Raw genomic sequence first — 72089 nt, 5'->3', positions numbered from 1 at the left:
TATCTAGAAGTATGTTCAGCGACCGCTGGCATTGGTTAAAACAGCCTGATTTGTTGTCCACAAGTGAAGCAACGACTGCTACCGGCCGCCTCAAGCACTGCTCGACAAACACGGTCACACCTGCGCTTACCGTTTACTGACTTAATTACTGCTTACTTGTACCGCTCATTTCATAAGCACCCACAGCTATGCAAACCATAATTAATTTCGGATCATCGTGCCCAAAACTATATTTGATGACCACTTGCAGTGTCTAAACCTTGTTGATTTGTTCCCTGACCCACGCTGCTCTATTCCAGCCTTATAAGGTTACAGCGATCACTGAGCACAGAAAAAGCTGAAAATTAACTCGAGTTTGATAAGTGGATATATTTTGTGGTAATTTATTCCATGCGGCAACGATACTAGGAAAACACTCGAAGAAATCAAGGCGGGATATGATCTCGGGATTGTTGAACGCGTGAGCACACCTGCCTGAGAAAAATAAGATGGACAAGAAGTAAACATCGCTGCATGGGCCAATTTTGGTATGGTACATGCGATACAACCCTTTAAATTTAATGTGAAACCGCCGTGTACTTAATAAATCTGAATGTCAAAGTAGCATTAATACCTATGATCCTCTCTTTGTAGTTGTAACTAGTGCTTACAAACCGCGAGACCAAGTTCTTCGCCCGTTCCAGTTAGACAATCAAATGGGATCCAGGTTCTGCGGGCATAAACCGAAATTGGCTTTATTTTCGAGACTTCGAGCGCCTGTTTTATTTTCGGCGCAACCTTCGACAGTCTGTGGTTTAAAAAAATTTAACATGAAGTGACCCCAGCCTGCTGAATACAGAGGGTGATGACAGCGGTCAAGACTGAAGTCTTCATCGCCTTGTGATTCCTTTACGGGTGCAGATAAAGCTATTTCATCATCATGTAATAGCCTTTTATTACTAGATGTTCTGTTTACTTTAGGTATGAAGAAATATAGAAGCTTAAAAATTTTTATGTTGTTACTTCTTCAAGGAGAACTATATTTGGGTAGAATCCGGTCGCAGTCGCAAAGCTCCGGCGCGTAAGCGATAAGAGGTGGCACCTAGTGCCATTCAGACTTGTTCCATTTCATATACGAGTCGCGGAACGATTTTAATCACTCAGAATACTTGCAAGGTAAGAGGAAAAGTTTATACTTGTGCAAACAACACGTTGATCTGCGTAAAGCCTAATTATGAAAGACACATTATTGATAACGTCATTAATGTGGATCACCAACGAAAAAAGATTCTTCGCTGGTCCGGAAAGGATCTATGGGGTACACCAGAGGCCAAGGGGATACCATCAGATTGACAAAAATTATTATAAGCTTTTGTATGCGTTCTTCTATGTAATCACGAATTAATTCTATAAATAAAGTTGTTTTCGTTTACGAGTTGGCCTTTCACAGTTAGGGAACATGGACTGCTATATTCCCGCTCGCTCTCTACTCGATTTTATTTGCGCACTTATTCCCCTTGTTGTATTCATCTTGTTGTATTCCTAGAAAACAACTTATGGAGAAAAAACATGCCGAGAGCGAAATGAAGGATTTCGTAAAATTGACAAATACACAGCCGACCTCTTTCAACGGCTGTCACACATGCAGAATATGTGATGAACATATTATAAACCCTCAGAAAGCTTATGGAATTTTATCTCATAGTTTTGGCAGCCGATAACTGCCATTTGTGCAATCTTGATGACGTTATGTAAACCTCACACTGCGCTCACTGCTTATAAAGTATGCATTAATACACGTAACCATATAATATGTCACTTGAAAATAGCAGAAAATCAATAACAATTTAGAACAGACAAAAAATGAACGTAGAGCGAACCACGCATGACAGGACAAAATGAAAAACGAACTATAGGCAAGTAATCGAGCCCCCAACATCTCCTGGTGGAAGAAAAAGGCATTTTTGCATCATAATGCATTCAGAAATAGCAAACGGGTCTTTTAATCCATGATGTTTTTAATTTATTCGAAAACTTTGAAAGTATTATATCTCATTGTTCACTGTTGTATAACATTGACCGCATGCAGCAGCTAAGAGTGCTGACAGCGACTTCGAACTTCGTAGTTTAAAACAGAGGCGAGCGACAGTTTCCCAAGTTGTTTTGTCGGCGCCTACACTGAGTTGTCCGAGTGGCTTTCAAACATACGCTAGACGTACTACACAGGGGCGGTTTCGCGAAGTGTTCGCCTGGAGCCGTTTGTGGTTGTTACAAGTGTTCTTTATTCCCGCGAAGATAGTCACAGACAGAAGCGAAAAGCAACTCCCCAGTGTAAAGTTCCTGTGCATGCTGTAAGCTTCACATCACAGTGACAAGTGCGAGTGTAGTGGAAGTGATTGCGGTGGAAACAAGTGATTTTTATTCAGTCTTCGATATCACGTGCAAGTATAATTACATTTGAAAAGCTCACTGGTCACGGCTTGTTTTCCGAATTGTGAAATGAACTTTCGAGCTGCATAGCTAGTCGAACTCCTTCCTTTGGTTGTAGTGATCACGAGCGCACGACGTACCTGTGACGCTGCTACGTATCCCTCTCAGATATTGAACGGGGTTCGCGTGTGTAATCGCTTTGAGACCTGCCGTGAATGCGACGTGACCTTTTTCAGAACCTTACTTTGCGCACGCGAAACGATCTCCCCTGCACGGCCGCTTAGGTGTCTTCTCCCATGATTACAGAAGGGTCGCCACCATACTGCGGCACTGCGCTGCATAAATTGCATTTTGCGATTCTAGTCATTGTAATTTCAAGGCGCCAGCCTCCCCCCCACAGACACACACGCATGAGAAAAGAGAACGAGACTGAGCGGGAATGATCAACTACCAACTTTCCCAGAAGTTCTCTTATGCGATTATGGGTGGCCGGGTTACGATGGTGTACCAGTGGAACTGTGTAAACTCTGTGAAAACATCGGTTTGCATGGCACTTGTCACATCAGAAGCGTCTTTTTTGTATTTCCTGCCTTCTATGAGGGCCTCTAAAAGAAATGTTTGTGTGACAAATTGAATTAAATTAAATTCCCCTGCATGTGATCATGGGCTGAGCCAAAGTAATATTGTTCAGTTTGTGTTGTGGCATGTCATCACCAGATCAGGAACTGTATGTACGAAAAAAAAGTATTGCCCCAACTCATTCACGGCTGTTTCACAACGCACGAGTTTGTAATAAGTGCCGAACAGTGCATCTCTTTTCATTAGCATTTCATTGAGGCTAAGCCAAAAAAGTAGACCGCAGCACAAGCTTACGCTTCTCAAAGCAAGCAGCCCATATACAATTGTGCCATATTATAATGGACGTTTTGGGTCTGGATCAAAACTGTACATAGTCCTAGTTTTGTAATAGCACATCGTGATTAAAGGGAAAGAAAAACATTTTTAGTAAACTGGTGGGATATTCAAACATTACTTTTCCTTAGCAGCAAGCAGTAAAGTTAGAATTTAGACAAATGCTTGGCAACATCTTTGTTGCCATGGCAATCGGTAAAATGCAAGCAATACTGAAGTGCAGCAGGGGCAATGAAAATGTGCTCACTGACCTGTTCTCCTTCAGATTAGTAGCTGCAGAAACCGATGCCGTAAATGATGAGCCGCCTAGCTCCTACTTGGAACACCCTTCCGTTTCATAGCTTGCACCTGAAATATTTCATTTATGGCAATTGAGCGCAACAACTGTTAAGACAATTTGGCCTAATAAAATGTGTATTCAGCACTCACCACACCAAACGATACAATAACGTGTCCAACCATAACGTGTCCATTAAGAATTTACCTGATAATCTATTCCAAGCTCTTTAAGAGCAGATTTACACAACATTTGCGTTTTGGCTATCTTCCACATTATGCACACACAATCCATGTATGTCTAAGTTCATGCTAGACAGCCATTACGAGTTCAGAGCTCATATGGGACAGTATTTCCTTTATGCTTGTGTCCTTTCCTTTGTCAAGGTAAGCAACGCAGAGACTTCCATAATGTGATTCGATGAAAATGCTATATGTCTCTGCTTATGCGTGTGACTTTTGTGCGGATATGTGTTTCATTTTATCCTTATCCTCATCTGAAATGACCAGCAGATCTAGAATTCAAAGCTTTCTAAAGGAGTGCCTCCTTCTCCTCTGTAAGGAGACTAAATTACACATACAGTTCTGTCGTCTTGAAGGAGTCAGATTACAGCTGCAGTTATTTTCTCAAACTGACGGCAGTGGAACCTTTGGAAAAGCACAAACCTGTACTCAGTACTAATTTAATCATAGATTTGCTATTTCGCTTACATTAATAACACAAGTTATTTTCATGTAAGATCATGTATATGAATAACATTCTGTTGCATAAATAAACGAGACATTTGTCGACCTAATTACATACAACCATTCTAGCACGATTTAAATTCACAGAGACTACATATATGAAGCAGCAAAGAAGGCATAGCCTAGGCAAAGATATTTAGGAAACTTGGGTTAACGACAAAGTCATTTTTACGTAAGGTACACTTAAAGTGAACTGTAGCAGTTTGAAAACCAAACAGGCAATGAAACATGTTATTTTGCTTGTTGCTTTAGAGCAACACATAGCTCGTTCCCAAATTTTATATACAATAAGTGGTGTAAAACAACGCTCACTTTTACCTGCTGCTTTGTGAACCAGAATCCCTGCTGCAGTCACTCATTTTATTCTGGTTAGAAAAAAGTCTTAAACATCCCCGTAAAGCTATATCAGAGGACGTATGCATGTATGTCTCACACGCATTAAAATGCTTCATTTTTATTTCATTGTCTTTTGCGGCATCATAGCTTTCGTCCTGTGAATGTATTTTTAAGATCCTGTTAGAGATGGTAACTATATATGGTCAATGTACCTTACAAGGGTGGAAACTTGGGCGAGTCGGTAACGATGATCCATGGTATATGGGGAGCGCAAAAACGGCACAAGGGACAAAGAAAGACGGACAACACAGGCGCTAACTTCCGACTGAAAGAAACCTAGGCGACCAAGACGAACGTGGACCGTGAGGGGAACCAGGCGCATGCGCTCGGAGAGATAAAGAAAACCAGGTGAACGAGGAACAACGGACATGCACGACTCAGTTAATCTTTAAGAAGGCCAGCTCTCTTTTCGACAGGGAGACAGACGGCTTGCTGACACATTTGTCTTGCAGGGCAGCGATGCGAGCTGCTTATATAATCTCGCGAGTCAACTGCTCCCGGTGTCTGGCGACGATCGAGCACTTGTCCAGATATGGCACACAACCACATTCCTTGCAGTGTAAAGCCAGATTGCTGCCAGTAAGTGTTCTCAAATTATTATTGTGCTCGCGAAGTCTCTCATTTAAGCACCGACCAGACTGACCAACATACCGCTTGCCACAAGAGAGAGGGATGTCGTAAACAATGCCTTCAGTGCATTTCACGAATTTCTGTCTGTGCTTAATGATGCACTGCGTCTTTTGGGGACATTTATCGGTGGGCAAAGTTTTTTTGGATACCGCTATTAGTTTGTCAGGGGCAGAAAAAACGACACGAACATTAGCTTTTGTTCCAATTTTCTTGAGGTTATGGGACAGGCAATGGATGTAAGGAATAACAGCAATTTTTTCCTTCTTTCTGTCTGAGGACCCGGACGGTAGTAGACTTTCCTGGCGCTTCTTCTTCAGTATTCGTTCGGCGATAGAAACACAAATATCAGCTGGGTAGCCTGCTTCATGGAACCTTGCGATTTGTTCGTGAAAGCTCTCGCTTATGAGATTGGGGCATGACTTTTCCAGAGCGTTGTTCAAGCATAAATTAATAATTACTCTTTTAACAAGTTTTGAATGGGCAGCAGTGTAGGGAAGTAAAGGTTTGTTGGCTCGAGGTGAATAGCTCCAACACACGTGGTTTTCTAGGAATTTAAACCGGATATCAAGGAAGCGAATTTCGTTGTTAGTAGGCATTTCTTTAGTCAATAGCAGCGGTGAAAAACACTCTTGTACATTAGCTAAAAAACCGGATGCAACCTGCTCTAAGCGCGATGGCGTACACTCAACCAGAAATAAGAAATCGTCAACAAAACGGAAAATCCTGACTACACGAGGGCTGGCAAGCCTCTCTTGGAGACTCCTGTCAAGATGAGCCAAATACAGGTCACTAAGTACAGGGGCCAGACAAGACCCAATGCATATTCCCTGTTTTTGAATGTGAGCATCGCCTTACTAGTTAATGAAAGTGGAGCGGAGATAAAAGTTTAGCAATTCTAAAAAACCGCTGACGGACAGACCGGATTCATTCTGAAATGACACCGCGCCAAAATGATGGATGGAATCCTCAACTATTGTAAGCAGGTTGTGAAGGGGCAATGAGTAATACAAATCTTTCACGTCAATTGAGAAACCAAGGAGGCTCTTGTCAGAAAGCGATTTCACAGCACATAACACTTCGTCTGAACTACGTACTAGAAATGGGTCATTAATCGTCAACAAGTTTAGTTTTTCTTTTAGAAACACAGCGATTGACTTTTGCCAAGTGTCCTGTTCCGATATGATTACCCTTGAGGGTACGCCAGTTTTATGCGTTTTTGCGCTAAAGAACACTTCTAGGAAGAGGCGCTTACTGTATTCAATGCTACTGGCTACTATTTCGAGATTGAACTTGAGGCACAGTTTTTTGGCTTGCGCCTTAAGTTTGGGATGTGAAACATTTCTTCCACGTTTAAACACTTCTGATACGGCATGATTGGCTTTTCCGTTGAATACATCGTGGGGAAAGACTGCAAAACCGCCCTCTTTGTCAGAGGGGATGACGCAAAGAGATCGTTCAGCTAGGTAGGACACGACACGATCAACACTGACTTTTGAAGGGCGAGGCTTGCAGTACAATAGGACGTCGACGCCGTCGGAGGTACACCGGCCACAGTCCTCTTTGTCGGCTAAACGAGATACACGTCGCGCCATGGAAAGCAACTCATTTCCCGACGGTGTATTCAATGGAAAAGCCAATCATGCCGTATCAGAGGTGTTTAAACGTGGAATAAATGTTTCACTTCCCAAACTTAAGGCGCAAGCCAAAAAACTGTGCCTCAAGCTCAATCTCGAAAGAGTAGCCAATAGCATTGAAAATAGTAAGCGCCTCTTCCAAGAAGTGTTCTTTAGCGCAAAAACGCATAAAACTGGCTTACCCTTAAGGGTTATCATATCAGAACAGGACACTTTGCAAAAGTCAATCGCTGTGTTTCTAAAAGAAAAACTAAACTAACTTGTTGACGATTAATGACCCATTTCTAGTACGTAGTTCAGACGAAGTGTTATGTGCTGTGAAATCGCTTTCTGACAAGAGCCTCCTTGGTTTCTCAATTGACGTGAAAGATTTGTATTACTCATTGCCCCATCACAAGCTGCTTACAATAGTTGAGGATTCCATCCATCATTTTGGCGCGGTGTTATTTCAGAATGAATCCGGTCTGTCCGTCAGCGGTTTTTTAGAATTGCTAAACTTTTATTTCCGCTCCACTTTCATTAACTGGCAAGGCGATGCTCACATTCAAAAACAGGGAATATGCATTGGGTCTTGTCTGGCCCCTGTACTTAGTGACCTGTATTTGGCTCATCTTGACAGGAGTCCCCAAGAGAGGCTTACCAGCCCTCATGTAGTCAGGATTTTCCGTTTTGTTGACGATTTCCTTTTTCTGGTTGAGTGTACGCCATCGCGCTTAGAGCAGGTTGCATTCTGTATTTTAGCTAATGTACAAGAGTTTTTCACCGCTGCTATTGACTAACGAAATGCCTACCAACAACGAAATTCGCTTCCTTGATATCCGGTTTAAAATCTAGAAAACCACGTGTGTTGGAGCTATTCACCTCGAGCCAACAAACCTTTACTTCCCTACACTTCTGCCCATTCAAAATTTGTTAAAAGAGTAATTATTAATTTATGCTTGAACAACGCTCTGGAAAAGTCATGTCCCCACTCATAAGCGAGAGCTTTCACGAACAAATCGCAAGGTTCCATGAAACAGGCTACCCAGGTGATATTTGTGTTTCTGTCGCCGAACGAATACTGAAGAAGGAGCGCCAGGAAAGTCTACTACCGTCCGGGCCCTCAGAAAGAAGGAAGGAGAAAATTGCTGTTATTCCTTACATCCATTGCCTGTCCCATAACCTCAACAAAATTGGAACAAAAGCTTATGTTCGTGTCGTTTTTTCTGCCCCTGACAAACTAATAGCGCTATCCAAAAAACTTTGCCCGCCGATAAACGTCCCCAAAAGACGCAGTGCACCATTAAGCACAGACAGAAATTCGTGAAATGCACTGAAGGCATTGTTTACGACATCCCTCTCTCTTGTGGCAAGCGGTATGTTGGTCAGTCTTGTCGGTGCTTAAATGAGAGACTTCGCGAGCACAATAATAATTTGAGAACACTTACTGGCAGCAATCTGGCTTTACACTGCAAGGAATGTGGTTGTGTGCCATATCTGGACAAGTGCTCGATCGTCGCCAGACACCGGGAGCAGTTGACTCGCGAGATTATAGAAGCAGCTCGCATCGCTGCCCTGCAAGACAAATGTGTCAGCAAGCCGTCTATCTCCCTGTCGAAAAGAGAGCTGGCCTTCTTAAAGATTAACTGAGTCGTGCATGTCCGTTGTGCCTCGTTCACCTGGTTTTCTTTATCTCTCCGAGCGCATGCGCCTGGTTCCCCTCACGGTCCACGTTCGTCTTGGTCGCCTAGGTTTCTTTCAGTCGGAAGTTAGCGCCTGTGTTGTCCGTCTTTCTTTGTCCCTTGTGCCGTTTTTGCGCTCCCCATATACCATGGATCAATGTACCTTGTTGCCCTGAATATGCGAAGTATTATTTTCTATCCTCAACCGGTCAACACCTTGTGAACTCTCCAAACTGGTTCTGGTATTTACTGTTCCTGTAGTCCATTTTACCAAGTTCCACATCTTATACTGTTTATACTGTGGATGGAACGTATGGCATTTTACTAAATACTAAGCAACCATTGTGTTTTGCATTCACATGCGCACTTTTACAATTCTATGGAGTTGCACAGACATGCCAGCTTGTTCAGCTTGTGCTCACTGCTGTATTCCAGCTTGTGCAATGTTTCGTTGCAGTATCAGCTCAGGAATGACTGCTGAAATAAAAGTGGCCTCCCGCTGTTACTGTTCAAAAAATAAACAGAGCCATGCATTTCAGCACAGTGATGCATGGCTTGGCCCCATTAATTGTAGCCACACTGTGCTATTCCTATTTTGGCTGCTGTATTGGACCAAAAAACCTGACATAAAGAAATCATTATTGTTGCATGGTCACTCTTCTATGAAATGCAGAACTACATCAGTTGCAACTCATCTTATACTTTCCAAATTATTGGGAGCGTCCTAACTTTCTCGCGCATTTGGATTCGTACTTGACCGCAGTGTGATACAGTATGGTTCATTTTTCATGAATGAATAATGCTGGCACACTCTCTTTATATAGATTAATAGATACCTGCCTTTTGCAATAACAGCTAGGTGGGGAGACAGAAAGCAGGCGTGTTTACAATACAGTGAGAACTACTGTAATTGGATTAATGAAAATGCAGCAAAATAAAGACAATTAAATATACGTACTAAATGTGTAGTGCGTTAGAATAACTGAGTTCACGTGTACTTCATCCTAGCTGTTGAAAAATCAATGTGGATTTCTCGGTTGCAATTACAAACCCTTGAATGTGCTGCTAACCTAGTTCTAGTCCACATACTTAATACCGAGAATTTGCGACAGGAATCGCGTCGTCATTCTGAAATCGTTATCGCATGTTTCGGGATAGCGTAAATTTCAATGGCGGCATTCCTCGGATATTAGCGAACTAACATCCTTCACCGGTGTGAGAACGGTTGCACAAAGGGCACGGCCGCTCTGCAAATATGCAAGCTAATCCGTCTGTCTACTTGGTGCAGCTAATCGGCGTCCTGCTTGTGTTTCCACCACTGAGCGACTCACCTGTGACGCCAGCTACGACCGTCGACTCAAAGATATTGGGCCACCACGCATGCTACGTGCCGCCTGCAGTTTCTCATGACCAAGGAATTCAACGCGGCCTTCCTTGAACTTTTACATCGATTGCCAATGTTCATTTCAGCGACCCACTGCCGCCGCTGCGAGCTTCTGTGGTTAATATAAAGCACGGACATCGCGCCCCGTGAGCCAAAGGGAGCGGCAGCTCTGAAACTATGAGCGCTAATACGTTTGTCTACTTGGTGCAGGCAAGCAAACGTTACGGAAAATGCATACCCTTGTTTGATAGTGTTGCTGTGCCCTCGGCTTTCGTGCCCGTTGCTTTATGTATTCATCATCATCATCATCATCATCATCATCAGCCTTACTACACCCACTGCAGGGCAAAGGCCTCTCCCATGTCTCTCCAATTAATCCTGTCCTTGGCCAGCTGCATCCACCCTTTGCCTGCAAACTTCTTAATCTCATCCGCCCTCCTAACCTTCTGCCGGCCCCTGCTACGCTTACTTTCTCTTGGAATCCACTCCGTTACCCTTAAGAACCAGCGGTTATCTTGCCTTCGCATTACATGCCCTGCCCAAGCCCATTTCTTTCTCTTGATTTCGTCTAGGATGTCATTAACCCGTGTTTGTTCCCTCACCCACTCTGCCCGCTTCCGGTCTCTTAACGTTACACCTATCATTTTTCTTTCCATGGCTCTCTGCGTGGTCCTTAATTTAAGCTGAACTCTTTTCGTTAGCCTCCACGTTTCTGCCCCGTAGGTGAGTAACGGTAAGATAAAGCGGTTTTACACTTTCCTCTTGAGGGAAATTGGTAAACTGCCACTCATGATCTTCGAGAATTTGCCATATGCACTCCACCCCATTCTTATCCTTCTAGTTATCTCCCTCTCATGATCCGGATGAGCTGTCACTACCTGCCCTAAGTAGACGTATTCCGGCACAACTTCTAGGCTCTCGCTGCCAATTGTGAACTATTCTTCCCTTGCTAAGCTGTTGAACATTACCTTGGTTTTCTGCATGTTAATTTTTAGACCCATCGATCTACTCTGCCTGTCTAACTCATTGATCATGATTTGCAGTTCACCTCCTGAGCGACTCAGCAAGGTAATGTCATCAGCGAATCGCAGATTATTTAGGTATTCTCCATTTATTCTTATTCCAAACTCTTCCCAATTCAGGCCTCGGAATACCTCCTGTAAACATGTGGTGAACCGCATTGGTGAGATCGTGTCTCCTTGCCTGACGCCCTTCCTTATTGGAATTTTATTGCTGACTTTATGGAGGACTATAGTAGCTGTGCAGTTGCTATATATATCTTCCAGTATTTTGACATAAGGCTCTTCAACCCCCTGATTACGCAATGCCTGTATGACTGCTGAGGTTTCCACTGAGTCGTATGCTTTCTCGTAATCAATGAAAGCTATATATAGAGGTTGGTTATGTTCTGCGCATTTCTCTATCACCTAATTGATAGTGTGAATATGATCTATTGTGGAATATCCTTTACGAAAGCCTGCCTGATCATTTAGTTGATTAAAGCCTAACGTTGCCCTGACTCTATTAGCGATTACCTTAGTAAATAGTTTGTAGGCAACGAATAGTAAGCTGATCGGCCTGTACTTTTTAAAGTCCTTGGCGTCTCCCTTCTTATGAATTAAGATAATGTTTGCATTCTTCCGAGCTTCTGGTACAGTCGAGGTCATAAGGCATTGCGTATACAGGGTGGCTAGTTTTACTAGCACGATGTCCCCTCCATCCTTCAACAAATCTGCTGTTACCCGATCCTCCCCAGCTGCTTTTCCCCTTTTCATTGCTTCTACGGCTTTCTTTACGTCATCTTTCGTTACCGGCGGGATGACGAATTGCTGTGCACTGCTGTCTTTCTCATTAACGCTCTTATTACATTGGCTACTGTACAGGTCTGTGTAGAACTCTTCGGCTACGTTAAGTATCTTATCCATATTGCTAATGACATCACCCTGCTTGTCTCCTAATGCATACATCTGGTTTTTACCTATGCCTAGTTTCCTCTTCACTGCTTTTAGGCTACCCCCATTTTTTAGAGCATGCTCGATTCTCTCCATATTAAACTTCCTTATGTTGGCTACCTTGCGCTTATTTATTAACTTTGATAGCTCTGTTAGTTCTATAGTGTCGGTAGGGTTAGACGCCCCATGCTTTGGCGCTTCTTAATCAGATCTTTCGTCACCTGAGATAGCTTTCCGGTATCCTGTCGAACTTACCGCCGTCTTCTTCTGCGCACTTCGTAATTATTGATGTCAGATTATCGTGCACTGTATGAACATTAAGATCGTCTTCCTCAGTTAAAGCCGAATATCTGTTTTCCAGCGCTATCCTAAACTCCTGTGCTTTCCCTCTAACGGCTAACTCGTTAATGGTCTTCCTCTTCACTAGCTTATTCCGTTCCTTCAAGCCTAAGCTAGTTAGAGACCTTACCATTCTGTGGTCGCTACAACGAACCTTTCCGAGGACAGCCACATCCCTAATGATGCCAGGTTTAGCGCATAGTATGAAGTCGATTTTATTTTTACTTTCACCATTGGGGCTCTTCCAGGTCCACTTCCTGTTTTCTCGTTTGCGGAAGAAGGTATTCATGATCCGTAAATTATTTCTGTCCGCGAATTGAACTAATAACTCTTCCCTGCTATTTCTTGAGCCTATCTCATATTCACCTACTGCGCGGTCGTCAGCCTGTTTCTTGCCCACGTTCGCAGTCAAGTCGCCCATCAGTACAGTGTACTGTGATTTTCCTTTATTCATTGCCGATTCTACGTCCTCATAGAAACTTTTAACGGTCTGGTCATCATGGCTGGATGTGGGTGCGTAGGCCTGCACCACTTTCAGCTTGTACCTCCTATTCAGCCTAATTACAATAGCTGCTGCCCTCTCGTTAATACTATAGAGCTCCTCTACGTTGCCAGCTATACCCTTATTGATGAGGAATCCCACACCTAGTTTTCGTCTATCCTCTAATCCGCGATATCACAATATGTGCCCGTTCTTTAGTACTGTATACGCCTCACCTGTCCTCCTAACTTCGCTAAGCCCTATCACATCCCATTTAATTCCCGCTAGTTCCTCGAACAGCACTGCTAGGCTAGCCTCACTAGATAAAGTTCTAGCGTTAAACGTTGCCAGGTTCAGATCCCAATGGCGGCCTGTCCGGAGCCAGAGATTCTTAGCACCCTCCGCTGCGCCACAGGTCTGACCGCTGCCGTGGTCAGTTGCTCCGCAGCCGCTGGGGACTGAGGGCCGAGGGTTAATTGGTTTGATCATAGAAGGTTGTGGCCAAGTACTACACCAGGGTGGCCAAATCCTGCTCTGGTGAGAGGGTGCGTTGTCGGTTCCTGTCACCGAGATCAGGCCGCACTCCAGGCCTGGTTATGCAATTCCATCGACACGCGGATTTATTTTTTTTTTTGAAACCTGGTGGAGAATTGCGCGGCACCAGGATTTGAACCCCGATCCTCTTGCACGCGAGGCAGATGCTCTACCTCTACGCCATCGCTGCATCCGCTTTATGTATTATCGTTGTCTTTTGCACGATTGTAGTTGATTGTTGGGAACGTAGAGAATAAGCCGGGACCCGACATGTCACAGCTTTCTAAGCAGCTGGAGCAAATCTCAGATGACCTAAATATTATTCACAAGGATCGGCTGGTTTCTGTTGACGTCATACTAGAAATGCTTTCCTTTCTTCATGATAAGGTTCTCACTGGCGTGAAGCAAGGCGCAGCCGTACAGGAATCAGTAGCGTACCTTCAAAAGAAAATTGATGACATGCAGAACTCTTCGAGAAGAAATAACTCAATCGTTTATGCCGATGACCCTGAGGAAAATAACTCTCCTGAAAAATTAGTTAACGAAGAGATTTTCTGGGACACACTAAAAATTTATTGAACAGTTTGCAATAGAAAGCATACATCGTTTAGGCAAACCGGATGCTAGCAAATGCAGACCCGTAAATGAGAAGCTTCTGGATTTTTGAGACACACTTAAAATTCAAAGTATCTGTGTCAAAATATTTTTCAGCTCGAGTACGGGAACTCAGAAAGAAGATCTGGAAAGATTGTAACGAGAAAAACGATTCAGGACAAAACGTGTCCCTGATTTTTAATCAGTTACGCGTCCACAATGATCTGTACCGATGGAACCGATCATATACTCATACTTCTAACAAAAGGAATGAGGCATGCTTTGTCTCATTCGGGTACGCAGATCGGCAACGAAAAAAACCACGCAGCCGAAACACGATCGCTACGTCCTTGCACTCAAATCAGCTTCAAAATTAGCATTTGCCAACATGGGCGTTCGTAGTAAGGGAGTAATTACTCATTGGCATCCACCCAAGCGCAGCCATACGGCTACAAAGGAAAGGTATGCAGCTATCACAGAAACTTCGCAGTTAAAGAAAAATTCGTCCTGGTCCGGGGTTCGAACCCGGGACCACCGCTTCACCGGAGCAGCCGCTTGACCAACACTGATCCCACTTCGAGTTATTGATCCATTCGCCCTCGCCCTACCATACGCGTGCTGTCACGGTTAGCTCAATTGGTAGAACGACTTCCCCGGTAAAGCGGTGGTCCCGGGTTCGAAGCCCGGACCAGGACGAATTTTTCTTTAACTGCGAAGTTTGTGTGAAAGCTGTATAGCTTTCCTTTGTAGTCGTATAGCGGCGCTTGGGTGGATACCAATGAGTAATTACTCCCATATTACAAATCTACTACACATTAGGAAATTTCAATAAACATTTGATGAACGTTTGTAGCCCAGTGAACAAAACTGCGCTTGATTCACTCTTCCTCTCCGTCAGCCCTGACTTGATTGTAATCACAGAAACATGGCAATATAAAAGACTTCGACGTAACTCTCCCGAACTGTGCGATAGTACGAACAGACAGGTTAACACTTGGCGGGGGCACTGCTGTTCTGATAAAAAAGTAAGCTCCATTCGTGGTTCCTCCTGAACTAAAAAATGTTGAAGCAGTTTTTTTGTAAACTGTATTCGTGGCGACCAGTCTTTATCGCCTGCGTTTATTGCAGCTCATCTTCAAACGTCGATGTACTGCAGTCCTTACATGCCTACATGCTTAAGCACTTCTTTGGAGCCAGCTTAATATTGATGGGCGAGTTAAATCTACCTGATGTTGAGAGAGACATTAGGCAGCATCGTTCTAAATACGCGCGCGTACTATTTGATACCAGGCGAACGTTTCACCTGAGTTAAATAACAAATCAGCCAACCCTTGTACAAGGTAGCAGTTCAAACATACTTGATCTTGTTTTTCTTAGTGATCTCTTCCCTGCAGACAAAGGAAGGCTGCGGCTTCTAGATGTTATGTCAGATCACAAGACAACACTTTGAAATATACCCATTCGTGACATGCAAATGCCCTCAAGATCATTCGTAACATTTTCCAGTTTTTAGAGAGGAGAAGCCACCAGCATACTCGACCACTTATCTTATGAATTCTTTGAAAAACTTGCACTAGACAGTAGCACTGACACCAAAACTTTCTTGCGAAGATTCAAACTCAATACAGGTTTGTGCATAAATAAGTAGCAAAAAAAACTAAGAAAATTCGATTAACACAACCCGTGGATAAATCGCGACACCAATCATGACAATCGAAATGTCAAGCGGCCGAGAAAATCTGTAAAAACGAAACCCAGTAACAAAACAGTTCTGTTCTGCGAGCTGCATTAAACATAAAATCAGCAATGAAAAACGCCAAAGCGAACTTTTTTCCTGCAAACTTAGTAGCTTGCTTAAGGTTCTCGGCGGAAATTTTGGCAATAATTTAACCCTAAAGAACCAACTACGAAGGTGAAGAGTCCTGGCGAAAGCAAATCCAGAGCCAACGCGCTAGATAACTACCCTCAGTTGATCTTCACTACTGATGACAGAACCCTACACACACCTAACAGTTTCCAGCACGGGTCGCTTACAGTTGGCGAAGTTGGTGTACACAACCTTTCGCTTATTCTTATTATTATGAGGCTTTTTACACATGACCCGCATACTGTACCGTTAAATGATTTCGCCAGATGACCATGTAAAACATAACAATGCATTGCAATCCGTATCTATTTGTGTTTGTTTATAGCGGTTTAACGTTCCAAAGCAACTCAGGCTATGAGGGATGCCGCAGTGAAGAGCCGCGGAAATTTTTACCACATAGCGTCCTTTAACGTGCACAGACATCGCACAGTATTCGGGCATCTAGAATTTCGTCTCCATCGAATTTCGACAGCCGCTGCCGGGATCGAATCCACGTCTTTCGGGTCAGCAACCGAGCGCCATAACCACTCAGCCACCGCGGCGGCACAATCGGTATCTGAATAGTGCGCTAAATGGCAATTGAGTCTTAATACCAGAAAATCATCCCTCACACGAATTACCGGGAAACAATGTGTCCGTCTTTTCATACGCACTAACGAATATCCTGCGTCCCGCAGTTACACAGCATAAATACCTTGGTTTAATCTTATCATCTCATCTTAAATGGGACTTTCATGTGAATTTCATTACGTCATCAAACTAAAAGAACTTTTCTTTCTCAAGAGGTGCATCCGAGACATTAAATACTTTCGTACAATACGTTTGTCAGACACGTACGTGAATATACGAATGTAGCGTGGTTTCCATTTACCGATATACCAATAAAGAAACTAGAGGAAGTTTAAAAGAAAGCTGTAAGGTTTATCTGTAAGAAATACAGAGAGACTGACTGACCCACAAAACTGATAAACAATGCTAGAATACTCCCGTTACAAAACCGCGCCGGGCATGCAGGACAGAAACTAATTATCAACTTATGCATAAGGTGTCTGAACATGCTCGTGCAAGGTGTATTTCATAATCAGAAACAGGAATAACGAGGCATGCACACACAATCACTGGAAGAATATCGATTCAACACAGAGTGTTTTAGACATTAATTTTTTCTTCCGTTAGCCATTAAGGAATGGAATAACCTGTCATCACTGTAGTTAGCTCATCTTTAGAAACAATTTGTAGAGACGTGTAAAGCGCATACCGTAGTACCAAAATGTCCATTATAAACATCATTTTGTGTGCTCCAGTGCAGTATCCTATCTAATGAAAATTTGTGCGTTCCAGTTTATAATTTGAATTTTTTTAAAAATAGTTTTTGAAATTTTACTTGTTACTCACATGTTATTCGTCGTCGGTTATTATTATGGCTATTAACTCAAGAGCATCTGTTCACGTACTGTTCAACTGCTAAATATTGTGTAGTTTCTTTGTTGTATTCTATACTTTGCCTTTCTGTACTTGACTTCTGTACTTTGTAATTTGTTAATGCGTTCTTTTACTTCCAGAAATAGATATTGCGCAAAAATTTGTCGTTTCCCACCAGGCTGTTTCAAATATCCTGCCTGTGGTGTTGCGAAGTTTGTTTTGAATTAGTTCGCTGATGTCAGGCTCAGCCAAGCCGATACTCATGGCTATCACAGCCGATCGCGGTTTTGCCTCCGAAGAAAACTTCACAGCTAAAGATGTCTCAATATCTCGACAGCGCCACAATAATTGCGGCTATTTCTACCGCAAGATATCTACATATCTTCATCGTTTGCTCCGACACATGCCTGTGCCGCCGCACAGGCGGCACTATTGGGCGCACCAGTCCGAAGGTGGGAATCATTCGACTGCATCACAAGCAGAAAACTGATCTTACACCACCTCGTCCGCCCCGCGCGCTCCGGTTCCCGGGCATAGAGTCGCAACGAATGCGTCCGAATGCGCCGCAAAAACGATTTTACAGCACCGTTATGGACGAAAGTAAGAAGCTTATGATGAATAAGGGTCTTGTGATGTTCGACCTCTGCTTCGTTCGTCGTCGGTGTGCGCTGCGAATTGATTGCGCTACTCGTTTGTTGCCCTCCAGTGAATTTTACTCCACCCTTCAAACTTCATTTATCTCTTGAGGGGCCAACCAGAATTTACTTTTTGCGCATTCTAAGCCTTCACACTGTGGAAGCAATTTCGCGTTCATTGCTTTTATGGCTACTCTACAGTCGTAAACTTCACTGCTCAGGTATATTCGAGACTGTCCGTATACTGAGTGCTTTTTCAATAACAAGGGCGAGTGTTTGCTTTGACCCGTCATCATCCGTATAGTGCGCCCCGTTTTTACTCTATCGATGACGTTCAACTGGCTGAGCTCAGTACTTATCAGTGCTCAGTACTCTGCTGGTTTCTTATGGTGCGAATGATAAGATGATAGGCGTGGTACCTGCCGCACCTAGCGTTTGGAGGGTGGAGGAAAAGGAAATAATCGTGCATTGCTGCCTAACTCTGATCCAGCGCCTGTTAACCGGGCTGGAATTAGACTTTCTGCACAATTAACAGTCGACTGCTTTCATTGATTGCCCTAATTATACATATTAGAAATTCTTTAATCAGTACCTCTTTTTCAACTTGCCAGCCATAACAGCGGGTTCATCGAATCCACTCACGAACGTCTTGGTAAACTCCGTTCAGTTCAATGAATACTGCATTGTATACTGTAAAGAGTGGCCATATGTGAGACTACAAATATGAAACATTGCGTGGAACAGTGAATATTTGCGCTCATTTATTTAACTGCTCTTCATCGATCGCAGGATTTGTCAGCCATAGGCACCAGGTGAGTGCAAGGCCGCTATTTAGTTGCAGTCTTCGTAGATCTGGTACTTCGGCGACGTGCCGCACAGGAGGTCGTAGACGAAATGGCAGCACGCGTTCTCCTCCTGGAGCGCGTCTTCAGGCACGTAGAGCTGGCAGCCTGCTCCTGTTTTAGAATGACATAAATAAAAGCACAGTTGGAACTTTAACAGGGTGCGCATAGTAGTCCTGGGGAGGACCATGACTCAAGATTTGGTTGTTTCTTTCTAGTACTTTTGTAATGGGAATGAAGTGCGTGTTTACATCCAGTGCTTTTCCAATGAAAATGAAGTGTGCGTTTGCATTGCAATCTACGCACAGTGATGACATGTTCATTGAAACTAGGGAAACAAGCATCGACGTCACTTCAAATTCAGTATTCGGTCATTGCAGCGATGATGGCTGCTCCACGTGGCCTGTTTCTAAAGTACCGAGCTAGTGATCGCTTTGCGCGGTGGGGGCTACCGCAGTGGATTGGGGCGGGAAAATAGACGTCAAAATTAGAATACTCGTGCTATTCCATGATATGCAATATTGTGCAACTACGAAAAAAAACGAATATGTTGCTCCTGTCATGAAGACCAAAGTGCGAAAATGGTGCACAAGGTGCGGTGGACTTGTTGGAAACATGGCACGTCTGTTTCTAAGCGAAGTTTGCTGACATCACGAGCCGCGCCAGCAAAGTATTCCTGTTCAGAGTTTCGATTATTCGACCGTCGCTGAGAATCGCGGTAATGGAGGCTGAATTTTAGGCGCCCATAGCTACACGGAAGCAGTGCTTAAACAACAAGCTGATGTGGAGTATGTTGGTGACACGTTGTGGCGGACGTTTGCTGCAAATGAAGCCTGTTCCTTAATTCGCATATGCATTCACTCGCAGCTGCTCTCCGTAGCAGCAGTCATTCAGACTCGCTGATTCAGACATAGATTATACACGACGTTCTGGCCACACCATGATTTTCAAGCAGAGATACAAATGGCGCAAATTTAGGTATTTACATCTGTGTATTTACATTTCTCAGATGCCATGCGCTATGTGCCTTAACAGCCGATAACCTTTCTCGGGAATTGTCGTCTGCTCAGTCAATCGCGACGCTTTTCTTCCGGTAATAGAACACATTTCTAGCGCTCATTTCAGCCGTTCTATTAAGCTCAGACGACCCTTAGGCTATCGCTTATCACAGTACAGATTGCCTGTTCCAATGCCGTGTATGTTACCATGTGCACTGCAAAGCAGCGCACAATGCATACCCATACGTAGCCTGACAAAACGACATCAAAAAATGGCAGTATAAAAGAAGACTGCAGCTCAAAGTGTCTCTGGTACTTTACTGTGCCGATATTGATATATGTGTCGATGTCGACGTCGGAGATTTTGTGGCACTTGCGGAACTGGCGACTCCATGCTCATATTGATAATCATGTGTTTAGAAGTTATCAAGAGCCAAATTTAGCCATATATGGTCTTGAGGATATCTTAAAATGGCTTACTGCTGCTTGTTCAGAGCTATATCTCACATGAAAGATGCCACAGCGTCAAGAAGCGGTATTGTTTCTAAAGACGCATACTACGGTAGCTACGCTTGCACCGCCACGTCCGCAATGTCGTACTGCCGCCGAGCCACCTATAAGAGATGGTACGACCGAATAGGCGAATGAGCTTTGGCGGAGAATCATTTTGTCTTGTTTGAAATTTATGAATCTCTAGAAATTCCACACCTAATTTGGTGAAACAAAATTTCGATTTGTTCACTTAGCTTTCTTAAACTTCGTTTGCAATCGCGTAGGAATCAAGAATTGCTGGAAGTGTTTCTTACCCGTATGTGGCTCTGAGCAAAAAATCGAGTCACTAAAACTCGTCAACAATTAACAAGAGCCAAACACTGCAGTATCGGAATTTTCTCTTACAAAGCCTGCTTATTGCTCAGGTACAATTCACCACGCAGATTACTTGTGTTATTTTCCGCTCTTGCGTAGACCACCTTACTCTCTGATTTTAGTTGATTGCAGAGATAGTACCTTCAAGAGTAGCTCTTACTGATATGCACATGAGGAATAATACTTTGGTAACACCGTATCTCAATCTATTTATAATAACGAATTGAGTTTAACGTGTATTTCAATGAGAACTATATCTGCTCTGAATAAATCCATCGGACAATAAAATATGTAATTCCAGAAGGACTTCGTAGAAACATATTCTTAAGAGTGCAGTGCAATAGCATTGGATTCACATTTTTTTCTGCTTCAGTAGCAACTTTCCGTTGTGTTTGCGTCATTTTTCTTTGCAATTTTCGAGGTATCAGCCCCCATTTTCGGGCTGAAAGCTGGAGTAGGAGGAATCTGCTATGTTGTTACAGTGCCGACATTTGCATTTATCACATATTTCTATTTTTTTATTTCTGTTCCATATCTAGGCTGCTGTCTAGGAACTACATTGCTCACAACCCCGTGCCCAGGATTTCATTACGTCCCAATCTCACACGACCTCAGTGCACCAACCATTCATTTAAGTGAAGCCTGCCACGATGAGTGGTTGTGATGATGCAAGAATGTCGCGTCACCTGTCTCGACCAATCATGTAACTTCAATGCGGATATTAGCAAGGTTTTTTGTGAGGACAACTCTAATGATACCACAATAAAACACAGCTGCGCGAAGAATTTTCTCTTCCTAAAAAAGCCAAATTCCCGGGTTGGGCCACACACTAAAGGCGATGGAAAACTATAGCGCATTAACACAATGGTCATACGCAGAAACCTGCGGCCTCTGGTATTGTCTTGTACGCGGCAAACGAACGGAAAAATAGTTAGGAAGCAAAACAACCCCGTCTTCTCTTCATGACATGGTGCGCCATACCACCGGCTCGAAGCAATAAAGCCATTCATTTCCACGCCAGAAACTACACTTGCGCTGTGATTCTTGCACACAGTTTTCTTGCTATCATGCTTTTCAGAGGTCAAAAATGTGAGCCCATCAGCATATGCTCAGAAACTCCTCACTGTGCTCAAGAGTAAAACCATGTCCGGCTGCCGCAGGGACCCATGAAACAAGGCCGCCACAGCTAATGGGCACATTGTGCCACAGTACTGGAGTGTTGCATAACAGTAAATGTATTAGACACATGTTCTGAAAGAGCCATGGTGATCATGCTGACGAACGCATGCTGCCGCAATGTTCGATGCCTTCAGTTAATAGATACAGAACGTTCACACGCTTCAGAACTCGGATGATGAATGGCACAAATGGCGGACAAGAACAAATTCTCTCGCTAATGTGGACCGTGAGACTTTTCCACAGGTATTATCGACTGGCTGTATTTGTTTTGCTCTTTCTCATTGGGGCTTTATAAATCATCATCACCAGCCTGACTACGCCCCCTGCAGGAAAAAGGCCTCACCCATGTCTTTCGAATTAACCCTGTCCCTTGCAAGCTGCGGCCTCCGTATCCCCCAAAACTTCTTAATCTCATTCGCCCACCACACTTTCTGCCGCACCTGCTACGCATGCCTTCTCTTGGAAAGGACTCCGCTACACTTAAGGACCAGCGGTTATCTCTCCTTTTCACTGCATGTCCTGCCCATGCCCATTTCTTCCTCTTAATTTCGACTAGAATGGCATTAAGCGGCGTTTTTGCTCTCACACTCTCTGCCCACTTCCGGTTTCCTAACGTTACACCTATCATTTTTCTTTCCATAGGTCGCTGCGTTGTCCTTAACTTGAGCTGAACCCTTTTCGTTGGCCTTCATGTTTCTGCCCCGTAGGTGACTACTGGTAAAATACAGCTGTGGTACACTCTTATCTTGAGGGATACTGGTAAACTGCCATTCATGATAGGAGAAAGCCTGCCGCGTGCGCTACACCCTATTCTTATCCACCTAGTTATCTCCCTCTCATGATCCAGATAAGCGACCACTACCGGTCATAAGTAGACTTATTCCTTACCACTTCCCGCACCTCCCTTCCAATTGTGAACTGTAGTTTTTTTCGAGGCTGTTGAACACTCCTTTGGTGTTCTTCATGGTTAGTTTAAGGCCTGCTGTTCTCAGCCCGTCTGTCATTTACCATGCTTTAAAGCTCATCTCGTGAGTGATTCAGCAAGGCAATGTTATCAGCGCATGGGTAATCGCTAGGTATTCTCCATTAGCTCTTATCCCCAACTGTTCTCAATCCACGTCTCGGAACACATCCTGTAAACAGGCAGGGAATAGCATTGGCGAGCTTGTGTCTCCCTGCCTGACACCTTTACTTACTGAAATTTTCTTGCTGACATTATAGACGACTATGGTAGCTGTGCAGTTCCTATATATATATCTTCCAGCATTTTCACATAAGACTATTCTACACCCTGATTCCCCAGTGCCTCCATGTCTGCTGAGGTTTCGACTGAGTCAAATGTTTTGCAGCGTGAGCTACACTGCCCGAGGTTGAGCAGTTTCGCGTGGCTCCTAAAGAGCCATGGTGCGCATGCGCGAGCAGCAATGACCTCACACGGCGCACAGCTGGCGCCCCGTCATAGCCGCGGCAGACGCACTGGCGCCGGCACGCCAGTGCGTCTCACAGCTATCATTACTCCGTAATGATAGCTCAGATTATCGTTCACTGTTTGAATATTATAACCGTCTTCCTCAGTTAGAGCCTAATATCTGTTCTGCAGCGATATCCTGAATTCCCGTACTTTTCAAATAGCTTCTCCTGCTCCCTCTTCAAGTCTGAGCTAATTCGAGATCTCACCATTCTGTGATCGCTACAGCGCACCTTGCTGAGGACCTCCATATCCTGCACGATACCAAGGTGAGGGCATAGCATGAAGGGAGCTGCCAATTCCATTCAAAATTTCAATTTTGAGAATTCAATTTGCAAATCTCTGTCCAATTTTGTCGACTGGTATTATTTTGATAAGTATCATTTAAACGGGAGCAAAATCGGGCGCCGTGTTGCTTCGTGGCGGTATTATTGCATGCCTCATTCTCTCTGGCAGCGTATTTGCGGCGACAAGGCGAAGCTCGCGTAAAACTATTTTCTTTGTGTATCCTTAACGTCCAGCTCCTGGAGTCCCCACAAGAGCTAAGCGTTTAAATCTAACGAAGGAGAAAACGACTTAGGGACATTCCGAAGAGGTGGTCAAAAGTTTTTCCTGTTAGTGGACAATTTGACTGAACGCTAGCCCTCCTCCCTCAGCTTTGAAAAACGTTAGCCCTCCCTCAGCTGAAGTGTACATTAAAAGATTTGACAACCATCCAGTACATCGCTTGTCAAAAATGCAGCTTCAGTTGTAGTAACTGAATGGAGCGTTGGGCTGCTATTCATCTTGAGTGCTCCTGACTTTTCGCGGCCTTCCCATGCATCACAATGGCAGTGAGGCTGGTTCACGGGTGGTGGTGGTGGTAGCGCCTAAAAGTGTATGCCGGATTCGCCTTACTTAACATGTCGGCATCTGCTGCTCTGGCTTCGCGTAGTCTAAGCAAAATATAGCTCCTATATATTTTGCTTGCCCAGGGCATGCTATTACAGGCACTGGACGGTTTACGGAGTGGTGGATAAGCTTTCTGTCGGGAGGCACGTCGATTATGAGGCTAAGAAGTTCTTGTCAGATCGCTGCCTTGACGATGTCCTTCTCCAGTTCGTGTGCTGGTCACATAAGCGTTCTTTAAGATCAGCCTCATACAGCGATATCTGCAGAGCCTATGCCAAAGCTTCACCCTCAGTATGCAGGTTATCCACACTATCGCACTGGCTGTGGGAAGCATCCGGGCGAAGAGATGCCGGGATAATAAAACATAGGGCATTGTGGGGTACAAGAGGTATGAAGAACTGAGAGATATTTGGAAAAGAATAATGGTACCGGGGTTTACTTTTGGGAATGCGCTTCAGTGCTTAAGGTCAGAAGTTCAATCGAGATTCAAAGTAAATCAGGGAAATGTTGGAAGATTAGCACTAGGTGCCCACGGGAAAACCACAAACGAGGCAGTACAGGGGGATGTGGGCTGGACATCATGCGGATCACGAGAAGCTCAGAGTGAAATGCTTTACGAAGAACGCCTCTGGACATTGGACGAAAACAGGTGGGCAGCTAAGGTATTTAAATACTTATACAAAAAGAGCGTTGACTCACACTGGCGGAAATCAACAAGAAAGCTGACCAGTAAGTTTGCAGGACACGAGGAAGGAGAAAGAAAGAAAGAGCATTAAACGACAGGTTAAAAACGCGGTAGGAAAAAATTGGATAAATTCAACGCAAAAGCAGCATAGTGTAGTAACTGGAAACAGCAGATGAGGAAGGAAGCGTTTATAACTCAAGAGACAGTGCCCTGCTCTTTGAAGCTAGGTCAGGATGTCTTAGAACGCGCAGCTATAAAAAGAAATTTAACGAAGAAGATGACACATGTGCTGGGTGTGGGAAATCTGTAGAAACAATAGAACACCTCATACTGAATTGTTATGGTATCCATCCCGATGTCAATGCAGACACAGTCACTTTTCCTGAGGCCCTAGGGTTTAGAGATAACAACAGTCATGTAAATAAATTTGCGGTGGAAATTAGCAAAAAGCGACTGGAAGATTGGTGGCTCAAAAACAGAGAGGTGACATAAGGTTAAATGTGTGGGAACTCTTATTTAGAGGAAATGGCGAATTAAAAAAAAAGTTAGCACTGGTTTAGCTCGGCTATGCCAGGATATACGTAGCGTGAGCTACGCTGAGCCGCTGAGTATCTCTTGCCGCTGAGCAGCAATTTCGCTCTCCTTCTCGATGTCTATACCACACTGGCAAACGCCCCGCTATATATATACCTCCCCCCCCCCCTCGATACCTCTGCGCATGCGCACAAAATGAGAGGCGCTATCAAGAGGCTCTGGCGCAGAGTGAGACTTGGCTACACACTAAACAACTTCTCACCCTTAAGGGTGCAAATCAGCTGTCCCCAGACGGACACCCTTTTGGGTGATAAAAAGGGTGCAGAGATCAGCATCCTTCAGGAAGGGTACACAGCATGAAAGTTTAGAAGGCGCGCGTCAGTCCAAGGCTTTGCTTCATGGGTGGATCAATGTGGAGCACGCTTCAAACATGCATTCGTGAGGTGTTACGGCAAAATAATACGCTTTAATTACGGTGCAACCATTACATCCTCTAAAGTATCATAAGGGCAGCCTTCCTTAAGGGTGCTGATCCCTGCACCCTTTTTTAGCGCCGGACAATTGGAAAAGGGTGCTCGTCTGGGGACAGCTGATTTACACCCTTAAGGGTGAGAAATAGTTTAGTGTGTACTGCGCAACGCAGGCGCACAGTCGGGCACGCGCCGGCGGCAGTGCGTCTGCCGCGGCTATGACGTCACTCTGGAAGGCGCAGACCGGCGAGGCGGGCGCAGCGGCGGCGGCTCCATCGCGCCAGCTGTGCGCCGTGTGACGTCACTGCTCTTCGCGCATACGCAGCACGGCTCTCCAGAAGCCACGCGAAACTGCTCAACCTCGGCCAGTGTAGCTCACGCTACTATAAATTCCAACACAGTTAAGCAAAAATAAAGGGAAAAAAGCGTAGCATGGTGGCAGCTGCCATCACCCCGTTTTATCATGAGGAATTGCCGTCAACCGACTTCGTTGGACCGAAAATATTCGTTCAGGGCGCTTTCAGTTAGTTCACTTCTACAAATGATAGCCACGCTCCTCTTTTCAATGTAACGTCGGTAGTCCCTCAAGGCGCCGGTCTGTCACCACTACTATTCCTAATTTACATTAATGACCTACCTTGCAGTGTCAAATCGGAATTACGGCTTTTTGCCGATGATTGCGTCATATACAGAGTGATTAGGGCGTCCAACGAATCATCTTTGCTTCAGTCCGACCTTGATACACTCTCCTCTTGGTGCGATAAATCCCTCCTCTCGTAAAACATTAACGAATGCAAGTCCATGTCTTTCACAAGAAAACTCACCATGAATCAGCATCAATACAGTAATGGCTCATATTCCATTGACCCCGCATTATCCAACAGATATCCTGGCATCCATCTAACACCATCGCTATCATGGGTAACACACGTTCAAAAGATTTGCGCTGAAGCCTCTCGCACACTCGGATACCTGCGCCGTAACTTGAAGGCCGCGTCCCCTGACAAAAAAAAAAACTAGCATGTACAACATTCATTCGCCCAAAACTAGAGTATGCGTCATCCATTTGACACTCATCACAAGCATGCGTCGCCGCTGACCTTGAAGCCGTACAGAATCGCGCCATCCGATTTATAACATCTTGCTACTCAAGGAAAACCAGTATCACCGCGCTGAAACACTCCCTTGCGATTCCATCACTCGAGTAACGCCGCATTATATGTCGCATCGGCCTTCTTCATCATTTCTATTGTCACCCACGCATGAGACACGAAAAGCTACATCCCCTGCACAGGACGTCTAGCCGCCTAAGCCATGACCATAGCGTTGCACGCATCAAGTGTCGCACCTTAGCACTAAAGTCATCATTTTTTCCAGACGCGATAGCACTTTGGAATGGCCTGCCAAATACCATCGCATCATGCACTAACCGAAAATCATTCCGGGATAAACTAAAGGACCATTTTTTAGAGGGCAAAAAGTTCCTTCCAAATTCACCTCGGCGCTTTGAACAGCTGTTTTTGTTACTTTTTTCTATATGATGCCTTTTGCATTGTATTTTTTCATGTATTGATTGAGTGTTTTCCTGTTTCAATCCCGTGCATTCTACTTTGCATTGTGTACGCGTCACAAGATCATTTACCTGTTACATACTGTTTTTTTTGTTTTGTTATTGTTCTCTTTTATCAAATTGTTATTTCAATGTTTCGACCTTGATTTTGCTCCCCCCTTATGTAGTGCCTCCGGGCCTTTAAAGAAAAAAATAAATGAAATGGAATGAAATATAAAGGGGGCACTCCGTCCGTCCGTACGTCATCCATCCATCCATTCACATCCATCCATCCACATCCATCCAGGCATCCATCCATCCATGCATCCATCCATCCATGCATCCATCCATCCATGCATCCATCCATGCATCCATCCATGCATCCATCCATCCATGCATCCATCCATCCATTGGAGGCTGTTTCAGAAGGCCAAGAACCAGGTAGAGTAAAGTAGCAACCATGCTATCTTGAATAAAGCTATCTTGTGCAAAAACCTGATACAGGCTTTGTCATACAAATGTCAAACATTTCTAATGATATGTACGATACTTGTATTACGAGTGTGTGATATTATGTCATATGTATGACAAACTTGTTGAGGTTATCGCATCATCAAGATTTTTTCGTTAGGGAAAGCTAGTTTTGAAATTATTTGCCCAGACCGTTCTGCTTGGAATCAGAAACGATACTCTCATCTAAATTTTAGCTTGACTACAACTCTACCGGTCATCTGATCCGAAGGTCAGATTTTATCGCTTCTCTTAGCATGAATGTGCAGTGGAGCCGAGGCGTGTTGAACCTAGGATGTTCTGTTTAAGGCGTCATCTCTGCGCTGGATAGTGTATTAAGGAGGCAAGACAGGCGTAAAACCTGATGCTGTAAAGAGAAACGGTATGCAGTTTCCACAGCGCATCCCTTCTGCACACTTGATGGCCAAAGTGGTGCGCACGTAAGCATGTGGCGCATTTAGGACGGCTCTGCCGAGTGTTAACACCTTTCCAGTCCGTTTCCCGATGAGCTATGAAACATAAGAGTTAGGCGGCATTCACCATAGGGGGTGAAACAAGAATAAGGCATTTTTTCAGACTTAGGTGTCTATACTTTACCTCTGTCAATATAGTTACTGCGAAGCACGTGGCACTTGGGGCAGTCCACGTAAGCAACGGTTATGTTGTAGTCGTCACCAGACCCTGAAGCAATGAGAGCATCAGTGATTAGATTTTGACGAAACAGAATCCGGACTGAATGGTGGGCCTGTTGGTAATGTATGTTCAAATGGTTACTGCCAGTGAAAAAATACATAGTGGAGAGACACAAATTTGCAAATCGCCGCAATTTTTTTTCACTCACGGATATGAAATACAAATGCTGAAAAATAATCCTCCGCCTTTCTGGCCCAACGATTACTAAATATAAAAACTACATCTGAAAAAACTGTGAAATTTCATGAAGCATATAACTTAAAAATGTCGTATTTTGCCCCTCCCCATAGGACAAAGTGATACAGTGCACGCGGAAAACGAGACACCCTTTAAACACATCACTCAGCCTTGCAATGAATCCAAATGAGATTGGCTTCACGGACGCTTAGACATTTTTTGCGAGCCCATTGAAATGTCAGATTGCGTATTCACACCGAACCCGGTACTATTTTTTCCACGTCCCACTACAGTCTATGCGCTACTACCGCGGGGCTCTGAATGTAGGCTGTCTACATGATGTTTTTGAATCTCTTACATTCTTCGCAGCTTTTTTTTTTCTTTTATTGCGAAAATTGTTGCTCTTTCACTCAGCTGTGTTAAATCGACATACGATCTGCCTCACTTCGTAGCGCATGAACACGATGTGTTCAATGTGATTTGTATGGGCGAGACCGAGCAGCGCTTCCTTCAATTTGACAATGTGATCTCAAAAAACTGTTCATACCCACCGGACAGAGTGCGACGCAGAAGTTAGCAACACGTTTCATACAGGTTATTCCTTTCGTATTCTCTCATTTTACCGCGATAGCGTTAAGGGCCCCGTTCTACAGAACATCCGATGTCGGCGTTGTGAGCGAAATATCACGGGCATGGCTCTGGCAGATGGTATCCAGAGAGCAACCTGGGAAGGAATGCAAGTGGGCCGCTTATGTCACGTGACGTTGCGGCATCATCACAACCTGCCCACTGGACAGTGAACAAACAGCATACCATGACAGGTGGCAGTTAAGTTAGTGATTGGTCGCTGGGAAAGAGCAACCTTGGACGCACGAAGCCCGTCGCTGGGAGCACCTGGCATCGCAGAGAGTGGCACATCGCTTAGCCGATGCAGCACTGCGCTAGGAGAGGATTAAGGACTCCCAGGGGTGTATGATTGTTAAGTATAGGGAATGACCAATTCTGCATATATGGGAAGTAACTCAACACGTTGTTGTGTCATACCCTTAATGCGGAGCTTAAGAGTCCTGTCCAATTTTTCTTCACTGTTATGAGGTAAGCGCCTTTGGGAACAAAAAAAAGTTGATGGCAGTGCAGCGGCGATACGAAGGTCTCTCCAGGATTTTCTTCATCTTTTCTGCGCACTAGTCGGCGTTCAATTTTTTTCTTTTGTATGCTCAAACTATTCTAGAGAGCGTCAAAACTCGCGTAGAGCTTAGATCAAGAAATAAATAAAGCTATTACCTTTACATTTTTTCGTACAGAAAATTACAACACAGTGTTTGCCCCACACGTAGTGTGCTGTTAAAATAACTCTCTTCATTACCCGACGCGAGATAACTCCTAAACTTGGCATATGACAAGACCACTAGCCAATTATGTTACCTAAATACCAGCGGTAATCTAGGATGGCAAGGCTGATTGAGCTGCACAGTTGAAAATGTGGCGCGCAGAATTTCGCGCTTTGTCTACTGATTTCTCATTCACCGTGGCTCACAGCTATTGGATTTCACAGCATTTATTATCGGCTTGAGTTACAAGTGGGTTAGTTGACCTTCCTTGGTGGCTGTCAGTGGAGTCGGGCGGCGACCTCTTGGGCTCTTGTCACGGCCTGTACTCGGGTTTCAAGGTCGGAGCTGAGCAGCGAGGACCTCCACGGGCCCGACTGCGCGAGCCTCTGAAGCGATATAGGTGGGGGATCTGCCATAGAGTCCCAGAAGATGCGCTCAACGGTGGCTTTGCCACCGCATTTGCTACACTCGCTTTAAATCTTTCCGAGACACAGCGAAGTTAGTGAGAATTCTAGTTTGGAGTGGTCCCCACAATACCTCTTGTTCTTTGGTTGGGATTTTATGCGATGGTAAGAAGAATAGCCTTGCTAGTCTGTAATGCTGAGCGATCTCTCGATAGATGCAAGGGCAGCCTCTTGTTATTCTGACTTCTGAGTTAGCATCTACAACTCGGCCGATAGATCTTCTAGCTTTATCGTGGGCTGCCTCTTTCCTAGGGTTCAACGAGTAAGCCGGTACACAAGCCAATTCCGCGTCTTTTCTGTCCTCGGGTTAAATCTTTTGAATTCCCAAGGAGATGGGAGATATTATGCCATTTGTGAAATTTCCAATGGCTGCTTTTTAATCGCTGACTATCGCATCCGTTCGCGGGTTTGCCAGTGCCAAGGCGATTGCCGCTTCTTCGGATATTTCTGAAGAGTGCACGTACAGCCCCGTTTGCTACTTGTTGGCCTTGCTCGGTCACCGCGGCTCTCGCGTACGCTTTCTCGGGTGTTGGGTAAGCGGTTGCGTCTACGTAGACTACGTCCGGTGGCCCTCGAGTTTCTTGGTTAGGGCTTGCGCTTTGTCGTGTGTCTTCCTTCGTGGTGAGCGGGGTGCAGAGTTTTCAGGAGTGGTTTTACTGTGATTTCCTCTCTGGCGATAAACGGGATTTCGCGGGTGTCCGCATTTGTTTTGAGCCTTTCTAGAACCGCTCTATCCGCACTGATGCAAGAGAGACTAAGCGCTTGCATTCTCCTTTGGGTTTCAGCCATCTCGTATAGTGTGCTGTGTAGGCCGAGTTGCAGTAGCTTGTCGGTTAAAGTGTCGATGGGTAGATCTAGGGCTTCCTTCTAGGCGTGCCTCATGAGTCGTTGAATTTTGTGTTTCACGGCTTCGTGTATTCAGACATAGGGGAGGACGTAGGTGAATCTACTGGTGACAAAAGCCTGCACCAATCCGCATAGACCATACTCCTTAACGCCATTTATCCTGTTTGATATGCGTTGCATCAGTCTAATGGCCTGGCATATCAATACGTTTAGCTTTTCGATGATATCGGTGTTGTTGCCGTTCTCCTGAATGATCATTCGAAGGATCCTAATGGAATTGACTAGTGGAATGACTTTGCCTTGCGCTTGCACATTTATGTCGGAAATGTGTCTTGCAATCAGAAGCTGCGATTTGGAATGAGAACATTCTAATCCTACCGTTTTTACTCAGGCTTCTATAGTATCGACTGCCCTTTTTAGAGTCTCATCTCGCCATCATTCCCATTAGTGATCCAGAGGGTTACATCGTCGGCATAGAAAGTATATCTGAGGCTTGGGATGGCCTCGAGTTCTTTCTGAAATTCTACGAGTACCATGTTATATTGGAACAGAGAGAGTACCGAGCCTTGCGGGGTCTACCGACATCACTTCTGGGTGAAATGCCGGGCTGCCCGCCGAGCGATATTTCGGCAGTCCTCTTATCAAGAAACAATCTTGTGTAGTTGAGGTTCTGGATCCCGGATTCAGCCTCGATAGGTTGGTAAGGATGGCGTGATGTGACGTTGTCAAAGGCCTCGTTTAAGTCTAATTGGAGGATGACCCTCGGGTTCTTCCTTCTGGGAATCACTTCTTGGCTAAGCTGGAGCTTAACGTATTGCGTGGACAGGTGTGTTCTAAAGCTAAACTTGGAGGGAGGTAGGAGTTTGTTATCTTCTGCGTATCTTTGGAGCCTGTTAACAGCGTGTTCTACTAGCTTCCCTAAACAAGGTGTGAGGGAGATGGGCTTTTTGGCTTTTAGCTGCTTGCCTGGTTTAGGTATAAACATTATTCTGGCATGTTTCCATTCTTAGGGGATATTACTCTCTTACGAATGCTTAAGTCAGGGCCGTCACTGAATTAAGGTCTGGATTCCTCAGCATCTTGCTGGTGACTCCGTCGTGTCTGGCGGCTGATGTTGTTTTAAGTTGGCGCATGACCTGCCATACTTCTGCCGTGCTGAATCCCTGGTTTAATTCTGCGTTAGTCTCGCCCCTGTACATACCAGGGACGGCGGAAGTCTACCGCAGTGGCTCAGTGGTCATGGCGCTCGGCTGCTGACCCGAAAGACGCGGTTTCAAACCCGGCCGCGGCGGTAGCATTTTGATGAAGGCGTAATTCTAGAGGCCCGTGTAGTGGGGGATGCCAGTGCACATTTAACAACCCAAGGTGGTAGAACTGTTCGGAGCCCTTCACTACGGCGTCCCTCATAGCGCGTGTCGCTTGGGGCGTTAAGCCCTCATAAACGAAACGAAACGTAAATGAAACTGTACCAGGGAAGTGCGTCGGTGGATTGCGTGGTGCTCAGATATCTATCCTAGAGTACTTTTATTGGGCTATCTGTACTGCCTTCATGTTGGTGCACAATTGCGCACATAAAAGAGAAGTTGCACATACTTGAACAAGACGACCAAGAAACCAAAGAATATCTCAGACTAGTCGGATGGACCCTCCAACTAGTCTGACAATGCCTAACAGCACTAGAGCGCCTCGTGGGTGTAGAAGAGACCGTGCAAATACTCGTGCAGCAACTACCACGAAACCAGCAACAGCTCAACTTGGCCCCTCAAACAAAGCAATTTAATATCTAGCAATGAAACTGCAAGGGCTACAAAAGCAACGCGCAGCTCCATATTCAGGAACTACCCGAAAAACCAAATGGCGTAGCTCTACAAGAAGCCAGTCACCAAATTAAATTAACGCCTTACACGCCTTACATACCCCGGAACAAAGATCCGAAAAACCGGTCCTTGTCACCGCGGCTCTTGCGCAACTCAACATCGCTGCCATACAACACGAAATCGAAGACACAAAGCTCGAACACACGCTAGTGGAAATCTCTTCGCGTAAGAAAGGGTACCGAAACGTGTACATTCTTAACGCCTAATTTCATCCAAGGGGAGAAGAAAGATAATCTCAGACATTATCCGTAAGGCTGTAAAACTTGCAGAGAAATCCCAACTCATAGTAGTAGGCGATTTCAACGCGCATCACAAGGGATGGGAAACCAGACAGCACACATCAAGGGAACGGCACAGTGGCAGTTCAAGTAAGCCGGGAGTATGACAATCCGTAAAGGCGTCAAAGCGGCTACTAGTATAGGGAAGAGCACCAGCATGGACACGGCTTCCGAGCTTGCCTTAGTACCTCAGCCACATGGACAAATACGGGCGTCACGTTAGGAAGCGACCACTATATAATGGAAACGGCCCCATATAAACCTCACTTGTTAGAAGCGAGACTTACTAGTTGGAACAGTTTCCATACAATCAGGGATAAAACCGCTCCTAAAGGAACCGGCAATCTGAACGAATAGTCCCGTGCCCTGAAGGAAGACGTGAAAGCCACCACACTGGAAGCAGAGGCGATAACATCGCAACGCACGACCGCCCCAAAACTGAAACCCATGTGGGAAGCCCACCTGAGTTTACATTGCGGTGGAAAAGACAAAACACAATCGCACTCTCAGAAAAAGAATAAATAACACAGCTAGAAAGAAAAAAACCTATTACACTTAGTCCACCCTACACAGACTAAAACGTCTCAACGCAAGACTCGCTCAAATTCTACACCAACATGATGGCTCACTTCGAAATTTTTTCTTCTGCTTAAGTGCAACCATTCTTACCATCCTTAAAGCCACTTGTAGGAGACATATGTCGCATCAGACCACCGAAATTTAATGTTAATCTGATTGCTAGTCCAGAAGTTACAGGGTGGTAAGTAACAAAATGTTGCGTTTAGCCCCCTGCCGCATTTTGCTCAACTCTCCCCTTCACTCAGCAGAGAATAGCACGAGGCACGGGTTGGGCTAACAACTGAAATTAGTACTGAAAACAGAGCACCCGGTGAGAGCTACGCGTGAGCCAAGCCAGGACAAATAATCTACGTGGCAATGTTAAAGAGTGTCAAACTTTTTCAGCAATGTTAAAGAATTCAATTTCTTCAGGACAAAGAAAATATAATTTTGGAATTTTCATAGTTCCCGAAACGTGCATTCTTTGCATAAAATAAAGAGAACATGCTTGAAAAAACGCTCGTGGTCCCAAGTAATTCTCTACTGGGCGCTGCGCGCTGTTCGCTTGTGCTGGGCTGCTATCCACTGTTTCTCTTGGCGTGCAACGTAACTTTTTGGAGTTAGCGAAACCTGGTAGGTGCTTCCCACAATCACAATATATTGAGAAGACTGCCATTTTTCGTGTCTTCGCCAATTCGCGAAATAAGCATACATTTTGTGCAAACCGGTGTGTCATACCAGGTGTTTATTCTAGTGTGCAACTGAACTGCCTGAACAGAGCTCGGTATGAAAGGAAGACTCGTAGCTCCGCCAAAAGCACGAAGAAAAAGACGATGAAAGTATGCGCCAGGAATTGAAAGTATGTGCCGTCCTGTGTTATTCTGCGAAAAGTTTTTATTTATGTCGCTACACCAACTGGGCCAGGAAATGTTTCGTAACATAGTTCAATGAAATGCTATGGAATTCTCTGCACGAGCTGTGTTTAGGATTGTGATCGCAATATCTGAAAACAGTTAGGTGACTAAAGAACGTATTCTTTGCAAACAATAGACCATCGATCGCGCATTTTATGCCAGATTTTACTATGTGGCCCATGCATATACTTAGTAGCGCAATCGTACTGGTTTTTACGGCTTTTCATTAGCAACCAAATTTATATTTGGAGGTAGTACAGCAAATTTTTCACTAATGTTGGATAATCTTTTTGAGGCAACCAGAACTGCCATAATTAAAATTTTAGTTCATAACAAAGCTCAGGTCCTGGGAAATAACTGGGATATTGCTACAGATAACGCAGTTATTAAAAACGTTCTTGATAAAAACTTAAATTTTCATAAATCCATTTTTATTTAACATAAGTAAGCTTCAATTATTATTACTAAAACATTGAAGACATCACGTAGAAACATAGCGTGAGCGTCGTTCAAGTTGTCAGTTTATTTGCTTCCAAAGAAGCAGAAATAATACCACGTATTAGCCTACCATTCCCCTTTAATAAGTAATAGCTCGATCGTTACAAAGCAATAACTTATATTATATGTCATGAAGCCGGTGCTATAGGCTAGTATGCACTGTTGCCTGCATAGGAAGCAGCTCTCTGGTCTCATTAAAGCTGCTCACACAGCTTTTGCAAGGAAGCCCGTCAACAGTGTAGCGAATGTTGGCAAAAAAAGATTGATAAAAAATAAAGAAGTACCAATAGAAATTCAAGCACTAGTGGCGATTAAATTTAAAAGGAGTGATTCGAGCGCACACCGTGCACCACTTTTGGGCACCGCTGTCCGTAGTGCACATTGGTGGATCGCATTCCACGACCACACAGGATCACATGGCTGGTACTACTGGTTGCATGGCTGCAGATTTTATCGCCGAGTATCAGTGTTTAATGCGTAGTTGGTATAGCTGGCGAGCTTCGACAACGCGTTGTAGTTAGTCAACGACATCGAGGTTAGCTTGATATGTGGTGTTTCGTTGCAGAGCGTTATGAATGGTCGTAGTTTCTCTACCGCCATGACCTCATTCGTAGTACAGCACATCGGGCGAAAAGGACTAAGGGCAGGGTAAGCGCAAGACGACATCTGAGGAATTGCGTTGGATTTGTGCCTATAGTGGAGATATTTTTGCGTAACCTCTGCCGTAAATGCCTTTCCTCTGTCCGTGACCAGTTCTTCTGGGGATCGTGGCACAGCAGGATGCGTTCGGGCTTTTGCTTCAAATTAGTGGACCAGGTTGTCGTTTGCCTCTATGATCCACTTGCTTCGAAATGCCAAGGTTGGAAATGGGCCAATTAGGCCCAGTATGCCTTGCAGGTAAGAGTTCGTGGGCAGTGGCATAGCGCTCGGATGTGCCGATGGCGTGGTATGTAGGGCGTTTCGTTAGCCTGTAGGATTCGTCTTGAATTACGCGGTGGGTGCAAGAAAATGCGAGGCACCTAGCGGTCGCTTCGTCCTTTAAAGGCCTGGGCATTCGTTTTCGAAAGTTTGCAAGAATAACAGTACGTAAGTGGCGTGTAAGGTGTGAAGTCTTTTGGGAGAGTTTCAGTTTGTAGACAGAAGGACGATTTGCGTTCGTGCCCTTTCAGAGGTGTTGCTTGCAGAGAACCTAGCGCGAATAAAGCTTTCTAGATGCTATTCACACCTCATATGAAAAGTTCTTTCGCTGCTTTAAATATAGCGTGGCGAGAGCGGCGATGGTCCTGTTCATTAACGACTTCCGAGCACGCTTGTTGCTATCGCTGCCACCGATTTGGGCATTTCGCTTTTGCCTGCTTGTCTGTGTTTACGGCCCTCTCACCTCCTCGTGAAATTATATTGATTAATGTCTGAAAAATGGGGACACCGGTAAGATATAAATGTATTAAACGGGAAATTATCAATATTCCATGAAGCACCGCCGCTTCGGACCTGAAAGGTGTCGTCGTCTCGTTAAGCCTTCGGCGGTGGACGGGGCTTAGTGAGGAGCAGTTGGCGCCAGAGTTATCCCCTCCATGCATTCAACAATGGTGACTTGGAAGTCCTGGACCCACAAGTTCTGGCAAGCGATGCGCCGCGACAGGTATTTCAGGCTGGCAAGCGAGCAGAACGCGCAATTTTCGCTGTCATGCTTGCATGGTGGGCCATAATTGCTGGGGCGCAATTTCCACGCCGACTAAGCGATCGCAAGGCACTCTTTTGCTGGCCTGGACTACTTCGCTTCCACTTATTAAACAGACGTGGCCTATCTTCTCATCAACGAGTGCTGAGCCTACTGAGAAGTTGTGGCCATCAGTCAGAGCCTTCGTTTCGGTGCTTTTCTCGCAGTAGTCAAGAATTTGTGTAGTTTGCAAGCGGCGGTAAATTTATTTCGAGGCTGCTATTAGCGCCGCTCCTCCCCGGGACAGGATCCTAGCATTCTCCAGATGCCAAAGAAACGTCAAAGCTCGAGTTGTTCAGCAGCTGTCGGTAATAGGCAAACAGTCCCAAAAATCTGCGAAGAGCTTTCTTGTCGGTAGGTCGGAGGAATAGCCTGATAGTGGCTGCCTTCTGCGGAGCAAGGGACCTTTTTTCTCGCTTCCGCGGTGGCGCAGAAGCGAGCGTTATTTGAAGGCGAAGCAGTCCTTCGGCGAATTCATAGTGAGCCCTGAAGTGAGCATAAATTGGCCAGAGTACTGATGTGAGCATGTTCTGGCGATCATGGTAAACCACACACGTTTAGACGTGCAGTCTTCCGAGAGGGCTAGGGCGCCGGCCAAGCAAACGACAAACTTTTGCCATTTATATGGACCTTCAAACATCCAGTTGGCTACTCGCTGTAATGCTGTTTGTATTGAGCAAAGCCCAAATGGCACAACCAAACGCTCCTAGAAGCCGCCCCGCGTGACGAAGGTCGTTTTCTGTCCGTTTTTCTCATTGACTCAATTCTGCCAATGCCCAACCCTTGGGTCAATGGGACGAGGTACCTGGCGGGGCAGTGTGCACTCCAGGGTATCATGCGTCTACGGTAGAGGCTGGGCACCTTTCTGTGCCTTATACGCTGAATAATACGAGGAAAACGACAAACACGCAGGAAAAGCCTTGCTATATGAGACTACTTGGGAAGATCATTGACTCCACTTTACTAAACTATGCGGTTATTAGTATCGAGTATTAATATATTTTATTCTTACCAAAATAACAGATAATCTGTTTGAAGACTCTCGGAGCTGGGTATGCTTACCGTCCAAAGCTTTGAAGTTGACTTCGTTCTTCACGGTGGAGCCGGGCCCCGAGAGAAAGGTCATCCTGACACGCCTGTTGAAAGCAATTTCAAGTTTTTACAATTTGGCCGCATCAGGAAGGAATTGATATAAAGTAAGAATCGCACAGATGCAACCGTAATATGAATGTATTCTTTAGAAGTCGACATCGAGATGACATAAAAATGCACGTCTGAGCATAAACAAAGTGAATGCCCGCAGTTATAACAGGGAGGCTTACATGCAAGCCGTGCTCCCGGCTCTCGCTTGAACATAGAATAACAAGGTTAGGAAATATCGTGTCTTCGAAGGAAAATTGTCTAATGCATGTTCTGCTACGGCAAAACGCTTGTTTTTTTCAGGCTGTGCATTGCGATGGCTGCACTACCGTATTCTTCCCGAGCAGTCCGCCCTGGGGCTACGCTGAAACGCCTGAAAAACTATGGGCGCGGCCAGCACACCCTACCCACAACCCGATGAGTAAAGGAAGATCAAGCAATAAAACCTCATGCGGGAAAGGTTAGAAGCTTATGCTTTTATTAACTAAAAAAATGAGTATCGAAGTCGCTCATTTTTATCTTCCATTTTCAAAGTAGCCAATATCCTGACTTTTTTCGAATCGATTTCTTATGCTTCGCTTTCCTTGAGTTGATTCGCACGCTCAAGCCCATTGACCACACGCAGTATGAAATATACTGGGAACGTTTCTTGCTTTTATTTCGAAAGCTTTGTGTCAGTTTGCCTAATGGAGCGCCTTCACTGTATTCCTTCTGGACGAGACACGCAGCAGCACTTTGCGATGGTCCCGAAAAGCAAGTGGTGAGGGAGATGGGTCTTATATTTTTGAGAGAGAGAGGTTCGCAGCTTTCGAAAATGAGGGTGATCATCAGGCCGCGCCAAACGTCTACTACTTGCTCGGTTTCCTGCACTTCGTTTGTGTAGTTCGTCAGGATCTCTCATGTCTATCACATAGTGTCCACGTTAGTGCGATATCCGGTTCGTGTAGCAAGAATTTATGCAATGCCGTGCCATGTATGAGCAAGTACCATAAACCTACGCACCACATGAGATGGAATTTGCAGCAGCAATTATCATGCCCCTTGCGTAACTACGGGAAGCGATGGAGAACAAAAACAATATTAATGCGGTAGAATATGCACGCAGAAGTAGTGACCGCCGTACGCGTGACATAGTGCGAACCTTGTGATGCCATCACAACATGCCCATCGTGGCAACCTGTCAACCGGATTGTTGAAGATTGGTCCGGAGAGGTTGCTCGGGAAGGGCAACCTGTGTCTCACGAGCTCCACCAGTGGCCATGCATGAAAGAACCACCTTCCTGGGCAGTGGCACATCGCTTAATCGCTGCGCCACTGCGCCAAGAACAGTACTCCCAGCGATCTATGAATGTAATTTAGCGAATGGCCGGTTCCTGCATATATGAACATTAAACCCGTTAACGCTATCGCTTCATACCCTTAAGGCGCAGCAGCAACAAAACCAGCGGCCACAGAAAATGGTAAACCATTCAAATGATGCAAGAGGGAACACCTGAGAGTTTTTTAAAGCTATCCAGAAGGCCAATGCCAGGCGTTCTGTGCGTAGTTGCGGTTTCAAAGGAACAATTTAGTAATTCATATACTGCTTATGAAAGAGCTAATGTTAAATATAAAGCCATCGCTGGCCTTTCATGCAGCGATGCCTGCATGGACGCAATCTTGAAGAGACTATCTTCGCCGGGGATTCCACAGGACTTCATAAACCTCGCGGAGGCATGGCGGTATCTTTAGCCGTCGAGCGGTTTTATCGAAATACGCATTCATCTTACTGAATTGCACGGTTGTTTATGAAGCCCTTGTCACAATAGCCGCACTTTGGTTGTTTCAGCATGAATTTTCATGTATAAATTATTCACGCTGCTACTAGCAGCAGCAAAGTGAGGCGCACATTCTGTTTGTGGCCCGCAACAAAAAGGCATTCGCGACACTAATGCTTTGGCCATGTAGCCAGCACGAATATTGAAATGCCACGAGTGGCCACCCATGCTCTTGCGCACAATGATAGTGCAAGGTCATCGTGATAGAATCGTTCACATTGTTGCAACGCGCGTTGTAAGCAAAGTTCAGAGCCCTAATGACAAAGCTTCAGTGTTCACACCATCTTCAAGAAATTATACACGATGCCATGAAACGTATCCTGGCATTGCTGGTTTTGCAGGCAATCAAGAAGAGAGTGCCTTAACACACAGCGCTTTTTTATTTTTCAATAGTCATTTGTAATGCAAAATAAGCTAAGCAAAATGCATGTATGTACTTTCTTACCAGTAATAAATCCATTAGATGCTAAGTTTTTTATTGTAACTTATGTCATTTTATTATGGCTTTTGAAATCACGTATTTCCTATTGCCTACATAGCCCCATGAAGCTTTAAATGGTTTAATTTCATGGTGCAATAGAAAATCATAAGCACTCTTGGCTGCCGATCGTGATGCGAACGCTCGGAGAACCGTTCAATATACTGGCTCGTTTTATCAGCCGAGGGCACAATTTTTTTAAAGGCTGATTTTTTTTATGCATTCTATGCCACTAACGCGAAGGGGTAGCAGCCGGACCAGTAGGCAGGTTTCAATCCCAACTTACCGCTCTGTGTTTTCATATCCAATCGTTATAAATGTCGAGTCGTTTATAACGGGGTCGTTTTGAGTCGCGTAGACGCACTTCGCCGTCCCTCCGTAGTAAGGGTCGTATTCGTAGTTTCTGTACAGAAGATACAGAGTTCCGTGCGCAGGGAAACACTGAAAAAGTTTAAACGAGTAAATAGCTGTTAAAAGAAAGCAGAACAATTAACACCGGAGTCCTCATTTACGGATGTAATGTAACCAAATTTAATCCGGGCCTGAAACGTTTTGTGCTATATTCAGAACTTCATTTCATTTTAAGCTTGCTGTTACATCTGTGTAGTACTTACAATCAACACACTCGTAAAGTAATTCCCGGGGCTTTACATTATTTCACAGAAGTGTACAATTATTTTCTTGGTCAGCATGTTTCCAAACACGTCTACAATGAAACGCTTGCTACAAAATTAACTCATGCCCGTGCTATACACATAAAAATCCAGAGCTTTAAAGCACTCCTAAATGTGCCAGGATTTATCAGCGACAAACAGAAAAACGCGGTTTATACATAACGAAATTCCGACTGGATGAGTGATAACAATCTCATGAAAACTGAAAGCTGAGGAAATAAACATTAAAGTTCAAGCCCACGTTTGGCTCGTTTATAGCCTGTAAGCTTTTGGTTTTAGACTTAGAAATGCGGAATTGCAACCAGCGCTAGCTCTGCTGGCACCTCTTCATGGTGACCCTACGATGGTGGTTTTCGCTCGTCGGAAACTCGCGGAATCCGCGATGTGCCGGCACCCACACGAGCGTGATTCTCTGAGTTTTCGGGGGCCACAAAAATAAGAAACATAGAAAACAACAAGATACAAAACAAATAAAGAAGTAACATTTGCTAAAAGCTTATATCATATCTCGCTATAATTCTTATCACAAGGCATACAGCCCCAAGGATTACGAAAAAAGGTGAATTTTGAACGTTGACAGAACATAAATTTGGATCAAACTGACCATTTCATTTGCCGCATCCCCGCTCAAGTCGAGCGTTTAAACGCGCCGCACAAATGCTTTCAGCACATGCCGGCAAGTGCTCTATGCAGTAGGAACTACATTAACTTTTTTATGCGCGACTCCTTTTGCCGTGTTTGACATCGCTGGGCAGAAAAAATGTACAGGAATTACCCCTTAGCGATATAAATCACTTTCTTCTCTCCGCTAATCCTAGAAAATAGTTTTCCTACTCTCACTCCCTTTGCCTCCTCAAAAAGCACACCCCTTCATCACACGAAGTCTTCGATCATTTTAGCCTCCCCGTCATTCACACGGGAATGTGGGGTCAGTCTTACAGTTCTCATCTCTCAAGACTGCAGCGCATCCAGAACCCAGTGGTTCGTATAATAACAAGGTTGAGGACTGGGCGAGTTGGTACGTACTCATTTTAAACCAGCCAGAAGACGCGACACAAACGAAGAAGCAAACAAGACGAGGCTGGACTAACAACTGAAGTTTTATTGAAAGGAAGAAAACAACGAAGACTCGCACTGAGATGCGCGCGCACATAAGCCGTATCAGTGAAAGGGCACACAAAAAAATTTTTCAATGTCAGGGTCTTACTAACAAGTTATCTAAAAAGGCAAATTCCTTAGCGTGAAGGTTTACCGACGGCTTAGCCACACACGTGTCCTTAGCCTTAGCAATGTAGAAGGCTTCAACTATCTCGCGACAGATTTGTTTTTCATTTCTATAAACTACAGTAGTGTCGCTGAAGTCAGGCGTGCAAAGAGACAGATCATCGTCCGATTTGCATTCTCGAGATTGCATGTGCAACGCCAGATTAGAGTTCGCCTTCCCACCCAGAGAGTTAGAATGCTCCGTCAGGCGCACATTTAGACATCTGTCCGTCTGCCCGTAGTAGCATCGACCACAAGGCAGCGGAACGCGATACACCACATTCTTTCTGCAAGGGGTGAGCCGTGTCTTATGTGACACTGTGCATCGGGAACGATCACTTGATGTTTTATCAAGCCTCCTTTTTACGCTGGCGCACAAGCCTCCTATCTTGTTTTTAGCTGTGAAGACAACGCCAACGTCATACTTCGCCGCAAGTTTCTTGAGTCGGTGTGAAACATCATGGAGGTAGGGAAAGGCGGCCACCTTTTTTCGCCGCGCCTCCACGTCAGCATCTTCCGGCCCCGTGTTGCTCTTCCTCAAGCGAGTCAAAACACGTTCAGACAAGCGGGCAAGGTGGGCAGTTGGAAACCCAGCTGCCATTAATTTTGAAAGCTGCTGCGAGAATGAGTCCTCAACGCGGTGATGGCAAGACTTACGTAAAGCGGACTTGATGCATGCGACTACCAAGCCATCCTTTACCAACCTCGAGTGGTCAGACTGATAGCTAAGCAGAGGCTTCCCTGACCTGGGGCTGTAGCCCCAACATACGTGATCGTCCCCAAAGCACAGGTCTAAATCAAGAAACTGCAAATGGTTATCTTGAGGAAATTCAGACGTAAAAGACAAGCCCTGACCGCCCTCCTTGAACATTCCTAGAACATCTTGTGCCAACCTATCAGAGTCATCCTTGCCTAAGAAAATCAAGTAGTCATCAACGTAGCGAAACGCTACTACGCCGATGGCTTCCAAACCAGGCTGTAAAGCAGTGTCAACTTTGGAAAGAAAAATGTCGCTGAGCAAAGGTGCGACCTGTGACCCTATGCAAACGCCTGACCTCTGGACGTACATGCTGTCTTGCCAACAGACAAACGTGGAGTTGAGGTAAAAAGACAACAGCTCCATGAAGCTAGCCACCGATACTCCGCACGCATCAATGAAATCCTGTTCATCATTATCCACTGTGATGCAATCTTGCACACACCTTAGAAGTCTGTCGTGTGGCAATGAATAGTAAAGGTCCTCCACATCGATGCTCATTGCTGAGCACGTGCCCGGGTTCTTGTCCATAAGAAACTGGATCACAGTAGAAGAACTTGGAATCAAAAACGGATCCTGAACTTTCAGCGTCTTCAGGTGCCTCTGCAGGAACCCGGAAATCTCGTACTGCCAGGTGCGACGTTCTGAAACAATAGTCCTGAACGGAATGTCCACCTTGTGCGTCTTCGCCGTGAAGAAAACGTCCAAATGGGCTTCTGAGGCCGCCTTCACCCTTGAACTCAATGACCTCAGATTGTGATCATCAAGCCATGCAATAGCCTTCTTCCTGTTAGATGATGGCTTTGCTTTAACCTTCTTAAAATTCTTGGCAATCGCAGTCGAGGCCTTTTCAGAAAAGATGCCGTTGGGCACAACGACAAAGAAGCCTTCCTTGTCAGCGACACTACTGTAGTTTATAGAAATGAAAAACAAATCTGTCGCGAGATAGTTGAAGCCTTCTACATTGCTAAGGCTAAGGACACGTGTGTGGCTAAGCCGTCGGTAACCTTCACGCTAAGGAATTTGCCTTTTTAGATAACTTGTTAGTAAGACCCTGACATTGAAAAATTTTTTTGTGTGCCCTTTCACTGATACGGCTTATGTGCGCGCGCATCTCAGTGCGAGTCTTCGTTGTTTTCTTCCTTTCAATAAAACTTCAGTTGTTAGTCCAGCCTCGTCTTGTTTGCTTCTTCCTTTGTGTCGCGTCTTCTGGCTGGTTTAAAATGAGTACGTACCAACTCGCCCAGTCCTCAACCTTGTTGAATTTCATTTCTAGTTCTTTGGGCTCTTTTCCATGTGTCACTTTCAACGTACATAACCCGTCAGTGTTGGTGGCTATGATAGCGCTCTGCATCTGTAGAGCCCGGACGGCGTCATGGTATGCCAAGCACCAAATTTGCCCTCCTGATGTCCAGTCCCTGTGTGGTTGGTTGCAGCCTTCCCCGGGCCATTCGAGTAGAATAAGCCGCATCTTGGCTTCGGAGTGGTGGAGGCAAGCCCGTCTTTACAGGGAAATGTTACGCGCGCACTGTGTTAGCAACGGTGGAACTCGACGGAGAGGACAACTGGCAGACTGGAGCAAGACGGCCGACGGAATAACGGAGTTCATGTGGAAGACTGTACGCCTCACGCTGCCTGCTCAGAAGAGGCGCACGGTTGCTCAGGGCAAACTGCTAATCCTGGGAGACGAGGAAATAGATGTACGGCACAAGCGCATCTTGGAGCGTGGGCCGAAGTTCTGTCTGCAACCTGACGTAAGTCCAGTTGATCTTTTGGCGATGTCTCGGAACATTGCTCGTCACGTTCCGGAAGATGAGAAGAGTCGGTTTTTGACTGAAGCCATGGACGTAATAGCGGCACGGAAACGTGAGCAGAGGCCACAGTACAGACCGAAACCCGTGTGTGACTACCTGGTTGACAACCAATTGCGTCTGCTGGTGTCTGACAAGGAAGGCTTCTTTGTCGTTGTGCCCAACGGCATCTTTTCTGAAAAGGCCTCGGCTGCGATTGCCAAGAATTTTTAGAAGGTTAAAGCAAAGCCATCATCTTACAGGAAGAAGGCTATTGCATGGCTTGATGATCACAATCTGAGGTCATTGAGTTCAAGGGTGAAGGCGGCCTCAGAAGCCCATTTGGACGTTTTCTTCACGGCGAAGACGCACAAGGTGGACATTCCGTTCAGGACTATTGTTTCAGAACGTCGCACCTGGCAGTACGAGATTTCCGGGTTCCTGCAGAGGCACCTGAAGACGCTGAAAGTTCAGGATCCGTTTTTGATTCCAAGTTCTTCTACTGTGATCCAGTTTCTTATGGACAAGAACCCGGGCACGTGCTCAGCAATGAGCATCGATGTGGAGGACCTTTACTATTCATTGCCACAGGACAGACTTCTAAGGTGTGTGCAAGATTGCATCACAGTGGATAATGATGAACAGGATTTCATTGATGCGTGCGGAGTATCGGTGGCTAGCTTCATGGAGCTGTTGTCTTTTTACCTCAACTCCACGTTTGTCTGTTGGCAAGACAGCATGTACGTCCAGAGGTCAGGCGTTTGCATAGGGTCACAGGTCGCACCTTTGCTCAGCGACATTTTTCTTTCCAAAGTTGACACTGCTTTACAGCCTGGTTTGGAAGCCATCGGCGTAGTAGCGTTTCGCTACGTTGATGACTACTTGATTTTCTTAGGCAAGGATGACTCTGATAGGTTGGCACAAGATGTTCTAGGAATGTTCAAGGAGGGCGGTCAGGGCTTGTCTTTTACGTCTGAATTTCCTCAAGATAACCATTTGCAGTTTCTTGATTTAGACCTGTGCTTTGGGGACGATCACGTGTGTTGGGGCTACAGCCCCAGGTCAGGGAAGCCTCTGCTTAGCTATCAGTCTGACCACTCGAGGTTGGTAAAGGATGGCTTGGTAGTCGCATGCATCAAGTCCGCTTTACGTAAGTCTTGCCATCACCGCGTTGAGGACTCATTCTCGCAGCAGCTTTCAAAATTAATGGCAGCTGGGTTTCCAACTGCCCACCTTGCCCGCTTGTCTGAACGTGTTTTGACTCGCTTGAGAAAGAGCAACACGGGGCCGGAAGATGCTGACGTGGAGGCGCGGCGAAAAAAGGTGGCCGCCTTTCCCTACCTCCATGATGTTTCACACCGACTCAAGAAACTTGCGGCGAAGTATGACGTTGGCGTTGTCTTCACAGCTAAAAACAAGATAGGAGGCTTGTGCGCCAGCGTAAAAAGGAGGCTTGATAAAACATCAAGTGATCGTTCCCGATGCACAGTGTCACATAAGACACGGCTCACCCCTTGCAGGAAGAATGTGGTGTATCGCGTTCCGCTGCCTTGTGGTCGATGCTACTACGGGCAGACGGGCAGATGTCTAAATGTGCGCCTGACGGAGCATTCTAACTCTCTGGTTGGGAAGGCGAACTCTAATCTGGCGTTGCACGTGCAATCTCGAGAATGCAAATCGGACGATGATCTGTCTCTTTGCACGCCTGACTTCAGCGACACTACTGTAGTTTATAGAAATGAAAAACAAATCTGTCGCGAGATAGTTGAAGCCTTCTACACTGCTAAGGCTAAGGACACGTGTGTGGCTAAGCCATCGGTAAACCTTCACGCTAAGGAATTTGCCTTTTTAGATAACTTGTTAGTAAGACCCTGACATTGAAAAATTTTTTTGTGTGCCCTTTCACTGATACGGCTTATGTGCGCGCGCATCTCAGTGCGAGTCTTCGTTGTTTTCTTCCTTTCAATAAAACTTCAGTTGTTAGTCCAGCCTCGTCTTGTTTGCTTCTTCCTTTGTGCCGCGTCTTCTGGCTGGTTTAAAATGAGTTCGTATAATAACTCGGTCTAAACTGGATCCCTCCACTACCACACTGCACTGTACTTGACATCCGAATTTCAGACCTCACAGCATTCAATTTTAGAGTATTTGTTTCTCATGTGATAAACTGTAAACTTCCTTAGTACATCCACATCCAAAAAGTGAGTAAGCAGAGCCCCACGAGAGCTGCATTGCGCTACTAAAAGTTCCAACTATGGGAGTCAGGGGAGCGGGTTCTCTCTAATCAAAATATGAAATTCATTGCTTATATTATGAAAACTGTGTCATCTGTGTCCTCATTTAAGTGTAAATTTCCGTCAGTCATTTTTACTATTCATTTGTCATGATATTCCTTGAATCCTCTTTATATCTATTTGGTTTCTGCTCACCCCTTGCGATCTTCAATATTAAGTCAGTATATTTGTTTTTAATGCAGTTCTATTACATTTCTCTTGTATCTTGCTAACATTTTTGTAGCGATATATAATCTGCTTCATTTAATTGTTTTTTTGCATTTTATTTCAAGAGTTCGCACATCAGTGCTTAACTATGTGACCTCTTTCTGTATTCTCTGGAGTTGTAAGTTTTTAATACATTTTTTTAATAAATTCTCAAACTTTCTAAAAAGAGATCTCTTTACTGCACTTGTTTGGTTTTAATACAGTTAAGGTAGCGTTAAAGGGCCCGGAAAGAGGTTGAAATTCACTCTTGGAAGATAGAATGAGAACAAGCGTCAGTTCTTAGACTTGTATATTCCGGAGAATGCTTGCGAAAGCGTACTGGCCACATGTAATAAACAACCTGTGTGGTACTATTTGGCAAATTTCAAGCATGCATATATATATATATATATATATATATATATATATATATATATATATATATATATATATATATATATATATAGCTGTGAAAACATGAGGTACTTGACTGCTTAAAATAATATACATCGAAGTATGCGCTTCATTTAAAGAAACATTTTTATTTGACTCGACGTTTCGATCGGAGGACCGATCTTTTTCAAGATTGACCATAGAGTGCATGGGCGCGTGTTCTTATAGCATGGGACTTGACACACAGAAGGCTTAAAAAGAAAAGAAATAAAGAAAAGTAAAGTAAAGAAAAAGGGGGAGGGGGCGGCCGGGAGAACGGAACACAACTGACACCGATGGCATATTAGGGAATCAAAGGTGCCGCGTCGCGCACCCGTGAACTCACTGCATACACACACACACACACACACGCACACACGAAGCGAAAGAGGGAGGCCGAGCTGGGTGCGTACGCGGCTACTGCGACAAGAAAAAAGAAAAAAGGAAAAAGAGAGAGAGAAGCAAAAGCAGAGAAGAAGGGGAAAGCAAAGAAGAAACGTGGTGGGGCTTAACAAAAGAAGGGATGCGTCCGCCAATTGTGGGTTTCGGTATGCCTCTGGCCGCGAGTGTGCGGCCCCGTGCGGCTCCGGAAGATGGCCCGGAGGAGGCGGAACAGGTTGAGACCGCCCAAAGTGGCTCCACATGGTGACACGCGAGCCGCTAAAACCAGATGAGCTTCCCATAGGAGGAACAGATGGAAAGGCTTGTTGACAGGAATGCAAAAAAACAAGAGATATAGCACAGAGAAATTTCAAAAAATAAAATATATATATAAAAATGACAAAAAAAGAAGAAAGAGAAGGGGACATATGGCCCTCGCGGGACCAAAGAATGAGTTGAACGGCAGATGGAAACAAGCCGAAACTGATATGCAACAGGGGTATGACCTCAGACGACTCGGTCAGTGGTGGTACTTTGTCTAATAGGGTTGAAATTTTCTTTAGTTTCTGCCATCGAAAGAGACGATAGGGTGCCATGGTTTTCATTGATGCCCTTTTGCACTGTGTTAAATTTGAAAATAAAGTATGATTCGCGTTGTTCGCGCTCCCGGGTGTTTTTAAAGCTACTCTGCAATATGGTTACTTTAAGTTTGTCAAACTCGTGGCCTTTATCGCGGAGGTGTCTCGATAGTGGGAGGCCAGGGAGAGATTGAGTGTGTGAGCGGTGGTTATTAAATCTTAATCGGAAGGAATTGTCTGTTTGGCCAATGTACTGCATCTGACATTCGCCACACTCGAGCATGTAAACAACATTACTGGAATCGCAGTTTAAGTCCTCTCGGATGACATGTTTGAAATCTGAATGGGTACTTTTAGTCAGTGCTGTGGTTTGCATGTGTTTGCCAACTTGGCATCTGCTCTTTCCGCAAAGGTGTGCAACCCACCGGCCTCGGTTTATTAACTGCTGAGTGCACAAGGTGATTTTGTAAATTTTTTGGCCTTCTGTATGTTACCCGGGGGACCAATGGAAAAATGTTTGAGAGCCGCTCACTTTGTTCTATGATATTGAAGTGTTTTTGAAGGATTTTGTTAATATTCGGTAGGTTGTCTGTGAATGTCAGTACTAGATTAGAGCGATGCGGTGTTGGCGGGGATTCCGCAGGGATGTGATTACGGTTAGTCACTTCCGCCCTTTTAATGGCATCGTCGATTATTGAGGGCGGGTAGCGCCGTTTCTTAAGAATTTCGCCCATGTGTTTAGCATTTTTTTGAAAATCTTCTGCTCGAGAGCAAATGCGTTTGAATCGGATAGCCTGTGAGTACGGAATTGAAGTTTTGCAATGGCGTGGATGGCAACTGTTGAAATGAAGATACTGGTGTCTGTCTGTGGGTTTTTTTATAAACGCTAGTGATTAATGCACCCCTGTCAACACGAACAAGCACATCAAGGAAGTTAATGCTATTAGTTGAGTACGTGTGTGTGAGAGAGATATTTGGATGTATGTTGCTGAATGAGGTGATAAACTGAATTAGTTTTTCCTCTGTCTCTGCCCAAATTATGAATATGTCATCAAGAAAACGTTTGTAAAAAGCCGGTTTGGTTGGATATGAGGAAAGGAAGTCTGATTCAATTTTGTTCATAAATATGTTAGCGTAATTTAGTGCCATTTTTGTGCCCATAGCCGTACCATTCGTTTGAAGATAATATGAGTTATTGAATTCGAAAGTGTTAAGTTTAAGGACCAAATTTGCAACCGTTTCGATGGCACTTGGACTGGGAGAGTCTAGGATTCTGTGTTCTTTACAGGCTCCGACCATGGCCTGTATTCCGTCGTCATGGGGGATATTAGTGTAAAGTGACACCACGTCCATGGTAACTAGGAGAGCGCCATGAGGGAAGGTGACATCGGATAATTCTCTCAGGAAGTGGCTAGTATCTCGTATGTAAGATGAATGTTTCGGAGGTATATGTTTGATGAGGGAATCGATGTAATCGGAGATCGGTTCTGTCAGTGTGCCGACACCAGAAACAATAGGTCGCCCCGGATGGTTCTCTTTGTGTATTTTCGGAAGCATATAAAAGCGCCCCGTGGAGGCATTTTTTGGCGTGAGCGCCTTACTTATTCGCCATGGTAATTTACCTTCATCGGTTAGTTTATTCAGAGTTTTTGCTATGATCTTCTGGTGTTCAGAGGTGGGGTCTGATGACAGTTTCTTATAGAATTTTGAGTCGTTGAGTTGGCGGTTGGCCTCCTGAATATAATCATCTTTGTCCAAAATAACTATACGTCCCCCCTTGTCGGCGGGCTTAATGACGATGTCGGTTCGTTTCCCGAGTGAGTCCGAAGCGTTACGTTGTTTTTTTGTGAGGTTGGGTGGGCCAAATTTTCGTGTCCCGAAGGCCTGCAATATGTCCTCCTGTACCGCTTTAATATATAGGTCTAGATATTTATCTCTGCCAATTTTGGGTGTCCACTGTTCCTGAGATTTCGGGCACCAAGCATTATTTTGGCTTGGTTTGTCGAAAAAGTATTCCCGTAGTCTAAGTGTTCGGGAAAAGTCATCCAGATCCTTGAGTAATTGGTATTCATTATACCGCCCATTATTCGGGCAGAATTTTAGGCCGCGTGATAAAAGGGACTTTTCATCGGGAGTGAGTTGTGAGCTTGATAGGTTGATTATATTTTCCGGAAGGTGTGGCTCTCCAGGTGTTCGGTCTAATGTGGTTGTATGTTCGTTTATCGTTTCGTTGTTATTGTCGGGTGGGGATATGTGCGTTGCCAGTTGCAATACAATTGTGCGCTCCATACCTGCCTCAACAACAATGCCATCACGAGAGAATTTTTTAAGTTTCTTCGTCCAAATTTGCTTAATTTTGCCCAACTGAAAGACCTCAAGCTCAGCTGTCTCAGATGCTGAGAGTATCATGCTGTGACGCGCCCGCCTCTCCTCGAGTATTATTGATGCTAACATCTGTCTAAAGTGCTCAGTTGTTATTTTCAGAAGGTTTAAAGAAGCCTTAAGTAGTTCTTTGCTCCATGCTTCTCGATGGGATTCTGAAAGCTTACTCATGGATGGCGATAGGGATACGAGAAGTCCCTTCGGTACAGTTTCTGACTTAAGATATATTTGAAGAGATTTTATGTGGAGCTCATGCCTGATTAGCTTGTCAGTCATTATTCTTAATTTTAAAAAATTCCTAGAGCGTGTGACATTAGCAGAAGGAGAAATGGTGGGCGCGTGAGCCTGGTCGGCCTGTCAGTTTTGCTTTAGCTTGAGCCGTTGGGCTGAGCCACAGCGTCGTCTGATTCGGCGTGGCGACCTCGTGACCGAAGTTCTGCAGGGTGACGGAAGCTTGTTGGGAGCCCGGAGTTGGTTCTGTTGCTGTTGATATGGGAATCCTCCGTGATTCTGGGTTTGTCGGAGTGGCAACCGGTGACGTGTCGCCCACCACAGCGGGTGTCGGGTGGTTTGGTGCTGAGTATGGGTTCCTGGTGGTAGTGTCTGGTGCCGGAACTCTTGATGGTTCGGTGGCGCTTGCAGACATGGTGCAGTGCGGTGATATTTGTGATGGCGTGGGTAGAAGTGCTTGGTAAGTGATCGTATTTTCGCTCGTGCGTCCGGCATCACTGGAAATTCTTGACGTGTTTTTCGGGTGACACTTCTGACGGCGGTTCTGCAACCCAGCTGTCCGTTTATTTTTAATTATCTGTTCAGCTTCCGCAATGGTCGGGAAATCCGCTGTTGTGGGTGCCCCGGCTTCATTGGTTTTGCTTGTGACCTCAAAATAGCTGGCAGCTATTCGGGTGCTGTGCTCCATGGTGGGTCGGTGAATCTTCTCTGATGGTAGGTGATCTTGCCATGGGGCCAAGTATTGCCGGCGAGCACTGAGGATAACGTTGAAGACATTCCAGGCGAGCAACGACACTCCCCCAAACTTGGGTGCACGCCATTAGCAGCTAGGACCCTGGTAGCGGGGAATGCGTCCAGCGAGTGAAAGATGTAGAACACATTTCGGTGCTGAGCACACAATTCAATAAGTCATTTGTTGAACCCGGTGGCGCGCTGATTGAATCTGTCTATCAATCGCCAATTTCTCGAACCATGTCTGCGATTAGGGGCCCGCGGCAGGACGAGTTCAGAACACTCGTGCTTTGCTGTAAACTTGTAAACTTTGTACCTCGTGCATTCTCTATAAAAACTGCGTGTTTCAAACGCTGTACTACACTCGAAAAAGGCTGGTCCTCCAGCCGAAACGTCGTGAATTAAATCCTGTTATGTTTCTTCAATTTTTGGTGATTATATATATATATATATATATATATATATACCTTTGTGCGCTCCATACCTACCTCAACAACAGTGCCATCACGAGAGAATATATATATATATATATATATATATATATATATATATATATATATATATATATATATATATATATATATTAGCAGACAGCACAAATGAAGTGAGGGGCTCGTTTGACAAATATATTAAGGAAGCCAACAGTGACCGAAACCAAGGTGCATAGGGGAATGTTTCTAATTTTTTTTCAATTTTTAATGCCAATCAATTGGTTTAAAGAAAATTACGTGTAAAGCAGCAGAAAAAACAACCATGCCGCCGGTGGGATCCGAACCCACGGTCTCCGAATATCGCGTCCGGTGCTCTACCAACTGAGCTATGGCGACGGCTGTCCAATCTGCAGCTTTCGTGGGTATTTATGTTTTGCGTGTAAGCTAAGCTTGAGAGTGTTCACCAGCGCCACCCTCGTCCATAGCGGTGGACGTAGCACGTCCTGTAATACCGCGAGTGTGACGTACAACGGTATGGGTGCGGTATAGCTATAGCGAAATAGGTGCCTGGCAAATTCAGGTTAGCCGCTACCTTCTAAAACAGCTCATTACATTGGTTCTATAAGATCCATTTGGCGTCAGGAACAGGCTTGAAGACATTGAATATTTGCGGGACAACAAGTCACTGGGTTGTATTTTTTCTCTAGATGTGGTTGATGTGTTTTTCGCTGTTCCTCTGGTGGAGCTGTTGGCAGCTATCTTGGATTGCATCGAAACAAAGACCCTGACTTCATTCCAAAATACTGCTGGTATATGTGTAGATAACTTCATGACACTTTTAGAATTTTATCTCTTTTCTACGGGCGCTTCCTTTCAAAGTTTAAATGTCTGCTCAAAAAAGAGCAATATGTATTAGTTCGCACGTCGCTCCCGCGTTGTGCAACATCTTTCTTGCGTTCCTTAACAGAACCTTAAGAGAACAGAACCGAAGGCAAAGTACTCAAGACGTTTAGGTACGCTGGCGATTTTCAATTATATTGCCTAAACAATCACTCTTGACTTACTCGCAAATGGCCTAGGTCATTTGATCTGGTATTGAACAGAATGCCAATGCTTTGTTTTTTTTTCTTACGAATTAGCCAAAGAAACCACGTTACAGACTTTATTGACATAATCTTTACTGACGAAGGTGTTTGCTGATGTATCTTCCCCGTGCTCATAAAGCATTGTTGCCGTGCGATTCGACCCACTGGAAATCGCGCCATGGCCACCATGTGCCTTGAATCCGCTCTAATGAAATCATGCAGTCACAAAGTAGATGAAAGCTTTCACACACACATCCAAAAGCTTAAACAGGCAGGCTTTCGTTCCCTTGTTTTAAGTAGCGGCTGTGTCGTGCTATTCCTTGGCTGTGTGCTGTGTTTTGCGCGCTTCATCTACTCAAGCTATGCACCAACTTGCCCCAGAATGTGTTCTCTAATCCCTTCGCCAAGGTTTCCCACCGGCTCTTTCCTTACAAATTGAAACCACTGAATACTTATTACCGTCTTCAGAAATGAACTGAATGTTTCCTTACTAATCCCTCACAATTTGTTGCGGCTATCGGCCATAACTCTCCGATAACCCATGTGCATTCTGGTGTACCGCAAGGATCTGTGCGTGGGTCTCTTTTTTTTCCTTATCTACATAAATTGCCTTTCTTCCACTGCGCCTTCTAATATTAACCTTTTTGCTGATGACTGTGTTATTTCCCGCGAACTAAGGAACGCTAATGACGCTACAGAATGCCTTAACTGTTATAGTAAACTTTTCTAATACTTGGCTCATGGAACTTAATTCTAAAAGATGCAAAGTCCTGGACGTATCTCGTACAGATTCCGGCTTTACGACTTACCACATAAATAGCACTGCTTTGGAATTCGTTTGCGCTTGCAGGTACCTCGTAGTATATATTAAAGGTTATTCATTCTGGGCTAGTCTCTAATTATTTTATCAGAAATGGTGATCGCATGCTAGGTTACCACCGCCGTAAATTTTCCACTGCTCCATCTTCCCTTAAGTTGCTGCTTTTAAGACCCTTATACGCCCGGAAATTGAATACACGTCATCCGTATGGGATCCCGCTCATGTCACCCTAACCCATTCTCTTAAGTTTGTCCAAAACAATTGCACTTCTTCATCCTTTATATTTAAAAATGAACAGCCAGAATATTAACTATGACAAATAGCCTTGAGCCATCGTCTTTAGCGTCTTGCCGGAAAACTTCTCGCTCAGCATTAGTTCATAAACTTTTCCCCCATCCCATACTGCATATCGAGCTGATTCGTGAACCGCTATATCGCTCCCATCGCTTTGATCCCATTGATAAAGTTGGTCTGGGTCGTTGTACCACAAAAACTTTTTTTGGTCACATAACCCGCTTACATCTCGCGAATGGAACCACCTTCCTGCTGAAATTGTGTCTATCAATAATAACGAACTGTTTCGAAACTGTTTAGCTAACATTGTATGATTAGGAGAACCCTGCATTTCAACGTCTCTCTGCAGTGTATGATTAGATAATATTTAGCTGACATTTCATCATTAGCAGAAATTCTTTTATAACGTTTAACTGCATTTCTTGTTGATTGTTGTATATTTTAGCCACTCCCCTCTGTATTTACGCCTCTGGCCCAGAATAAATAAATAAGTGCAGATCTTGCAATATTAGGAATCATATTTCGGCAGGGCTCAGATTCTTGCCGAAAGAAGGAGCTAAACCGCACGGGAACTAAGGTTTTCGCATAAAGGCAGGGGCACTTGGCTCGAAACTGAAGCAAATATTGCGATTTAGAAGTCAGTATTTGACCTCCATTGGGTCATATCATCATACCTTTTTTTAGAGCGTTTATCGAACCAACTGTTACCTTTCACACGTGTCTATTTCTACTTGGCTGGCAGTAAAAAAATTTTCAGCGCATTTTCTATGGAGGTGGTAAATTCAGGGGCATATAGCGGTGCCCCAGCTAATCTGACCAAGCTTTTTTTATAAAAAAAGCACAGAGTGTCCTAGCACTACGAATCCTACAGAGATCTGTTCAGAGTTGCCTGGCGTTGTGGGCAGTATTTTTGTTCTCCAAAACTTATTAGTTGGTAAAGACTGATCAGCTAACATTTTATTTATTGGATTCAGGAACAGAGGGTAAAAGCAGTAGTTGCAGATGGTCTTCAAAAACTGCTGACTGAAATTTGTGGGATGTTCCACCGTTTATATAAGGTGCATTTTTACCGGCTTTAAACTATAACTCGGAAAGCAAAAAACAATCTTGCATGTAACATCGGTGCCACTTCAAGGTCCCGAAACGAGGCTCAGAGAACAAAATCCGCCTCTGCCTGCAGTGCTCTCCCGGATTAGGATTTTCATGCGCACTGAAGAAGTTATGTGAGGTAACAGCTGGTCACGTGATATTCTTCTTTGACACCCAATAAGCAGACAAGGCTACGTAAAGCATACCATGGTGGAAAGAGTGTTCCTAGCTGTTTTCAGAGGTGATCTACAACACCTGTATTCACATTATGCTCCCGAAGACAATATTAAAAATTTAGATAATCAGTATTGACTAATTATTTAACTTAGAAAAACGAAAAATAGTGAAGACTAGGCCACGTGACAATGAACAACCGTCAGTTGATTTCACTCGGCTAGAACACTCCGTTTTTTTTTCAAAGCGTGGTTACATTCAATTCAATTATTTATTTACCAGAATACTGGACGGTCTCCAGGGCTAAAAGGTGCTGCCTACAACTTGACTGCTTCCTTGAGCCGTTTACAAGGCAGCAGCAGACATAGATGACATTTTACGGTAACATCCATTACAATACTGTGTAGTAGAAGGCATCAGAAAATACAGACCTGCTGCAAGATTTATCCGAACAATCTATTCATCTCAATCCATTCATCTCAAGCTTGGACACCTGCTATATAGCTTGTCCCTGAATGAGGTCAGGTAGAGATTTATGGAGGGAGCGGTTGGAATTAGCTGGTCCAGTTCGCAGCTTTATGAAAGCACACAGTGCAAAAAGAGCGGAAAAAGACCAGAAGAGAACACACACAAAGCGCTCGTGGGCGCCGTTCTTTTTGCGCTGTGCACCATCGTAATGTTAAGTCAACTATCCCGACAGCGTGCAATTGCTTTAATCTAGTTGAAAGCTTCCATTTCTTACACTTTGTTTCTCGACAAAAATCGCTCTCGTTGTAGCGCTCTGACAGAGAAAATATCGCTTGGGTTGAGGGGGACTGCAGGAGGGGAGGTGGTCCCGTTCTTCTCTCGTGCTGCCCTGATTTGTGGCCTCCGGTCGCAATTTTTTTAAATCTCTACTCTTGAAACTATTAATACCAGCCAGTCGAATTTGGAGCTTTATTGAAGGGAAGGGGGGTTCATTGATTTATAACTGTCATTTCGTAAGTGCGCCGGTCCGTCAAAGGTTAAAAATATGCCATGGTCAGTCATCGGGCTCACGAGAGTGTTGGCAAAGTACACATAAATAGAGTCATGATTACAGAGGAGACGAACATTAAGAAATGACTTATTTGGAGGAGACGTTGTTAATAAGGACTGTGAAAACGAAACCTGAGAGTGGGCTGTAAACAAGATATACCTATATTTTGCACTACCCTCGTCAACACAGCTCCAGAACAGAACGTAGCGCTAATGGATTTCAATGAAAAAACTAAAATTGAGCTGTTGGTGCAGCGAGGTAGCTAGTAACTACTAGGCACTTTTAAAGAACTTTCATGTTAATCAGTGCTACTTCTGGACCTGTTTCTGTACAGAGGAGGTATAGTCTCCTTCTTCTCTTGAAAGAGCTACTATAGCCGCCCATCTATTCTTCTGAGCTATCATCTATATTTGTATATGCATAGGTGCTCCTAGTTTTGTCTAGGTGAGCTGAAACCAGCATGGGTGAGGTGAGATCAGTTGGAAGCCGATGTGTAAAGCGATATGTACATGTACAACGGCCGATCTCGGCACATTCGCTGTTTGCACAGGTGCGCCTGTCCATAGGTAAGCGCAGTTGCAGAGTAGGAGCAGAGTGTGCATAGCATAGGTGCGTACATGTCAGCAATAGTGGATGTACGGACGCATAAACATGAGCGCACACAAAAACCAAATAGACCGCACGGGAGTCGGGAAAGTAAAAAATGAAATCTTATAAAGCAGGTCACGCACAAAAAGATGTTTCTGTGTTTCTATTCGCACTTACGCCAGAAAAAAAAAGAGCACGCGCTGAGTTCCCCTATGTGAACTTAGAGCACGACTTGTGTTACGAAATAATTAAAGTGTTTCGCTGAAAGCCTCACCTTAATGACGTCTTGATAGGCGCCGAGTGCTGGGTTATTGTCCAAAAACTTTTGGCTCCCGTGTAGGCGCAAAGGCAAGAGAATGGCCGCGAAGGCAAGTGGGATGATGTACATTCTGGGCAGTTTAGTCGACAGAGTAAAACGGATAAGGAGAGTGAACCCGTTGTCGCGTTTCCGTAGCTCCGAAGAACGGTTTTATATCGGTCCCCTGCCATTTTTTTCCCGTTTTTATTCCTCTGTCAAATCGGATGTTTTCCCAAATGCCGAAACAAAGGTAATAACCCCTGTAAAATGAATCGAAACCTAGGTTGGCGTCAGTGTGCCTCAACTGTTTCCATGAGGTCGGCGACCAGCGGCGTCCACACGTGGGGGGAAGTGAGTGCGCGCGGTTTAGGGCTCCTATTGAGGCCACGACCGGATTCGTGCGGTCTGTTCTCATTTCGCCCTCGTAGAAACGCGAACCTTGCACTGACGGGCCACATGTGGAGGATTGGAGACTTCACTGAGAGCACGCACATGCAGAAAAACACAACAAAACAAAATTATACACGTGCGTATCCGTGACCTGAGCGATCAGATTCGTGAACGTTGGACCTGGGATTGTAAGACCCAGAACTGAACAGGAAATTAAGCGGAACAAAAATGTTTGCGCACCAACGCTGTCTACCTGAAATCACACAAGAAAAAAAACAGTTTGGAAAACGTGGCAAGTTAGCAGTCGAGAGGCTCCTGGGTACTGAGTAAAGACGTGGTAACTTACTATTTTCTGGCAAGAAAAACGAAATACGGGGAAAAAGTAATAGGGGCGAGAAAAAAGCAGAACTAATTTTCCTGCTCAAGATAGTGGTGAACTATAGGGAACAAATGCAGTTGACACCCCGCCCCCGTCAAAGTTCCGAACCGTGCCGCACTGCATGCAGCCGCAATCTGACTATGCACTCTTGGGGCCGTACTCCGAGTTAGTGTCATAATAGAAAGCGTCACAATCTGCTGCAGCGGCCACACCTGATTGGTCAAAAAAACCGGAAGCGGATGTTGGTTCGGTTGCGACTGTGAGCGGCGGCAGGATGTCACTGCGTTGCGGTTGCCGCAGCGAAACGTCCAGCGGCGCTTTTGCTCTTTGCCGAGAAAAAGAACGCGACCAATGCGACACAAGAGACATTCAGCCACAAGTTTGGTTACGCATCGGATTCCACTGTAAAGGAGTAATATCAAAGCTGCTTTATTTACCCAATTGACTTGAGCAAATGTAAACAATATAGTTCAGGAACTCTTTTCTGCACCGTAAAGGCCGGATCGAGGTGTACTTAAAGTGGAAAATATTGTACGCAACCACGCATGGCTTTGCAATGACAGAAGGCGGCCTCTAAAGCCGTCGATCGCCGATGGTAAATAAAGACAGCTAGCTTGCTCGTACTACACGGCGTTTTACATTTATCTTGATGTTAAAAGGGAAGAGGGGGAAATTTGTAGCATGCACTCACTCGCTGCACAATGCGCGCTTAGTGCCGGGCTGAACCAAGACGCCGTGACGACTTGCCGTCGGCAACATCGCTGAATGTAAATTGGTGCTGTGATCAGACAGGTGTGCAGACGGTAATTGACATTTTTTCGTTAATTTTATGCAGGCACTGCAAATATATAAAAAGGATGAGCTAAAAAAATCTCCTTTGTTCCTCTTGATATATGCGTTGGCAGACATCGCAGACCAAATTTTCATAGGTTCGCCACGGTACGAAGCGCTCGCATGCCCATTGACGCCTTAAAACGAACTTGCAAGCTAAATCGCGAGCTCAGTGCTGTAGATCCAAGCCACCGCGGCTATCGAGAACCGTCAGGGACACCAAAAAACCACCTCTGGCATGTTAAACGCTTCGGTGTAGCAGCGAGTCGCTGTTACTGACCATCCGTACACATGAGCGGTTTCACGCTGTCAAGCAATGCACACGATCATGGTGCAAGATGCTTCAACAGCTAACAGAGAGCTCTAGAATAGGAAATGCACGTTTGCGAGCAGTAAACGCAAGTATTCTGCGGGTCATTCTGCTTTATGTTACATTAATAAGCATATGCAGATGAGATAACTCTGGGATAGTGACGCCATCCAGTTTGAAAGAAGAGAACAATTTCTGCAACAAACCGGCGCTCGTTAAGCCTAGGAGCTACCGAATCGTCCAACGAAATCCAGATAGATAGATAGAATGAACTTTAAGGTCCATCTATCTGGACCTTACTGCGTACATACAGCACGTACAAAGCGCTGGTCGGCTCGCCCGGCTATGCAGAAAAGGACCATCAACGTACTGATGCCCAACACTATACGACCCACAACAAAGCAGCGTGGTCAAGTAGTCGAGTATTGGTGTGGCTGGCGATTCGATGCCAAGCACTCAGTGACAAACTGGCGCCGTCGTTTGGGGCCCCCTAATGTCCAACGACGATTTGGCGAATTTAAATTGCGGAGTCGTTTCAGACTGTCAGAGAAGCTAACAGTGACAGCTCGCATCGTCACAAGTTAAAAACGTTGTGCGACGAATATATTTGTTCATTTTTTTCTGCCTTCATTTTGAGTTTCGAACCCCATTCATTATGCCGATGGTTCATCAAAGGGATACTCAGGACAACACTATCAAAAATGTATGGTATCAAAAATGTATGGTATTGAAATCCGATATTTAGGCTTTGTGGCTTTGTTGCAGTTTGTCCAGCAGCGAAAGGTGCTTTTATTGCTGAGAGATATTGACTTGAAGTTGAAAACTTTTCCCACCGCTACGATTCAATCTCGAGACTTTCTGGTGAAGAAATAAGAGAAGAGTGACGTAAAGCGGCGAAAACGGAAACAAGGACTCCGTGATTGCTGGTGCGTTCGCTGCGCTCCCGCCTAGCAGCAGGCGAAATGAAAACTAGTGCGGGCTGGATGTTGAAGGCCTCTATCAGTCATCGTCGCTTCGTTTACGTTTGCACCAAGTTGCGATTGATCCCGTTCCCGAATCCGACAACGAAATTGTCCCAAAAAACTGCAGCCTGCATTCAGCGACTTCAACCCCACACAGCGAGCGATGCTTTTGAGCGCTGGCAAGAAAGTTCGAGCGCCGAGGAGAAGGCAGCGTCGCTGTCACCGCCGAGCCACCGTCACGACTACACATCATGATGTGTAGCGGCTGGTACGTACGGGCATATTTAAAATCTTTAATAATTGTCCTCGTATGGCTGATTGCGCAGCCCAGCACGTTGACGAAGAGAACACGCCGAGAAGTGCATTTCATAACCTGGAGACACGTTGAACATTGGCTAAACACCGCTCTTTGTGTTGCGTGCCGTTGCACGAACTTAGTCCGAGGAGCACTTAGAGAGACACTTGGACATCATCTGCTGCTTCGCCCTTGGTAATCGAGGCGCATGAGGAAACCATGTAGGCACGCAGAACGCATAGCCTCTAAGCAACCCAAAACATACCGAAACTCTGCTGGCCGACTGTTGCGCCGCAAATTGCAGGTTTTCTTTGATTTCAACATTCAGGTTGTCTTTTTTCTGTCTTCTTCGTGTGATAAAAGTGAAGTGGTGGTTTCAAAACAAAACTCATATACTTCAATATCGACCAAACACGTAACCTTCATGCACCTTTGTCAGCCTAGGAGGTCAGCGGTTTTCTTTTTCATCATCACTCTTGAACGTGCAAGAATGACCTGTGGCGGCAGTACCTATATTATAATTTTTGCTCTTTTCTAACTTACAAGGGCTTTGTTTTAAGAAAGAGCGGTGTTTTTGTGCTTAGGAGCTTGTATTATTTCGACACAATGCCAGCTTCTATTTGTCCTCGGTGTCCCTTTAAGAGCCGTGCAAAGCCACAAGACATTTGTTGATTTTACGAAACAGCATAAGGTTGCCGTTCTGAAGAATATCCGACGTCGCCGTCTGCGTGAGATAAATCACTGTGAGATCGAAAACTTCGCATTGGTCGAACTCCCCGCAGGGGGGCGTCTGCAGCTCGCAGGCTTTGGTGAGTGGCGACACCACGGGTTCTCGAGCATCCGCAGGGACATCCCCGCAGGGGGATGAGGGTGAACAGTGCATCCCCACGGACCCGAGCACCCCTGCCTAGCCGTGCGTGGCATCGCCGCGCACGGGGAAAAGGGGATCCTGGTGGTTGAGCCGATGCCGAGCGTTTGGACCTTTATGACCCCTCGGCGGTGGCAACACACCACTTTGGCCCCAGCTTCCTGTAGACGGCACCTCCGGCCTGACCCGACCGGGGGAAATCGGCAGTCGCCTGTTCCTGTCCTCCCCTGTATCTTTCACTTTTCTACCCCTTTATCACAACTATCATGTCTCCTACTCACTTCTTCGTTTTTCCTTTTTTCTTGGCGGCGAGGGTGAACCTTGTGTAGCTAACCACCCTGAGTTGCGTCATATTTGGTTATAGTTAAAGTGTACAGCTGGCTTCGGCTGGCCTTGCTAGCAGGTTCCTGTCCCGTCCCCTAGTTGGACTCCATGGTGGGTGGCGGGCACCATGACTGAAGAAATTAATTTTTTATGGCTCCCCCACTTTCAAAACCTGGAGGGCAGAACGAAGGAGATTTTTTTCCCAAAAAAAGAAACCTATATTCTTATAGTTCCATGTCATACACAGTCAATGGGAAGAAAAGCAAGCTCGTATAATATCCCCATTAATCGTGTCCAAATGGTTAACCGATACCATGGACCCCGGCTACAACGTCTTAAAAATGACCAGCGGTGATTTACTGCTTGAATTACGTGACCGCACACAGTGTTCTAAACTCTCAAAGATTGCGTCTATAGGGGACATCACTGTCTCCGTGAACTCCTACGAATCTCTCAACACAGTCCGAGGCGTAATCTCTGAAACTGACTATATCCATCTGACAGAAGCCAAAATGCTTCAAGGACTACCTGACCAAAATGTAATTGACGTTCACAGAATCAAAATCCGCAAGGACAACAAGGAAAGAGATAATAAACACATGGTCCTTACATTTAACACCAGCACCTTGCCCGAAACGATCGAAGTTGGATACTTGAAAGTCAACGTCAGAGACTACGTACCAAATCCCCGCCGATGTTTCAATTGTCAGGAGTTTGGTCACGGCTCATAAAGCTGCCGCGGCCGAAAAACTTGCGCGAAATGCGCCTCAAAGTACCCTCCTTCTGAGGAACGTGACACAGCACTAGGATGCGCAAACTGCGAAGGAGACCACGCTGCGTACTCCAAGGCGTGTCCGTCCTTTAAAAAGTAAAAGGAAATAATCAGCATAAAGACCAAAAAAATATTTAATTTGAAGAAGCGAGGAGGCGATTTGCTCTCACCAATACATTCGCCTTCACAGCGAAACCTAACTTCGCTGATGTGGTGCGCAGGGGCGTAGCACCACACAGCACCCCGGCAGCAGGCCGCTTCCACCGAACAGATGGCAGTGCCATCCACGCCCCAGGCAGGGACAGCGAAGGCTGCTCTGCCACCCTCAAAGCAGGGAGCGCCGGTCCATGAGTCGGCATCCCGCAGGACTTCCCCCCGTCGGGAGAGGCCTGAAACTAACAAAACCGCGGATCCGCGGTCCTCCAGCACCTCTGGCAAGGTGATAGATGTAAACCCCAGTCCGCGCGCTCTGCAGCGGCGGAACGGCTTTCTTGAACGAAAAAAAGACAGGCCCCTCATAACAGGCCCAGCATCTAAGTAAATCTCCTTTCATTTCCTCTGAAACACAAAAGCGTGGCTTTTTTAATTCAGTGGAATTGTACAGGCCTTATGCGGAATTACAGTGACATAACATATTTTAGGGTCAGTGTTACCCATATTTTGTCTTCAGGGGAGCAATCTTGGTCCACAACATGTGCATATCCTGAAACATTATAAAACTTTTAGACGCGATCGAGAGCAGGCAAATGGACTCTCGGGAAGCGCTGCGATTGTTGTTCAAAGTGGCGTCCCTGTTCAAGAAATCAAGCTGATTACAAAACTTGAAGCGGTTGCAGTCAGCATCGTTAGCTATAAAACACTAACAATCTGTTCCGTATACAATCCTCCACATTTTACATTAACAATCCATGATCTACAAGAACTGATAGATGGACTTCCACAGCCATATCTGGTAGTTGGGGATTTTAACCCTCACTCCCCTTTTTGGGGAAGCGAGCGCTGCAACTCTAGGGGGCAAGCAATCCAAGATTTTATTCTCACAAACCATATATGTGTTTTAAACACAGAAAAGGCCACATACTGCTCGCCAACCTCGGGAATTGTGAGCTGTTTAGATTTGTCTTTTAGTTCACCATCAGTTTTTAACTATTTTAAATGGGATGTTATCGACAACCCATACGGCAGCGATCACCTTCCTGTATAATAAGTTTGACATCTGCACCAGAAAGCATCCCAACAAAACCATGATGTTGGAAGCTGCATATAGCAGACTGGGAACTTTTTAGAGCACAAGCCAATTTAGAAGACATAGTTTTAGAAAACGTCAGCATCGATGAGATAAGCCAGATGTTCACGAATTGTATATTTACTGCCGCAAAATTACCTTTTCCTCAGTCTTCAGGAGTGGTGCGGCAGAAACACAAACTGTGGTGGACAAAAAAATGCAAGGAAGCAAAAAAACGACAAAATAGAGCTTGGGGTAGATTTCGCAGGTATACAACACAAGAAAACCTCGTACATTTTAAAGATACAAGAACCACAGCTCGGTACGTCCGCCGCAGTGCCGAGAAAGCTTCTTGGCAGAGTTACGTTTCATCTTTAAACAGTCAAACCACATAAAAAACAGGTTTGAAAATTAAATGGCACTTTCCCACCGTTCACAGTTCCTCTTCTAACAACACCTGGCACACAAACAAGCATAAAGAAACAGGCAGACATTTTCTGGGAACACTTCGCTGCAATCTCCAGTTCTTCTCACTATACGCAGTCATTTCTTAAACACAAAAATATAGCCGAAAAACAAAAACTTCCAATTAGTGGAGGGGGAAAGGAACAATGCAACAATTTAATTATCTCCAAGAAATAGAGTACTGTCTGCCGGGAAAAAACTGCACCAGGATCCAATCAGATACACTACGAAATATTAGCCCATTTTTCTCAGCCTGCCATAGGAGCACTCTGTAATTTCTTTAAAAAATATTCATAGAAGGAAAAATGCCTAAAGCGTGGAAAACAGCAGTGATAGTGCAATTCCTGAAACATGAAAAAACCACCGACTTCCCCAAGTAGCTATAGGTCGATAGCTCTCACAAGCTGTCTCGCGAAATCTTCTGAAAGTGTCCTTAAAGTAAGGTTAATATTTGTCCTTGAAACATTCGAACTTTTTGATGCCCATCAATGCGGTTATCAAAAGGAATGCTCAACGACAGACCATTTAGTTCGCCTCGAAAACACAATAAGAGAAGCTTTTATACACAAGCAGAACTGTCTTGTCGTTTTCTTCGCAATGAAGAAAGCGTATGATACAACCTGGAGGTCTGCGATCCTCCGCGACCTAGGCGACCTAGGTATCAATCAATCAATCAATCTTTATTTTGCATTTTTAGTACAAATAAAAATGCAGGGAGTGGGGACAAAAAGCTGCTCTAAGGCAAGCTTGACTGGGTCCCCACCCCCTTTACATGGCAGTTTGTGCAACAGTTATGCATGAAATGTTGAATGTTTAAAAGAGAACAATTCACAGCACATGCGATTTTCGCGCAGGAAATGAATAATGTTACAAATGCAGTCTTGTTACAATATAAAAAATACAACAAAAATGCAACAAACACTCGCGTGATAGCAGACCTGAAAAATGACAATAAACGAACTCGCCTGAATATAAGGGAAAAGAAATAGTAAAGACAAATACACACAACTACAGTACTCTGGGATGAAATGAAGTGTTACAAAAAGCTCTGTTTTTGGTTATGAAGATGGTTGACACTGTTAAACGCCATGAAACTGGTCGATGAAATGAAGTTTTATATTACATTTAGTGGCTGTTTGCAGGTCGATTTCCATCATTAATAATTTGTTCAATAGTCTCGGAAGGCGATTTTCGACGCTATCTAGCCCGTGTGTTAGCCTAGTGAATGGCACGTGCCATGTTCCTTTATTCCGAAATACGTACCTCCTGTCAGGAAGGCTTTTTAAACTACATAAAGACAAAAATGCATTGTTATTAGTTTTTAAGCTATGTTTATATCTCATCGACAGGTTAAAGTCATATAATACTGGAAAGGGTATAATTTTGTATTCATAATAGGTATTATGTAATGGGCTTCCACTTGGAATGTTGACTACGTGACGAAGGGCTTTCTTCTGCAGAGAAAAAATCTTATTTATGTTTTCTTTTGATGTTGTGCCCCATACAAGTCCGCAGTAATTTAGTTGAGCATAGAACAACGCGTTATATATTAATAGCTTAAATTTCAGTGGTAAAATATAACGAAGCCTCCAGAGTACTCCTGATATTTTGGCAAGATGGGTTAATATATGCTGCACGTGTGAGTTCCATGATAAGTGCTGATGAAATGTCACACCAAGTGTCTTTGCTTCTGAAGCCACTTCAATAGGATTATTGCCGATATGAATGTTAAAGTTGTACATAATTGGCTTTTGATAGGGTGTAAATAACACAGCTTTGGTTTTTGCACTGTTGATCTGCAGGGAATTTCTATTGCTCCATTCGTATAAGTTTTGTAGTGTCGAATTTACGTTATTGCACAAATCACTGGGATTATCTGACTGAACGAAAATACTTGTGTCATCGGCATAAACAATAAGTTGTGATTTCTCGGCTATATTCCCTATATCATTTATATACAAGTTAAAAAGCTGTGGCCCCAATATGCTGCCCTGAGGAACGCCTGCATTCAAGTTCATTAGAGAAGAAAAATTGTTATTTATAGCAACGCATTGTTTTCTGTTTGAAAGATATGACTTGAGAAATTCCAAGGCAATGCCTCGAAACCCATAAAATTCTAATTTTGCTATCAGCGTTTGGTAATTTAAGCTGTCGAATGCTTTTGTGAAATCTATGAAAATGCCCATTATTAACTTCTTATCCAAAAATGACTTAAGGATTATTTCTTTTTGAGTTAGTAAGGCTTACTCTGTGGACATACCTTTCCGGAAGCCAAACTAGAAAGGGGAAATTAATGAATGCTTATTGCAGAATGAGTCCAGCCTCAGCAATACTAACTTCTCAAGCGGTTTTGAGAGAACGGGAAGGACAGATATGGGGCGATAGTTTGGAAATGCGTTTTTATCGCCTGATTTATAAATAACAGTCACTTTAGCACGTTTCATGCTATCGGGAAATACACCTGATGACAAACATAAGTTGTATATGTGATTGAGCACAGGCAAAATGTAGTCTAAGACAAATTTGATCGGTGTAATTCTAAGACCATCAATATCTCTTGTGTTGCTATTGCTTAGTGATGTAAAGACCGAACGTATTTCATTCTCAGATGTTGGATAAAAAAAAGCGGTATGTTCGTTACGATTACGCAAGTAGCTCGTCACACGTTCATCATGACCACTTTTTACTAAGTTAACAAAATAGGAGTTAAATGCGTCTGCGAGTTGAAGGCCCTCGAGAGTTTTTCCATTTTGTGTTACTTGAATATCGTCATTTCTCTCGGTAGGATGTTAAACTGCCTCACTGACTTCCTTTCCGACCGCTCATTTCAAATACGCCTCGGATCAACCCTGTCGTGGAGCTTCGTTCAAGAGAACGGGATTCCTCAGGGATGTATTTCATGCACGACGCTGTTTATTATAAAAATGAATTCCATAAGTAAAATAATCCCAAAGTCCATCCTGTATTCAGTGTACGTTGATAATGTTCAAATAGCCTGCACATCCTCAAACATTGCAACATGCCAGCGACAAATACAGTTGACAATGAGTAAACTAGTGACTTTGGAAGATCATAACGGTTTCTAGTTTTCTACACAGAAAACAGTATCCATCTTTTCTCCCTGAAACGAGCCATACAAGTCGACCCATTCGTACACCTGAACGGAACACAGATACCCTTCAAAAATGAGCACAAATTTCTAGAGATAACGTTTGATAAAAAACTCACTTTCCTGCCCCATACAAGCGCACTGAAACACAAAGCCTCCGGATCCCTAAGTATACTCAAGGTACTGTCACGCAAGCGTTGGGGTACTGAGAGAACATGTCTTTTGGAAATTTATCGCGCCGTTGTACGCTCTACCTTAGATTACGGAAGTATAGTATATGGGTCAGCAAGAGCAACGTATCTTAAACGACTGGATGCAGTGCATAATTTAGGTTTCCGACTTTCCATTGGTGCGTTCCGGACACCACCCATAAACAGCCTATATGTAGAAAGTGATGAACCATCACTTACAGACAGAAAAACTATGCTTACCTGCTCGTACATTCTAAAAATCCGTTCCCTACAAAAACATTTATGTTATCATATAGCTACGAAGTGCCCATCTCGAACGCTCTTTAAGAACAAACCTCAAGCTACCAGGCCATTGCTCTTGCGATTTGAAGAGATGTGTCAGAATCTTGGAGTCCTAAACACATTACCTGGTATTGCTCAAAGACGAGATGCACTACCTCCATGGCGCAATTTCCGTGCAATCTGCGATTTTCCTCTTACACGCTTCCGGAAGAAACAAACTCCACAACAACATATCATACAAGAATTTCTTGCACTGGAGGAAAAGTACAGCACTTTCAGAGCTTTTTTTCTAGGTGGTTCAAAAACAGATGCCTAAGTAGGAAGCGCAGTGGTACAAGGGCATTGGAATGAAATAGTAAGGCTTCCAGGTACCTGGAAGTACCTGGAAGCCGCTCACCCACGAGTACCTGGAAGGCGCTCGTGGGTGTTCGCATGGGTCTTCACTAGCATCCCTCGTAGATCTGGTACTTGGGCGAAGTACCGCAGAGGAGGTCGAAGACGAAGTGGCAGCCTGTGTCGTTCTCGTTGAGCGCGTTCTCGGGAACCCAGAGTATGCAGCATTCTCCTGCGTACGACCGCCAAAAAAGATCGCCCGGTTCATGGGTTTCACCGAATGTTAGGTTGTAATGAAAATCACAAGTTATTGTTCAGTGTTCTTTCTTGGGGGTAATTTTGGATGGAAAATAGCTGCGTGTTTGTGTTAGGTCCAGATACAGTATAAATGGATCGATTAATCAAGCCATCAATCATTAGCTCCATTTATCGCAAAAACAACTATTGAAAATTTTTTATGGATTTTAATGGATCAGCAAATAGGGTTAGGACACATCGGGTCGAAAGCGACGTGCGAAAGCGACTCATGTTCTGACGGATAATTTCGACCTTCTGGGCTTGCTAACGTGCACTGGCATTGCACAGTACTAGAAACTCACCAGTTCGACCCCGGCTGCGGCAGTCGCATTTCGATGGAGACGAAATGCTAGAGGCCCGTGTAGTGTTCGATGTTAGAGAGCCTCAAGAACACCAAGAGGTCTAACTTTTCCGCCGCCCTGAGTGGCATTTCGGACGTTAATCCTGTTAAACCAAATGTCCCATAACTTTATATGCTGACCTATTCAAACCTATACACATTTTCTATTGGACATTTTTGAACTTTCAGGGAAAGAAAGTCTTGAATCTTGAATAAACAGCGCGAACAAAGACGAGCACATAGGACAAGAAAGCGAACGACACGGCGCCGTGTCGTTCGCTTTCTTGTCTTTTGTGCTCGTCTTTGTTCGCGCTGTTTATTCAAGATGCTTAACCAACTAGCCCGCCAAAACGTGTTAACGAAAGAAAGTCGCATAGTTGAAAGCAAGTTGCCTGTGTGGAGTAGCAGGCCAGGGCCCTGTTACCACCGGCCGACCTCTCCGCCTTTCTTTCATTAAAATTCCCTTTCTTCTTCAAAGCTGCTCAACGCCCTGCTATGATAGTTTATGTAAAAAAAAGGTTTTATATAAAAGGATCAAAGTAAAGCAGAACATATAGAACAAACAATTCATATTTGTAGCTAAGATGGACAAGCACTAAGAGATTCGTCTAGGAAACTACATTACATATACCAAGAAGCAGAACAATGACAGTGAGTGCAGGGCATGTACTGAAAACCAGCTGCTGAAAAGAAAACGTTTTAACTCTTTCTAAAAACTAATTTCCGGTGCTCTTCACTCCGTCGTCCCTCATAGCCTCAATCGCTTTGGAACGTTAAACCTCCATAAACAATAAATCAATATTTAGATGAAAATATCTGGGTGCATTTAGATATCAACGTAACGAAAAGATAAGCCCCGCAAAAAGACCACGAAAGTTAGACTACGGGGTGAAGCAGACTTGGTATTATTAGAATTTATAAAGAAGGCAATATAGCATTTGAAAACTAAAGAAATAAATTTTTTTTACCCTTATCATAGCGGAAAAATTCTGAATAAAGAATTGTTTATACTATGCTTAATATAAAAGAAAATATCACAGCACAGTTAGGACTGTAACGCTACTGTTTCAACATTAGCTGTCGTGTGACAAATAACATTGCGCAGACGTAGTCGGGCTCGTTCCTTCATTCTTCTGTCCTTGTCCCGAATCAGCTAGGCCGCATGGAAAGTTGCCGATCACACAGTACAGGATTTATTTCGAATTATTTACAAGTTCGGTCACACAACTTTCCTGAAAGGGAACGGCCTCTCTCAAGTGTGTTCTGCCCCACCAGCCGCACCTCTACGGGGATCTCTTCTTCCTCCCGGTGTACTCGCCGCCAGCGGGCCCTCGGTCGCACTCCCTTCTCAGCGCTCTTCCTTCAGACACAGAGCAGCCAGCGCTGTCTGTGTTCTTTCTTTCTGCAGTCCCGTGTTTTAGCGCTGTTTCGTTCCAGTATCATGAACCAACTTCCCCAAGAATCGTCCCTTTTGTACATAGGAGTAGGTGGTCACATTTGCCGCTCCCAACCTTGGAGCTGCCTCAGGGCTATACCTCACCAGTTGCCCAAGCAGTTCAGCACTCGTCTCGCCCATGCAGCTCATTCGCACGACTGCTGAGACGCGGGAATACCCGTTGGCGTTGCAGAGATGCGTGGGGGAAGTGTTCAGCAATGCTCTGTCTCGGACGACATCATGTTGCTGGACTGACATTTCTAGTGAAATACACGCCTTTGAGCTTCATACACCGTAGGCGCTCTACAAAACCAGTGGACTTTTTGTTCAACCGCACAGCCCTTGTCGTCCCCTTTAACTAACACCCTCAAGTTCATACGGATTACCCGAGCGAAAAGGCACAAACCAGATAACGTTTTGTTTACCCTAAAATCCTCGCTTTATGCGGGACAAAGCTGTGCCTTTATCCGTTTTGCAACGCTGGCCTTACAGCCATGCCAGCTGGACGTTGGTTAACAAACGATAACTACCGTGAACGCGACTGATATGCCTTTCCAGTTGGAATGCTTCCGTGGCTGGGCTATTTGGGCAGCGAAAAACAGTTTGCACGATCGTAATATTTTAACAGCCTTAGTAGTAGCTTTTATTGTAATAAAAACTTAGTGTGAGCCTTATGTTACGTAATTGAGCCAGTGCATTGCAGTTAGCCAGCCTTTAGCCTTGTTTTTTGTTCTTTTTTTTCGTATTGTGTGGTGTATTTTTGACGGTTTAAAGATTAAGATGGTTGCACTGCGATTGCTCATGTTTTCATACAGTGATAGGACGTGCTGTATATTATTTTCTGCTCACAGCCTTTTTTGTGTATTATGTTTTCATAAGTTTCTGATGATGCTTGTGCTTCACCAATGATAGTGTTTATTGACGATTTTCGTGTTATGACATAAATTTCCTAATATTTACATGTGCCGTGTTGCCAGTGGCATGCACCCGGGGTGGAGCCTCATCGGGACGCATGCTTTGCGTTCTTCCCTTTGCTTCACCTCGGAGGCATGCTTGTATATGCACGCACATCTCCGAAATAAATTCGATTTGATTTGATAGCCAGCCGCCGCAGTTTTGTTAATTGCAGC

General features: G+C 44.7%; 1 protein-coding gene across 1 annotated transcript; it reads right to left on the bottom strand.

Moving 5' to 3' along the window:
• Positions 1–18637: 18637 nt before the first annotated feature.
• Positions 18638–58275, bottom strand: LOC144100743 (uncharacterized). The gene is made up of 5 exons (XM_077633573.1): positions 58128–58275; positions 40944–41098; positions 38285–38358; positions 28464–28547; positions 18638–18829 (listed from the first exon to the last, which is right to left on the bottom strand). Exons 1-5 carry the CDS (start codon positions 58239–58241, stop codon positions 18705–18707), a joined length of 552 nt encoding a protein of 183 aa, XP_077489699.1. The 5' UTR covers positions 58242–58275; the 3' UTR covers positions 18638–18704.
• Between the last annotated feature and the right edge of the window lie 13814 nt (positions 58276–72089).

This window comes from Amblyomma americanum, chromosome 8 (assembly GCF_052857255.1).
Source record: "Amblyomma americanum isolate KBUSLIRL-KWMA chromosome 8, ASM5285725v1, whole genome shotgun sequence".
Lineage (NCBI taxonomy): Eukaryota > Metazoa > Arthropoda > Arachnida > Ixodida > Ixodidae > Amblyomma > Amblyomma americanum.
Note: the sequence above shows the minus strand (reverse complement) of the source record. Positions and strands in the feature narration are given on the sequence as shown.

Bases quoted from the DNA above. Each gene is read 5' to 3' on its own strand.
- LOC144100743 (XM_077633573.1), bottom strand. From the start codon at position 58,241: ATGTACATCATCCCACTTGCCTTCGCGGCCATTCTCTTGCCTTTGCGC. The intron at 38,359-40,943 runs GTAAGTTGGGAT...TGCTTTCAACAG, and splicing joins GGATATGAAAACACAGAGCG to GCGTGTCAGGATGACCTTTC. The intron at 28,548-38,284 runs GTAAGCATACCC...TCATTGCTTCAG, and splicing joins CAACTTCAAAGCTTTGGACG to GGTCTGGTGACGACTACAAC.